At 44.8% G+C, this 72,089-nt stretch overlaps 1 long non-coding RNA gene across 1 annotated transcript; it reads right to left on the reverse strand.

Annotated features, from left to right (window-relative positions):
- Positions 1–7,997: 7,997 nt before the first annotated feature.
- Positions 7,998–47,616, reverse strand: LOC138657899 (uncharacterized). The gene is made up of 3 exons (XR_011317245.1): positions 47,417–47,616; positions 47,224–47,306; positions 7,998–8,879 (listed from the first exon to the last, which is right to left on the reverse strand). It is a non-coding gene; the product is annotated as an uncharacterized lncRNA (long non-coding RNA).
- Between the last annotated feature and the right edge of the window lie 24,473 nt (positions 47,617–72,089).

The raw sequence follows: 72,089 nt of genomic DNA on the forward strand, positions 1-72,089 counted from the left end.
TGTGCAGGCATTGTAGGACCTTAGGTATCCATGGTTATGTCCACTGATAAAGTGACAGTTAGTTAGTTAGTTAGTTAGTTAGTTAGTTAGTTAGTTAGTTAGTTAGTTAGTTAGTTGCTAGTGGTCATGGATACCTAAGGTCCTGCAATGCCTGCACATGAGGAAAGATAGATAGAGATTCAGAAGAATTATACTACATTTCTAATTGGAGGTATTTGATATTATTATTATTATTATACTTGCTACATATTGGGATAGCATCTTGGAGATGGGAATACCCCTTTAACTCTAGGAGTACAAATAATGTAGTAGATGTCATCTGCAGTTCTATGTAACACCGCAGATAACACACTGATAACTCTCTTAGAACTGCAGATTACATTATCTGTGGTGTTTCATAGGATTCATAGGACTGCAGGCGATATCTTCATCATTTTTACTCAGAAAGATATCACTGTGTTATCTGAGGTGTTACATAGGACTGCAGGTGACATCTACCACATTATCTGTATTCAGAGTTATCACAATCTAGGAGAATGGAGAACAGGGGATAAAACTCTGCAATGCCGTGAGGTTTCCAGGCCTGAACAAAACCCTGTGGAACTGATCCAAAGGATAGAAGTTGCAGGAGGGATGGAATTATCCAGTGCTCCAGATCAGGTGACAGTGACATAGTCAGCCTTGGATACAAAAGGCCAGCGCACCAAAAAGGGAGAAGATTTGGCACCAAAGGAAGTGACAGTTGCTCCTGCTGCAGCTGAAGCAGCTGAGACAGTTGCCCACAGCCATGTACACCAGCGAGGCCCAGACTCAAACAACGACGGTCAAGCACCAAAGACCAGAGCTATGACCGTCACGGTCCAGACTTCACCCATTGACGGTCAAGCACTGAAGACCCGAATGATGCCGTTCAAGGCTCCCGACCTGAACGACGCCAGTCAACAGCAAAGGACCAGCCCCCATTGATGCAGATCAAGGAGACACTCATTAGCAGTCAAGTACCGAAGAGGCCCTGAGGACAACCAGCCAGAGATTCAAACCTGTCCTGATGATCGGATGTGACATATGAGATGGGCCATCATTTTCAGCAGAGACTTTCTGTACCGGGCGGGAGCAAAGGGAGGCCTGCAGACTAGACAGGGTCCAGCTGACGCTAGAGCAGCCCAGAGAGAGCTGATAGACTTGTCTGGAAAATGTGCAGCTAGTGAGATGGTTCTTGTCAAGGTCCAAAAAGCTGCGAAAGTTCTTAGAGACTGTTCCCGTCAAGTACAGCGTTTGCCCTCTTCCCAACTAAAACTAGGTTGTACTATAGACACCGAGTTTATCCTGATATTCCCCACTGTACATTACCCAATATATTCCTGTTTATATAATTGTTTTGCCACTGATTTTGTGAATACTGTGTCTGTTTAATCTGCCTCTAATAACAATTCTCTATTCATATAATTCTGTTAAGCAAATAAAAGTAGATTGATGTTCCGCGTGGTGTCTACACTGTTGCACCAGCTTACATTTGGCGTAGTCGGCAGGATGCAACATTCTAATGCAGATATGGCGGAACAGTACAAAAACGGGTCCACCCGGGGGAGTATTCCCCTAGGGCCATGCTCAGTAGCCTCTCAAAGTTCATGAGAAATAATTTGCAATTGTGGAATTGGGTGAAGAGACTGCAGAGCATGTTGCGTTTGTATCTCATGACTCCTGTTGTGAATTCTGTTATCGAACTCCCTCCTGTGGTCATGAATGGTACTTCGGCGAGTTCTGTCCATGGACTCCCTCTGGTGGCTGTGAGTGGAGCTGCTGCTTCTGAGGTTCCTTCCACAGGTGACTTAGTTTAATCTTTGGCTGGCTGCTCTATTTAACTCCACTCAGATCGTTACTCCATGCCAACTGTCAATGTTCTTGTACTGGTTCAGTTCGCTCTTGGATCTTTCTGGTGACCTGTCTACTCCAGCAGAAGCTAAGTCCCTGCTAGTTAATTATTTGTTCTTTGTTTTCTTGTCCAGCTTGCTATCATGATTTTGCCTTGCTAGCTGGAAGCTCTGGGATGCAGAGTGGCACCTCCGCACCGTGAGTCGGTGCGGAGGTCTTTTTGCACACTCTGCGTGGTCTTTTTGTAGTTTTTTGTGCTGACCGCAAAGATACCTTTTCTATCCTCAGTCTGTTTAGTAAGTCTGGCTTCCCTTTGCTGAAACTTGTTTCATTCCTGTGTTTGTGACTTTCATCTTAACTCACAGTCAATATATGTGGGGGGCTGCCTTTTCCTTTGGGGAATTTCTCTGAGGCAAGGTAGGCTTTATTTTCTATCTCTAGGGCTAGTTAGCTCTTAGGCTGTGAAGAGGCGTCTAGGTAGAGTTAGGTACGCTCCACGGCTATTTCTAGTGTGTGTGATAGGATTAGGGGTTGCGGTCAGCAGAGCTCCCACTTCCCAGAGCTTGTTCTGTGTTTGTTTAACCATCAGGTCGTTCCGGGCGCTCCTAACCACCAGGTCCATAACAGACTCCCACTGTACAGGCAGAGCTGGCCCTACTGACCTTCGACAGAGAGATGCAATTGACAGTTATCTATCAACAGCTGAAGGACCGTGACACTATACTGAAGGTGATTAAAGGGAATCTGCCACCCTATAAGGTCTAGATCAGTAACCAGTAGGTCACTTGAGTGGAAATCGCCAACACCTGTACAGAAGATCCCTAAATGCACTGTCCATAGAAGGGAGGAAAAGGTACAGATTGTAGTCGGAATGCAGGGTGCAGGCGCGGGATTCTGGCCCACAACTGCACATCACCGGGCATTGTGATGTGCATGGGTGGGGGAGTGGCATTATAATGAAAACAAGAGGATGGGATTTCTTCCAGGCACCAGAAGCCCCGGAGCCTGGAGGAAATCATTTGCATAAAGAAATAAAATAAGATTTCTCAACAACAAGACCACTAATATGAGGCATATACTACTGTAGGTAGGACTAGTTTAACGTGTCTATCATCTGTATGCCCAAATTAATATGTTATATACCTCCCAGAGGGTGACAGATTCCCTTTAAGATCTTAGAGGACATGCATGGTGACACTACTGATCTTAGTAAGTTATGGATGTGCTCATTTTGATATGTCCAAGAGGAGGGAGAGACTGTAGCGCAGTATGTCAATGCCCTACAAGAAGTGATGCCACATATCACCAAGAAAACCCAGGAAGATTACCGGGGGCTTGGACCTTTAGACGAAGTGTTGCGGGACCAATTAGTTGCTGGCCTGAGGGATTCCTATTTGAGAAAGGTCCTGGAAGAGTGGCTATGGACTAATAGTTACATGAGTTTCCTGGAGGTTGGGGCTAAGGCTCGAGTTAGAGAAAGAGGACATGGGCGTGGTTCGGAGCCACCAAGTGGCCCCAACCTCAGAAGCAGCTAACTGGGAATCTGACTGGGCCATAGAATTGCGTCAGGAAATCAGAGACATTCAAGGGGAATTACGCAGTATAAATGGCGCCACTGGCAACCTTCAGAGGAATGCCCCCTCCCAATTTGGTATAGTGGAAGAAATCAAGGAGAGTATCCTCCCCCCCGTCATCTTGAGCCCATCGCCAGTTGGAAGAACGTAGAGAGTAGTGTTGGACCTATGGCGACCAGGGACACATATCCCGAGACTTCCCGAGCCAGGTCAGTGGAAGAAGGATCCATCACTAATGCGCACTCCAGAAGAAGGGGAGGAAGACTCCAAAGATATTGAGAAGCCTAATACCGGGGCTGAATTTGATGGGGAGCGAATCTGCTGCTTGATGGTCACGGGGCCTAAGGTGACAATGATGCCAGAACCCATTTTCCTGATGCCGGCTGATCTAAGTAGGGGCCAAATATCAATACTAGTGGCTGCCAATCAATTGCTTATCTCAGTGACCAGAGTGGTGTGGATGACTGTTTTGATGTGGGGAAGAGAGTTGGGGAAAAAAGGCATTGTGTTGGTAAAAGGTCCCACAGGTCCGGACACATCGTGACCCTGGGGTTGAATGTCCTAAAAGAGGTAGATTTCCTGGTTGACGGATGATAAGGAGGTGACTGGAATCACGTGACTATATATCATGTCAGTCAAAGAGTGTTCCAACAGCTCATCTGAGCTGGGAACGCGCATCGCTAGCGCGTGCCATTTTCGGCACGCGCTAGTGATGTGCCGGTGTTTTGTAGCGCGCCGCGGACGCTGCTTGCGCGCCCGAGGTCCGTTCCCCGCTCTCGCAGATCAGGGATCTGCGCTAGCGGGGAAGTTAAACGCGACCCCGAAAATCACATTGCGTTAGCGCAACCCGCTAGCGCTTAGCGCTAAACGGATTGCTCTAACGCAATCTGAACCTAGCCTAAGTCAGATCCAGAAATTACCTGACGCCTCCCATCTCCTCAGGAAAGTTGTCATACCCTCCAAAGCTATGGTGACTTGCCTGCAAGACAAACTGTACTCACCATGATGGTGAGGACCTGCGTACCAATAGAAGGGGTAGAGGTACAGATTAAGCCCATAAAAGGAGACAAGAAATTCCTCGACTCTTAATCGCTAGCACTCTAGTCACGGTACGGCAGGTGTGTGTGTCTTTACACTACGTCAATACACCAACTGTTATCCTGCATATTGAGGCCATCAAGCAGAAACATAATATCACACCAAAGGAACAAAAGCTTTACAAACAGCCATGTGTTAATTAAAATAATAATCTTTATTAGAAATGCCAATCGAATAATATTAAAATTAGGGAATGTGAGACAAATACCACAGATACAGAAAAGAAAGGTGGGTATGTCCGGGACTATAACCCTCCCAGAGAATTTTATATATATATACATCTATGCAAAACCCTGTCATGGGCAGCCCAATCTCCAGACCTGAACCCCATTGAAAACCTCGGGAATGTAATCAGAAGGATGATATATAGTCACGAGCCGTCAAACAAAGAACTGCTTAAAGGGACACTGTCACCTGAATTTGGAGGGAACAATCTTCAGCCATGGAGGCGGGGTTTTGGGGTTTTTGATTCACCCTTTCCTTACCCGCTGGCTGCATGCTGGCTGCAATATTGGATTGAAGTTCATTCTCTGTCCTTCATAGTACACGCCTGCGCAAGGCAAGATTGCTTTGTGCAGGCATGTACTACGGAGGACAGAGAATGAACTTCAATCCAATATTGCAGCCAGCATGCAGCCAGCGGGTAAGGAAAGGGTGAATTAAAAACCCCAAAACCCCGCCTCCATGGCTGAAGATTGTTCCCTCCAAATTCAGGTGACAGTGTCCCTTTAAATTTTTGCGCCAGAAGCAGTGTGAAAGACTGGTGGAAAGCATGCCAATACGCATGAAAGTTGTAATTAAAAATCATGGTTATTCCACAAAATATTGATTTCTGAACTCTTCCTGAGTTAAAACATTACATTGTTGTTTCTAAATGATTATGAACTTGTTTTCTTTGCATTATTTGAGGTCTGAAAGCACAGGTTATTTTTTTTTAATTTTGACCTTTTCTCCTTTTCGGGGGAAAAAAAAATACAAAATTTATTGCTTGGAAATTTGGAGACGTTGTCAGAAGTTTATAGAATAAAAGAACAATTTTACATTTTACTCAAAAATATACCTATGAAGAGAAAAATCAGACAAACTGAACATTTTGCAGTGGTCTCTTAAATTTTGCCAGAGCTGTATACCTAGAATTTTTGATTGTTTTACCTTATTATGCACATATAAAAATCAGATATTCAATAGGTCAAAAAACAATTGGCAGACTATATAGTTAACAAAGAAGTATTGTGCAGTCAAGGGCACATCCAGACACATATAAATCTCTATTTAGGCAAAGTTGCAGTTAATATATAGGATGTGTAAGGATGTGTGCCTAATTGCACAAGATAGCAATGGTGGTAAAATCAACCCCACATATTTATATCAGAGTGATGTATATAGGTATGTCTGTCATGGTAGCATAATATAAGGCTAATCACATAGTGAACATAGGTAAACAATTGGTATAGTTACCTGAGAATATAACCTGGGGGACCAACCACACTGCGTCAACTTGAAAGGAACGAACTTACAGCTAACTTCTAGAAAAGAAATCTCACGTGAACGTAATGCCGGAGGACCTCACCAAGCATGATGCCATCGAGTTGACACCAATAGAGGGAGACCCACGAACTCTGTCAGTGTCCCTCATTACAAATGTGATCGATGAGGAAGAGCAGGCTGGCTTCCACCTCCTGCAGACTGACCTTACTAAATTTTCACCTGGGCAAGTGGGGCAAATAGAAAACTTTCTGCAGTGCTATCAAAGGTTGTTTGTCCGCCATGAGCATGACTTCAGGTGCGCTGAGGCCATCCAGCACGAGATCACCACAGGGAACACTATCCCATTAGCGAAAGATACCATTAGATTCCTCCGCAAATGTATCAAGAAGTGAAAGAGCTCCTGCCCGCCCATTAGGGGGTTCTGGGAGGCTGTTTTTGCTCTGTTCAACGGATTGTCCATCCATGGGGTCCGTCCGACGATGGAGGTGGCTCTGCTGTCTATTTGTGATCTCTCTATAGCCAAATATCTCTATAGCCAAAGAAAAGCCTTCTTAGACATTTTTTGACAGCTGCACGCAATCTAATACCTCGTTATTGGAAACAATCAAACTCCCCTTCAAAACCTGAATTTGTGGCGGAACTAAACCACCTCCTTCGTATGGAGCAGTTGGTCGGTCAGGATACCGGAACCTCGGATAAAGTTTTGAGAATCTGGACCCCCTGGTTGGTGTTCAGGGAAACTGAGGAGCTTAATGTCTGGCTTGGTTGACCTACTAGGGTGCTATCGGGTTTGTGTATGCGTGTTCATTTTAGGTAGTGGAACACACTTAAATTCTAACTAGCAACTGAGTTGGACGAGACACCGGAGACCTTGTCCTCTTTCCCCACCCCCTCTTCTCTCTCCTTCTCTTTCCTTCCCTCTCTTTCCTCTAACTTTCTACTTCTTCCATTAATCATAATGTTGGTTTAATCATACCAAAGTTCATATAAAGGAACATCCTGGTTACTCCCAGCATTAACAAACCTCAATCAATAGTGCGGGTCCTGGAGAATTAGACCTACAGTGGTCAGGACTATTATTGCCCAAAGCAATAGACCACTTCATAGTCGACGGGAAGACGTACCCAGGCCCGTCATCTAGAATGTGATCACTGTTCGACGACTCTCCTCTGTAAAGTCTCTAAAATAGCGTTCTATATACCCAAGGAGACAAAGAAGCCTTTTTACAGGTTGATTTTGAATACTTTATTATTCTTTTATGTATCACAGTACTTGACTGTGTTGGGAGTACCTGTTATGTTTCTGATTGTTATTATTTTGCCTTGCAAAGTTCTGTTACATGCAAATTCTTTCAATAAACTTGATTTACACAAAAGAAGTGAAAGAGCTATTCTCCCATATGTTGCGAAACACAGTAATTTGGGAAAGTCAGAGCCCAGGGACTGTGCCCATTGTACTGGTCCAAAAGAAAGATTGAACCCTGAGGTTCTGCGCAGACTACTGACGGCTGCATGTCTGTACCGTGTGGGACTCCTACCCCACGCCGAGGATTGAAGAGTCCCTGTCTGCTCTGGGAAAAGCCAAGTACTTCTGTTCCCTAGATTTGGCCAGTGGCTACTGGCAGGTTTCTATGGTTGCTAAGGATTGATCGACGACTGCCTTCACTCTCCCTATGGGACTATTCAAATTCAACTGGATGCCATTTGGCCTAACCAATGCCCCTGGGACGTTTCAATGGCTAATGGAGAGATGCCTTGGGGACCTGGATTTCAAAGCAACCTAAACTTACTTAGATGACATTGTTGTATACTCCTCCACCTTTGAAGAGCATCTCAGTTGGTTAGAGTAAGTGTTGGAATGGCTCCAAAAGCATGGGCTGAAGATCAAACCTTGAAAATGCCGTTTGTTCCAAGGGGAGATTGAGTACCTGGGACACATTGTCTCAAGCACTGGGGTTTACTGTACCCTGTGGCTGTACAGAAGTGGCCCACTCCGACTAATCTGAGGAAACTGAGAGCATTCTTGGGCTTGGCGGCATACTACTGAAGGTTCATTAAAGACTTAACAAACGTTGCAGTCCTGGTCCATGAACTCCTAAGGGGAACAGCAGGAAGACACAAGCAACGGACCAATCAGTTGGGGCCCCAACAGAAAGGTTTCTGAAAATTGCATTAACCAATGCTCCCAAACTGGCCTATGCTGATTTCTCTCAACTCTTCGTGTTGTACACAGATGAGAGCCTGTATGGACTAGGGCAGTGTTTCTCAACTCCGGTCCTCAAGACCCAACAACAGGTCAAGTTTTCAGGATCTCTTAGTATTGCACCGGTGATAATTTCATCAACTGCTTCAGCATTAACGCCATCACCTATGGAAAACCTGAAAACTTGGCCTGTTGGTGGGTCTTGAGGACTGGAGTTGAGAAACACTGGACTAGCGGCAGTGCTGGCTCAATCCAAAAAGGAAAGGAACGAGTGATTGCATATGCCAGTGGATCATTAAGGGAAACCGAGAAGGACACCGAGAAGAACCCCAATAACTACAGCTCGTTCAAGCTAGAGCTACTGGCTCTGGTATTGTCCATGACAGAGAAGGTTACAGAATACTTGTCAGAATCAGGAAGTTCGGGTGCGCACTAATAACAATCCCCTCGCCCATCTAGAGAATGTGAAGGTGGGATGTCACCAGGCAAGTGATGATTCCGGAAGGGATGACGGCCAGTCTGACCAAGCAGGCTCATGAACAGGGTACCCAATTTGGTAATGAGAAGACTTTCCGATCGGTACAATGGATGGTGTACTGGTCCTAGCTGCACCAGACAGGATTCTATAAAGGAATGCTGTTTAAACTGTAAAAAAAACAAGAATGTTAGGATGATATAATTATATTTTTTTCATAACATAACATAGCACACATATTAGAAGTTCCATTTCATTTGAAAAAAATAACTTTCAACTTCTGATAAAAATTGATGGCAGCAACAAATCTTAAAGGGAATCTGTCACCTCATTTTTCGTATATAAGCTGTGGCCACCGCCATTAGGGGCTTATCTACAGCATTCTGTAATGCTGTAAGTAAGCCCCCGATGTAACGTGAAAGATAAGAAAAACAAATTAGATCATGCTCACCCAGGGGAGGTCTGGTGCGGTCCGGGTCCAGTGGGCGTTGCACGTTCGGGTCCGGTGCCTCCTATCTTCATACGATGTCGTCATCCTCCTTGCTTCGTGTCGGGGCTCCGGTGCAGGCATACTGATTTGCCCTGTTGAGGGCAGAGTAAAGTACTGCAGTGCGCAGGCGCTGGGAAAGTTCAGAGAGGCCCAGCGCCAGCGCACTGCAGTACTTTGATCCGCTCTCAACAGGTGAGAGAATTACTCCTGCGCATGAGCCACAACAGAAGCAAGGAAGAGGACTTCATCACATGAAGATGGGAGGCGCTGGACCCGGATCTGCGACGCCCATCGGATCTGGACTGCAACAGACTGCCCCTGGGTGAGTATAATATAACTTGTTTTTCTTATTTTTCAGGTTACATCGGGGGCTTATCTACAGCATTAAAGAATGCTGTAGATAAGCCCCTAATGTTGGTGGCCGCAGCTTATATGCGAAAAATGAGGTGACAGATTCCCTTTAAAAAAAAGTTAGAACAAGTTTAACAAGCCATTGAAAGAGTAAAGGTACCCTCACACTAGACGATATCGCTAGCGATCCGTGACGTTGCAGCGTCCTCGCTAGCGATATCGTCCAGTGTGACAGGCAGCAGCGATCAGGCCCCTGCTGTGCTGTCGCTGGTCGGGGAAGAAAGTCCAGAACTTTATTTCGTCGCTGGACTCCCCGCAGACATCGCTGAATCTGTGTGTGACACCGATTCAGCGATGTCTTCACTGGTAACCAGGGTAAACATCGGGTAACTAAGCGCAGGGCCGCGCTTAGTAACCCGATGTTTACCCTGGTTACCATCGTAAAAAAACAAACAGTACATACTTACATTCAGCTGTCTGTCCCTTGCCGTCTATTTCCTGCACTGACTGCTGGCCGCAAAGTGAAAGTGAAAGCACAGCACAGCGGTGAGTCACACAGCGGTGACTCACCGCTGTGGCTGTGCTCTGCTTTCACTTTGCTGCCAGCAGTCAGTGCAGCAAACAGACGGCAAGGGACAGACAGCTGAATGTAAGTATGTACTGTTTGTTTTTTTAGGATGGTAACCAGGGTAAACATCGGGTTACTAAGCGCGGCCCTGCGCTTAGTTACCCGATGTTTACCCTGGTTACCGGCATCGTTGGTCGCTGGAGAGCGGTCTGTGTGACAGCTCTCCAGCGACCAAACAGCGACGCTGCAGCGATCCGGATCGTTGTCGGTATCGCTGCAGCGTCGCTAAGTGTGACGGTACCTTAAGTGGTACTAATGAAAAACTGCTGGAGGATCAAATTTCAACTGAGTCGCGTGGCTGTGTATAAAACAAAGAGCAGAGTCTCTCACAAGCAAAGATCGTCAGAGATTCACCAATCTTGGAATAAATGTGTCTTAAAATTGTCTAACAATTTCAGCAAAATGTTCCTCAACATAAAATTAAATATCCCACCATCTACATTATATAATATCATAAAAAAATTCAGAGATTTTGGAGAAATCCATGTGCACAAGGGACAAGGCCAATGGTTAATATTGGATGCCCGTGATCTACAGGCCCTTAGGCTGCACTATATTAAAACAGGCAAGATTCGGTGATGCAGATCACTGCATGGACTCATGAATACGTCCAGAAATCATTGTCTGTGAACACAGTCTAATATGAAATCAACAAATGCAGGTTGTCACCCCTTGAGAATTTAAAGGGAAGGTACCGCGTTTGTAGGTCATTAATAAATCACAGTAATGTAGCATAACATGCTGCTATAAGCAAGTTTGAAATTCATGTGAAACAGATTTCATGTGTTATATGAGTTTAAAGAATGCACTGGGGGCTGACATCTTGGTTTTGCAGCAGTAGCAGGGCACTATCAGTGTCAGATTACGGCACCCCATGGACATAGGAGATAATAGACCGGCACTGACCCTATCTGTAACATTGCAGCAGCATTAGCAGTGAGCTGGGCACGCCTCTGTGGGCTGCACAACTCACTGCTGTACGTGTGACTAGCCACCATTTTATTATAGCCCAGTGCTCTCTATCACAGGACAGAAGAAGCCCTCACTGCTCCTCTGTACTCCAAGCAGGCACACATCCTCTGCTCCTCGCATGCTGCCCTGTGTGCTTCACCTGCTGTGTCTCCCCCTCCCCCTCACACACAGTCCCTGTGATCTCCAGTAAGCTGCACTCACAGCCTGCAGAGAGGGAGGTGACACCTGGAGAGAGAGAGCAGGGCAGCTGACAGGACAGGGATTAAGGTGGGGGAAGGGGGATGGCAAGAATGTTATTCACAAAAAATGCTGCTGAGCCCACTGTGTTCTATAAACGAGCTGTGCCTCTGATGCAGTAACTGCTGGTGATAGCAGGTCACAGGGCAGTCACACACACAATGGTGCTGCCTTGTGATGCTGCTCTTCATTCTTACTGTTAGCAGCAAAATTGGGGCAGTAACTGCTGACATCACCATTTCCCTCCCCTTTTGGGTGGTCTAATATCCCTGGGGCAGAGCTGCTAAATCTTACTATAGCTGCTTGAGGTCTAAAATGGAAAATGCTCCCCCTAGTGGTAAATATGTATATTTGTAGAAAAATATATAATATTTTTCATATAGAAATGTTTGCAAACAGTGCAAACATTGCATTAATACATTTTAATTACTATTTTAAGCTTAATTTCACAAAAAAACAAAATACAAGAAAACTGGTGGCACCTTCCCTTTAAGCTATTACTATGGGCATACAGGTAATAGAATTGTTAGGCTAAATGCACACGTTGCAGAATTGCCGCGTAAATTTCCGTGGCAATTTCGCAACTCCTGCCACAGGTATATTGCATGCGGAATTGGCATGCGTATTCCCGCTAAACACTAACATTTTGCAAGCGTTTTTAGCTTGCAGAATGCTAGCGTTTTCCAAGCGATCTTTAGCATCGTTTGGAAAACTGATTGACAGGTTGGTCACACTTGTCAAACATAGTGTTTGACAAGTGTGACCAACTTTTTGCCATTGATGCTGCCTATGCAGCATCAATAGTAAAAAGATAGAACGTTAAAAATAATAAAAAAAATAATAAAAAATCATGATATTCTCACCTTCCAGCGTCCCTGGCAGTCTTCCCGCTCCTCGCGATGCTCCGGTCCCAATAATGGCAGGTGCGGTACTGAATAAGGTGCGCGCCTCTGACTGGGGAGCACACAGAGAGAGCAACATTAAAATGATGTCAGTGCCAGTTCCCCCCTAGCATCACTCCCCCTTAGTGATGCACTAATTAGGAGACCCCCAGCCGGCCAGTGGTCACTAGAGGGGAGGGGTACTACGGCCACTCCTACAGGGGTTAAATCCAGGTGTCTGGCCGGGAACTTCCTCTTTTCCTCCCGGCGGACACCTTGAAGCTTTAGTCCCTGCAGTGATTTCGGATCCCCTGGTTGAGGCCCTGATGCAGAGAGCAGCGCAGGAAGGTGAACACTGGCTTCAGGCCCTTTTCACTGGCATCAGGGCTCACGTCCCTGGGTCCTCTCCTGACCCCCTGCTCACACTCCCCTTACCCGGTCCAGATATTTTGTCCTCCCTCACCCCTGCGTCCCCGGGTCCCCCTAGGCCTAGCTCACCTCCGCTGTCTTCCAGCACGCCCGGTGGTCGGCAGGTCAAAGCGATCCAGAACCGCGTGCAGAGGCCCATCTCTGCGTCGCATCAGATACCAGGGTTCTCTGCTTCGGGCGGTCAGGTGGTCTCCCAAAGGCGGCGGGGGAGGGCCGGGTGCCGCACCCGCTGGAGTACTGCGACAGGCCGCGCCGGACCACGCGTGACGTCGCATCTTTCTGTGGCCCCCTTTCAATCTCCTGAAGGGGCGGAGGGCTGCGCTGGGCAGCATGCGCTGGGTCCTCTGTCCCTGGTTAGTGAAGCACCGGCAAACGGCGCTGGGAGGCGCTCGGCATCGCCCCTTACCCCGGCCGCTCCGGAGATTATTACATCTGCGCCAGGGGGAAGGCGGTCTGCCCGCTTGCCCCGCGCCCCGGAGTGGCTCCAGGTTGGGGAGGGGGCGGCCTCGCCGCCTCGCAGCTGCTGGCTGCTTCCGGCTCCCTCGGACTTGGCCCGGTGCTCTGGGAAGGCTCCACCCAGCCACTTCCGGTCCCTGCCCACCCACTTCCGGTCACCGCATCTCAGCGCTGAAAACAGCGCTGGCTAGTCCTCCTTTACCTTCCCTGCGGGCACATATATGCCACCCCCAGGGGGTAACCTGGAGGCTGGCATTAACGCCACACAGTCCCCAGAGCGCGCTGATCGGTCAAACCCGACCGATCAGCACGCCGATTTCCCACCAGGCCTGACCTCCAGCCTACCCCCTGCAGACGCAGCACGGATGCCTGCATGGGAGTATCAGGGGTCAGGCCTTAGAGGTCACACGGCAGCTGAAGAGCGCATTGTTCGGTCCACAAGGACCGATCAAGGCGCTCAACAGCTGCACAGCATGAATCACTGTGAAATATCAGTAATGGCACCAAACACGGACATATTTACTTTTATAATTTTATAATTTTACACATTACATTTATAATAAAAATTATCCGTTAACCGCTGCCCCGCCAAATCCCAGCAATGGGATTGAATACAGTTGCCTCCTAACCCCCCCATCCTTCTAAGTAGCACTACGGGACCATATACAGCCAATAATCAACCTCGTAATAATGTTAGAATCCCCCCCATTACACCGCTGAGTAACGGCGGACGAAGGCGGAGACGCCAAACGTCCTCCCAATCCTCGGATAATTCCCATCGCCATTCGCGCTACCCCTCTAAACGCCCCTCCTGTCATCGACGCAGACGCCGCTCTCAAAGGGGCCAGTCCCTCGCTGTAGAGGGAGCCACAGTTTCCCCGTCCTGTGAATTCACCCTGTCAACATCAGTGGGAGTCGGGGTTCCTCCAGGATCGGAGTACACTTGTCCAGAGTCACACAGCGGTGAGTGTTCCAAGGGTAGCGAGGAAATGTTACGCTACGGGGTTAACTTAAAGGAAATGGAGCTAACCTCAGCATTAAAGGAGTTAATACTACACCTATCGCATCCAAGCGGAAAAGTGGTGAACAATACAACACCACAGTCAGCTAATCTACACAAAGACGCCTTCTTCTGCGGGATCAGCCCGCTAGGTGCTCATATAGATCAGGAAACTAGACAGAAAATCTGGAGCAACGATTATATTGACATATGGTCGCTGTTATCAGCGGACCAACAAACGGTGGACAAAGCTAACGAAAGGGGTTACGAAAGGAGTAGATCAAGAATCGCTTTAACTATGAAAAATTGGCTCCAGGCCTTCGCAGTATTGGGCTGTATTATGGGCCAGAAACATCCGGAACATTGCTCCGAATTGTTTATATATCAGGACATGATATATAGTTTGTACAAGTCGCATGGCGGTTCAGCCTGGCGCAGGTATGACGAGGAGTTCTGCAGGCATCTGACCCTACAGCCCGATCTAGGCTGGGGAGTTAAAGCAACAGACGTGTGGTTGGGACTGATGCTGTCCCAAAAGCTGCCACCCTTTTCAGCCGCAACCACTAATTACTCCGCAGCCACAGGTCAGAACTCAGTGGTCGTGCGAAAACCCGGGGTCTGGTGGTTATTCAACGAGGGAAACTGCCGTTTCCACGCGTTATGCAAATTCAGACACGATTGCTCCACTTGCGGGGGGTGGGGGGACACCCAGCGTCAAGGTGCACTCGTAAGCCTTACAAAGCGCCTACAAGGCAGAACCCCAGTGAGCGTAACCACGATGGCTCCCTGGCTAAATCTCTACCCCAATAAGAAAGCAGCTCAGCAGCTGCAAACGGGATTCTCCAACGGGTTTTTTATTCCCTTCAGGTTTACAAGAACGCCAACCCTATCCGATAACCTAAAATCTGCTCGCGAATTCCCTGAAATACTTAGACAAAAAATAGAAAAGGAAGTGGAATTGGGTAGAATAGCAGACCCCTTTCATTCGCTTCCCTTCAAAAACATCAAAATATCACCGTTAGGCATTATTCCAAAAAAGGAACCCGGTAAATACCGTCTAATCCATCATCTATCTCACCAAAAGGGTGATTCGGTTAACAACGCAATTTTCCCAGAAGAAGCTTCCGTCACATACGCATCTTTCGATAAGGCGGTAGAGTTAGTCTGGGCAGCCGGACCTGGCGCCCTCCTAGCCAAATCCGACATAGAATCAGCATTCCGTTTACTACCCGTGCACCCCGAATGATTCCACATTCTGGGCTGCAAAGTGGACCAGCTCTATTACTTCGATATGTGCCCCCCGATGGGTTGTTCCATCTCATGTCACTATTTCGAGCTATTCAGCACCTTCCTAGATTGGGTAGTTCGGTACGAGACGGGCAGCAAATCCCTAATTCACTACCTCGACGATTTCCTGTTTGTCAGCCCCAGAAATTCTAAACTCTGCTCCATTCTCCTAGAAAAATTCAAATCTATCTCTCACAAATTCGGCGTGCCATTGTCACCGGAGAAAACGGAGGGACCATGTAATATATTGCCTTTCTTGGGCATCGAAATAGATACCAATTCAATGGTTTTCCACTTACCAAAGGATAAAATACTAAAAACCCAGCAAATGTTGAAAAGCTTTCGCGAAGTTAACAAGGTAACCCTGCAGCAAATGCAGGCGTTATTGGGCTTACTGTAGTTCACCTGCCGCGTAATGCCGGTCGGCAGAGCATTCTCGCGCAGACTATCTTTGGCAACAAATGGTGCTTCGCAACCCGGCCACAGAATTAGGCTCACTCGTTCGCTAAAAGCGGATCTGCTAGTATGGCAGACGTTCCTACAATCGTACAACTGTAACACATGCGTCATGGCTATAGAGATCGCAAGCAAGGAATTAGGGCTGACAATAGGGTGGAACAAAAAGGAGGGTTTTGCAGCAATTTATAAAAACCAATGGTGCAAGTCTGATTGGCCGGAGCATTGGACGACAGCAAAGTGGGGGCAAGACCCAGCCCTATGGGAATTGTTTGTGGTAGTAGCAGCGATGGAGATATGGGCCAATGAGTTGAGAAACATGAACATTCGTTTCCAAACAAAAAATGTGAAAACAGCGAGGAGTCTAAATCACATGTCTTCCTCCTCCTTGCCTATACTCGCTCTCTTACGCCGGCTAGCGCTGATATGTCTAGAAAACAATATTTGGTGCAGAGCCACCATGGTGGCAGAAGTAGATGATAATATCATTAATCCACTGTTATTTTCCAATTGGCAGGCTTTCAGAATCCAGCATCCCAACGCGCAACCCTGGGGTATTCTGTGTCCACTGTCCCTGTGGGACACAGTGGCCAATCATTGATGCCCTTAATCCAGTCCTCCGTTTCGCCAGCTACCTGGCAGGTGTATGGTAAGGCTTGGGAGGAGTGGTGCTCAATAATTCAGGGTAGGCCAGTTGATAAATGCGACCGAGCACGAAGCGTGGTGACGACTGATTTTCTATTACGGATGAGGGAAGGCGGGGCGTCGGGCACCTCGGCATAACGGAAATTATCGGGGCTAGTATTTTTCTTACAATTATTGGGTTGGGTAGACTTAACTAAGTCCTTCTGCATAAAACAAGCCATTAAAGGTTGGAAAAGGCTTCAGCCAAGCCAAGAATGTCGCCGCCCCATTTCACTGAGTCTATTGCATGATCTGATTTCGATATCCCCGTCAGTCTGCTCATCACAATATGAGGCGGCCCTCATATCGGCAGCTTTTGTGACCGCCTTTTTCGGAGCACTACGCATTATTGAATTACTACCACCGTCAAAAAACGCGATGGAAGGAGGCCTACTTAACGAGGACATAGTAATATGCAGCGACGCCTTGCGCATCAGGGTTAGGAAATCCAAATGTGATCCCACCGGTAGGGGCACATGGGTCCTGGTTAACTCTACAGATGGCCCAGTTTGCCCATTAAAAATTGTTAAAAGATACGCCGTAATAAGACACGCAGGGAGATTTTTCTTCGCGCATACAGACGGGTCCCCGCTGACCAAGTACCAATTCCAGGCAATGTTCAAGCTATGCTTGGAGAAAACCGGTGCAAATCCAAAGGAGTATGGAACACATTCGTTCCGGATAGGGGCGGCCACAGAAGCAGCTAGGGCAGGAGTATCAGAGGCCGAAGTGCAGAGAATGGGTCGTTGGAAGTCTGCGTGCTTCGCCAGATACATAAGACCCGACTTGCTTAAGTAACATATGTTGTCTCTCACAGGGGTTGAAGTTTGGGTTGTAGGAGATTCCTACGTATACTGGGCCGAAAAGAGTGCCAAACTGCGGCCAGGAGGAACAAATCTTTACCTCCCGGGCATAAAAGTTAACTGGAGGGGTATCAGAGGCCTCCAGTGGAAACAGGTGTAGAAAGAGATGGTTAGCATAGCAAGGATGGAGGAACACGCGGGATTATGTAAATTTGTAAATTCTACTGCAATATTTAAAAAAAAATTAAAAAATGTATATACGTATGATGATATAACTAACCATAGTAATCTTTATTAAGTCACAGCGGAAGAAGCGGAGGAGAGCAAAGGTCGTAACCGCTCGTTGGGCCAATTCCCCTGTCGATCATGGACAGGAGCTCGGCGCGAGCCACCCATTACGATATGTAATTGCCTTTCTCTGCTTATTTAATTAATAAACCGTGACTGACCTGTTCAACCCACCTAGGACTGTGTGTTTCATTACGGGAGGAATGGGAGGGGGGAAGGCACTGGTTACGACATCCAGGTCCCCACAGTCTGCATTGCGGCAATGACCTCAGATGACGTAGCGGTCTCGCGAGACCGCTATGTCATCACAAGTCATTTTCGCAATGCATTATTGGGAACAGAAGCATCGCGAGGAGCGGGAAGACTGCCGGGGATGCCGGAAGGTGAGAATATCATGATTTTTTATTTTAATTCTTTTTTTTTCTTTAACAATGATATGATTCCCAGGGCCTGGAGGAGAGTCTCCTCTCCTCCACCCTGGGTACCAACCACACATGATCCGCTTACTTCCACCATGGTGGGCATAGCCACATGCGGAAAGTAAGCGGATCAATGCATTCCTATGTGTGTGGAATCCCCGCGATTCCGCACAAGGAATGAACATGTTGTGCTTTTTTACGGAATGCGATTCCGCCGCGGAAAAAAAACGCAACATGTGTACAAAAATTGCGGATTGCATTCTAATAATAGGATGCTTAATGTATGCATTTTTTTCACGGTTTTATCGTGTCTTTATAGCGAAAAAACGCAAAAAATCCTCAACGTGTGCACACAGCCTTAAACTAGTCTTACCTGTATCACTCATAACTGTAGCCTAGAGGTTGAGAAAATCAGTTGTAATGTTATATGTTAATGATTTTTTCCAGGCTCTGGGGTGCACGGTAGCAAACAAAATCTTTAGGACAGCGTACATGTTAATATGGGTGGCCTCAGGCCTGGGTAACCCAACCACCACATGCAATAGCCATGGAACTACTCCTGACAATAATGTAGACAAACAAGAAATTGGAGTACCACAATCCAAAAAGAAGTAAAATCAAGATAATTTTATTTTTACTAATAAATGTAAGGCACCGAAACAACATAAAACATAGTCATATCATACACAGAGTTTGAGGCAAGACAAAGACTCAGGTGCAGCAAATCACATGCATACAAACAGCACAACCAAGTAGGATACAGTAAAACGATATACCATTACTAGTAAAGTGACAGTGCTTCAAGTATACCCAGAGTTTAGATAGTGATAATAGGGGTAGCCATATCAAATATAGTGTAGTCAATGTGACATATAGTGAAATGTAATCCTGATCGTATTAACACATGGAATCCACTAAAAATCACATTACTTCTGTAGTTCTTACCCATAGTTGTGATGCCTGTCGCACGTGTAACCCCTACGCGTGTTTCGCGTGGGCTTCGTCAGGGGGCTGAGATGGAGTGATCTGTCCCTGTATCCCTTATAAACCCCCCTACACAGCTGTGGAAAATCGCCATAAATGGCGCATGTCACCGGAAATCAAGACCCCGAAGTCGAGTCAGAAAAGACGCGAAGATGTCGATGCGGGTGACCTGGGATTGCCGGGTGACGTCACTGACCCGCACACGTCATCAGGCAGTGCCAAGATGGACATGCCGACTGTACTTGCACAGGGGACATGCGCACTGGAGATCTCCGATGTCATGACGCGACCAGGAGTGGAGGGAAACCCCCTCAACGCTGTTCAAAGATAAGGTACTGTTCTAACATATAACACCGCAGCAAATCCATTTGTAAACCACAATATGACCATAAAATCTAATGTGCAAAAAGAGGATAACAACAATTATCCAATTGTGAAAATTATTATGTGAATAAACCACAAAGTTAGATACATATGGTGCAATCACCATCAATAAAATAGTGCAATAATACAGCAAAGTGCATATAATATGAATATATACCAATACTCACATTAACATTCATATATCAATTATTGAATAAAGTGCATATACCAAAGTGCAAAAGAACAACAATTATATTATAACAACAATAAACACAATAAAAATAAAAACTATAAATCCAAAAATAATATATATCATAGTAATTATATACTGCTGCGGAGTTATTCTGATGGAATCATTCCTCCAGGTCAAATGAAAAGACTTTTCAGGGGTCCAAAAGGGAAGATATTAAGGCATGCTCAATGATATGAAACAAATTACTAAAATGCAAAAAGACACAACACACGCATTATAATTAAATCCAGAATTATAAAAACGTATCCAAAACCGTAATCCATCGACATTCTCTCTGTGTAAGAAGTTTTACCACATTGCCACCTCTAACTCCCGTATGAACACGATCAATCCCACAAATCTTAAGGCTAGCAGGATTGCAGTGGTGTCTCAATTTAAAATGTCTAGGGAGTGACTTAAGACCCTCCACGTCATCCACATCACGGGAGGCCCCGATGTCCCTAACGTGTTCACGTGTTCTCACACCTAACTCACTTGATGTTAATCCTATGTAAATCAAATTCCAACTACATTTAGCGTAGTAAACAACATGTGTAGTCGTACACGTTATAAACTCATTGATGTTAAAATTCTGGAGGCAGTCCGATGACATGAATGACGTGGCGCAAACATTTTTACACGCTACACAACTTTTACATGGAAAAAATCCTGTCCTTTTGTTGTCTCCACCGAACAAAGATGGAGATTTAGTCATATAGTGGCTTTTAACTAACATGTCTTTAAGATTACGACTCCTACGGGCCGTAGGCCGTCATCAAGGGTGCCGCAGGTAAACTCCTACAGAGGGTAGGGTCCGTAATTAACACTGGCCAATGTCTCTTCAGGACCATTCGCATAGTCTCCCACTGTTGGTTTATTGTAGAAATAAACCGTAACCCAATATCACTTATCTTATTCTTATTTTGTGGGCCTAGAAGCTCCTTTCTCTCAGGCTTTCTCACTCTCTAGTATCCCCTCTTAATACTCTGCTTACTGTACCCACGGTCCCTAATCTGCGCCCAAGGTCCACAGCCTGTCCCTCAAATAATTCATCCGAAGTGCATATTCTCCGAGCCCAGGGAAACTGGCCCACCAGAATTGCGTTAATCGTCGAGTCCAGGTGTGCAGATGATGCATGCAAAAGTGCATTTACAGATGTTTCTTTCCGATACATATTAGTGTGAATAGAACCATCACTCTGCACCCTGTATAATGGCCACACATGATGCTCCATACTGTATAATGGTCCCACATGGTGCTTAATACTGTATAATGGCTACACATGATGCTCAAAACTGTATAATGGCCACACATGATGCTCCATACTGTATAATGGCCAAACATGATGCTCCATACTGTATAATGGCCACACATGATGCTGCATACTGTATAATGGCCACACATGATGCTCCATACTGTACAATGGCCACACATGATGCTCCATACTGTATAATGGCCCCGCATTATGCTCAATACTGTATAATGGCCACACAGCGCTCCATACTGTATAATGGCCCACATGATACTGCGTACACTATAATGGCCCCACATTATACTCCATACTGTATAATGGCCCCACATGATGCTCAATACTGTATAATGGCCACACATGATGCTCAACACTGTATAATGGGACCACATGATGCTCCATACTGTATAATGGCCACACATGATGCTCAATACTGTATAATGGGACCACATGATGCTGGATAAAGTATACTGGCCCCACATGATGCTCAATACTGTATAATGGCCCCACATGATGCTCAACATTGTATAATGGCCACACAGTGCTCCCTACTCTATAATGGCCCCACATGATATTGCGTACAGTATAATGGTCCCACATGATGCTCAATACAGTACAATGGCCCCGCATGATGCTCCATACAGTATAATGGCCACACAGTGCTCCATACTGTATAATGGCCCCACATGATACTCCATACTGTATAATGGCCACACAGTGATCCATACTGTATAATTGCCCCACATGATGCTGCACATGGCCACACATAGTTACCCCACTCCCATCCTTCCACTCACATCCCCATCATTGCCTTTTCCCCAACCCCCATCAATGCCTTCTCCATCACCACACACACACACACACACACACCTCTCACTGTGCTCCCTCGCAGAAGCCGGCAGCTTCCTCTCCCACAGATCTGAATGATGTCATCCAGCGGATCCATAGATATATCCATAGATATATATTTCCATATATATATATATCCATATATACAGTATATCCATAGATATATCCATATCCATGTTTCTTAATGAACAATATGTTTCAGTTAAAAAACAATAAAAAAATGGCGTGGGCTCCCGCACAAATTTCTGCACTGGGGAAAGCCGATGGCAGGGGGCCAATATTTGTAGCCTGGGAAGGGGTCATGGGTATTAATATCAGCCCGCAGCTGTTTGCATAGCCTTTACAGTCTATTAAAATAGGGTGACCCCCCCAAAAAATGATGTGGGTTCCCCTATACTTTATAGCCAGAAAGGCTATGCAGACAGCTGTAGGCTGATATTCATAGTCTAGGAAGGGGCCATGGATATTGGCTCCCCCTGGCTACAAATACCAACCTGCAACCGCCCCAGAAATGGTGCATCTCTAAGATGCGCCAATTTTTGCACTTAGCCCCTTTCTTCCCACTCCCGTGTAATGGTGGGATATGGGGTAATAAGTGGTTAATGTCACCTTGCTATTTTAAGGTGACATTAAGCATGGTTAATAATCTTGAGGCGTCAATAAGATGCCTATCCATTATTAATCCTATAGTAGGAAAGGGTTTAAAAAACACACACATAAGACTAAAGTATTTTAATTAAATAAAACACAACACGGTTTTCATATTTTTATTGCACGCCCAGATCCAAGCGACGCCCTCGGTCTCCTATAATAAAAACTAAAGAAATAAACCAACCATATACTTCTTGCCCAATGCAGTCCAATTCATAACGAGTGTCCCACAATGATTTCCCCTATAGAACAGTGACATCAGGTGATGTCACTGCTCTATAGGGCCTCCCAGTGATGAACTGACAGGAGACAATGGCTCCTGCAGTGCATCACTGAGGTTACCTGAGTTCAGGCTCTCACTTTACAGCAATGCTGCATGAGAATTAGGGTTAGGCTTAGGGTTACAGGACCTCTTTCCCGGTGTCGGAGGGATGCACAGCGGAGGATTACCTCCGCCTGTCATTTCATCGCTGGAGCCCCTGTAGAGCACTGACATCACCCGATGTCAGTGTTCTATATGGGAGATCATCGTGGCTCCCTCGTTATTAATTGGACTATGGCGGAAAGGTAAGCATAGGTTGGTTTATTATTTTATTTTTATTAAAGGAGACGAGGGCTTCGGGGGAATTAGGTGATTGGTAAGTATGTAATCTATGTTATGTGCTGTATGTTATATGTATGTTCTGTGTGTTATATGTTGTATGTTCTGTATTTTTTTTTCTTTACATTCAACACAATAGCCGGATGATGGGACTACTACTGTCCCATCATTGATTCATATAAAGCAAAACTGGCCTAATAATGGAACTTCCTAAACTACAAAAAAATCCTATAATCAATGGAAGCAATTGCCAAATATTCTAGTGCCTAGTGCATGAGTAAACATTTGTAGGTGATTTAAAAAAGTGCTAAGTGCTTAAATAAATTGCATAGTGCAAATGAAATTCTTATATTCACCAATAAATGGACTAAAAAATATGCTAGCTTATGCAAAGGTACATGAAAAAAAAGTTGTAGCAGCAAAATACATAGCAGCTGAGTAGAGGGAGACTTAATCTACGGTGAAAGCCCCGTATCAAAGTGCTTAGATATAGAAAATAAAGAGAATATGTGGAAAATGATACACACCCTGCACAGGCAGTCCTGAGCCCCAACGCATGTTTCGCGTTAGCTTCTTCCTGTGGGATGTGTCACCTATAAATCACCTATCATCTATAAATGTTTACTCATGCACTAGGCACTTTTTGCAGTCTTATGTAATGAGGGGCACAGGTAGGGCATTCTTTTTATCAGGAGACATGTTTTTCTACTATTTGGTCCGTTTATTATTATTATTATTATAATCCATGATTGATATACAAATTTAATCTGGTAAAAAATGATGTTTTGAATTGATTATTAAGGACTTGAAGCATTTATCTTGTGTGATACTGATCTGCATATGGCGGTATAATTTTGCATTTGTATCTGTCCCAGCATTGGCTAATGTGTCACTCACTCACAGTGTAGCAGGCATAGCCCGATGAGACTTGTTGTCCCATCGGACGATGCCTGTACACATATACACACAGCCCCGGACTGCCCCACACAGCCCCCAGAAAGCCCCACAAACCCCCGGACAGTCCCAGCAGACCCCCGCAGACCCCCGGACAGCCCGCAGACCCACAGCCCGCAGACCCCCAGACAGCTCCGCACAGCCCCCAGACAGCCTGCAGACCCCCCAGACAGCCAGGAGACCACCCGGACAGCCTCGGCAAACCCCCGCAGACCCCCGGACAGCTCGCAGGCTCCCCAGACAGCCCCGCAGAACCTCGGACAACCCTGCACAGCCCGCAGACCCCCCAGACAGCCCCGCACACCCCCTGACAGCCCCTTGACAGCCCCGCACAGCCCCCAGACAGCCCACAGATCCCCCTGAAGAGGCCTGCAGACCCCTGGACAGCATTGCACAGCCCCCGGACAGCCCCGCACAGCCCACAGACCCCATGCCTCTTGATGAGTGAACGCTGTCTGTGGTTGCTGGGTCACGCCTGCTGATGATGTCATGTCAATTTTCAGAGTCAGGAAATTTGTCGTGACGTCGGCAGATATTAGCGGCGGCTGCAGCCAGGGGGTCAGGTGACCCTGATTCAGTCACCGGCATAGCGCCGCTCACAGGCAGTATCAACAACAGAAGGCATTTACAAAATTCATTAGGGGCCCCAGGGGGATACATTGGGGGGTTCAAAGTAGTGGACAACCCCTTTAATAAAAATGTATCTGATTTTAAAAAAAGAGATGTGATGCGGTGGTGCGTTGACTGTTTGCACTACCCCTCCCATGTACTCATCCTCCAACAGAACAAGTATTTGGGCATCTGAGCACTCAATGTCTTCGAATTGTGGGACAGGGCCAAGTGGATGGCCCTCGAAACCACAACCAGCAGAGTCATCAAAAAACAGAAGTGACTGATGCATGACTTGGGGCTCAGACTGCTTGCCTCATTTGCAAGGAAAGGGGTAGAAGGCAGATGCCCATGGGCCGCAGGTGCAAAATCTGTGCTTTCAGCATGGAAATCAAAGCAAATGGACTAAAGGCACTCTCATCCAACCAATATAAAACAACCTTAACGTGTTCTGGCCTCACTATTCATCCAATGGTACTCGACCTACGAAATTACACAGAACGTCCTGTCGCCTGCTTACACCTAAAGAAGGTGTTTCATTTTGGCGTGTAGCAGACACAGATCGATCACACCCTTTCTCTCCCTGCAGCAGGTAGATACATCACTACCAGGAGCAACACGGCCACATTTCCTATTTGATGCTCTCCTCATTGTTTTCAACCCAATACACTTGTGCTCAAAAGTTTACATACCTTGGCAGAATTTTTGCTTTCTTTGCCTTTTTTTCAGAGAATATGACTGATAACACCAAAACTTTTTCTACACTCATGGTTAGTTGTTGGGTGAAGCCATTTATTGATGGCAAATCAGAGTAACGGACAAAAGAAATTTAGACTGTACCGTACCACTGGTGGCAGACCTAGCGAACCGCTTAGTGCGCTTAGAACAATCGGAGATAACATGAGTGGATTCACCACAGTAAAAACACAGCCCATTCTGACGTCTGTGTTCTTGCCGCTCAGCTCTGGTCAAAGTCCTATCACATTGCATAGGCTCAGCCCTATGCTCAGAGAATACCGCCAAATGGTGCACAGCTTTGCGCTCACGCAAGCGCCGATCGATCTGAATGGCCAAGGACATAGACTCATTCAGACCAGCAGGCGTGGGAAATCCCACCATGACATCTTTAAGGGCTTCAGAAAGACCCTTTCTGAAAATTGCCGCCAGGGCACACTCATTCCACTGAGTAAGCACAGACCACTTTCTAAACTTCTGACAGTATACCTCCACTTCATCCTGACCCTGACACAAAGCCAGCAAGATTTTCTCAGCCTGATCCACTGAATTTGGTTCATCATAAAGAAATCCAAGCGCCAGAAAAAACGCATCAACATCACGAAATGCAGGATCTCCTGGCGCAAGGGAAAATGCCCAGTCTTGAGGGTCACCACGCAACAAAGAAATAATGATTTTTACTTGTTGAACGGGGTCACCAGAGGAGCGGGGTTTCAAAGCTAGAAACAGTTTACAATTATTTTTGAAATTCAAGAACTTAGATCTATCCCCAGAAAATAAATCAGGAATAGGAATTCTAGGCTCTAACATCGGATTCTGAACCACAAAATCTTGAATGTTTTGTACCCTTGCAGTGAGACGATCCACACAAGAGGACAGACCTTGAATTTCCATATCTACACCTGTGTCCTGAACCACCCAAAGGTTTAGGGAAAAAGAAAGACAAAACACAGTGCAAAGAAAAAAAAATGGTCTCAGAACTTCTCTTATCCCTCTATTGAGATGCATTAATACTTTGGGCCAGCTGTACTGTTATGGACCTGGTGGTTAGGAGCACCCGGCACGACCTGATAGTTAAACTCACACAGGACAAGCTCTGGGATGTGGGAGCTCTGCTGACCGCAACCCCTAATCCTATCACACAACTAGAAATAGCTGTGGAGCGTTCCTGACTCCCTAGACGCCTCCTCACAGCCTAAGAGCTAGCTAGCCCTAGAGAAAGAAAATAAAGCCTACCTTGCCTCAGAGAAATTCCCCAAAGGAAAAGGCAGCCCCCCACATATATTGACTGTGAGTAAAGATGAAAGTCACAAACGCAGAAATGAAACAGGTTTCAGCAAAGGGAGGCCAGACTTACTAAACAGACAGAGGATAGGAAAGGTATCTTTGCGGTCAGCACAAAAAACTACAAAAGACCACGCAGAGTGTGCAAAAAGACCTCCGCACCGACTAACGGTGCGGAGATGCCACTCTGCATCCCAGAGCTTCCAGCTAGCAAGCCAAAATCATAATATGCAGCTGGATAAGGAAACAATGAACAAATAATAACAAGCAGGAACTTAGCTTCTGCTGGAGTAGACAGGTCACCAGAAAGATCCAAGAGCGAACTGAACCAATGCAGGAACATTGACAGCTGGCATGGAGTAACGATCTGAGTGGAGTTAAATAGAGCAGCCAACCAAAGGATAAACCATGTCACCTGTGTAAGGAACCTCAGAAGCAGCAGCTCCACTCACAGCCACCAGAGGGAGTCCATGGACAGAACTCGCCGAAGTACCATTCACGACCACAGGAGGGAGTTCGACAACAGAATTCACAACAGTAGGGGTGATGTCGGGGAAAGAAGTGTATAATTGGGTGTCGTCAGCATAGAGATGGTACTGGAACCCAAATCTGCTGATTGTTTGTCCAATGGGGGCAGTGTATAGAGAGAAGAGGAGGGGGCCCAGGACTGAGCCCTGCGGAACCCCGATAGTAAGGGGATGAGGAGAGGAAGAGGAGCCGGCAAAAGATACAGTGAAGGAGCGGTCAGAGAGGTAGGAGGAGAACCAGGAGAGGGCTGTGTCCTTGAGGCCTATGGAGCGGAGCATGGTGAGAAGGAGCTGATGATCCACAGTGTCAAATGCGGCAGAGAGATCCAGGTGAATCAGTAGGGAGCAATGACCTTTGGATTTAGCTGTTATTAGATCATTAGAGACTTTAGTGAGGGCAGTTTCAGTGGAGTGTAAAGAGCGGAAACCAGATTGTAAGGGGTCAAGAAGAGAGTTATCCGAGAGATAGCAGATTAGACGGGAGTGGACCAAGCGTTCCAGGAGTTTGGAGATGAAGGAAAGGTTAGAGACAGGTCTGTAGTTAGCCGTGCAGTTCTGGTCCAGGGATGGCTTTTTAAGTAAAGGGGTAATGATGGCATGTTTAAATGAGGAGGGAAAGATGCCTGAAGAAAGAGAGAGGTTAAATATTTTAGTCAGGTGAGTGGTGACCACTGGTGAGAGAGACTGCAGGAGAGGTCAAGGAATGGGGTCACTATTGCAGGTTGTAGGCCGAGCAGAAGTGAGGAGCTTGGAAACTTCTTCTTCTGAAACAGGCTCAAAGATGTCTAGTGAGCTTGAGGTGCGGCAGGGAAGGGGATCCAGGCACTGAGGAGATTGGGCTGAGATATCCTGATGGATGTGGTTGATTTTTTCTAAGAAATAAGTGGCCAGATCCTCACCACTGAGATTGGAGATGGGGGCCTGTACTTTAGGTTTCAGGAGGGAGTTTAAGGTTTCAAAAAGTTGTTTTGGGTTGTTGGATAGTGAGGTGATGAGGGTGGTGAAGTAGGATTGTTTGGCCAGAGAAAGGGCAGAGCTATAGGTTTTGAGCATGAACTTATAGTGGATGAAGTCTTCTGCTAAGAGACATTTTCTCCACTGCCGCTCTGCACACCTTGAGCAGTGCTGAAGAAAGCGTGTTTGCATAGTGTGCCAGGGCTGCCGTTGTCTGTGTTGGGTCTTTCTGCGTGTAGAAGGTGCTGCTTCATCCAGGGCATTCTTCAGTGTAATATTGAAGTGTGACAATGCTAAGTCTGGACAGGAGAGTGAAGAGATGGGGGCTAAAGATGTGTGGAGGTTGTCCATAAGCTGCTGGGTATTAATGGTACGTGTATTCCGATAAGTGTGGTAAGTGGGGGTATCCCGGGTGAGGAGACAATTCTTGACAGAGAAGAAAAGAAGGTTGTGGTCCGAGAGCGGGAGAGGGGAGTTAGTAAAGTCGTGCAGCGCTCCGGGACGGGAGAAAACTAGGTCCAGAGTATTCCCGTCCTCATGCGTATGAGAATTAGTAAACTGTGAGAGGTTGAATGAAGAAGTTAGAGAAAGATGAGAGGCAGATTGGGAGAGGGTATCATTGATGGGGATGTTAAAGTCTCCCATGATGAGGGCGGGGATGTCACAGGATAGAAAGTGAGTAAGCCAGATGGCAAAGTGGTCTAGAAACAGGCGGGAGGAGCCTGGAGGGCGATAAACAACCGCCACCCGCAAGGGGAAGGGCTTAAAGAGTCTGATGGCGTGGACTTCAAAGGAAGGAAATGTAAGTGAGGGAACCGGGGGGATGACCTGGAAAGCACATTGTGATGAATGGAGTAAACCAACACCTCCACCCTGTCTGTTCTCAGGTCAGGTGGTATGTGAAAATTTCAGCCCACCAAACAAGAGAGCGGCAGCAGCAGCGGTGTCTGAGTGCTGGATCCAGGTTTCTGTAATAGCCAGAAGGTTAAGGGAATTAGAGAGGAAAAGATCGTGAATGTATGTTAGTTTGTTACACACAGACCGTGCATTCCAGAGAGCACAGTGGAAAGCAATAGGAGAAGGCATGCACTGAATGTTAATAAGATTAGCAGGGTTTCTATATGTAGCTGGAGGAGAGTAATGTATGCTGGTGGAGGGAGGTCCAGGGTTTGGGGAGATGTCACCTGCAACTAGTAGAAGGAGAAAAAACAGAAACAGCAGGTGGTGGGATGATTTGTATGAACGTTTTGAGTGCTGCATGGCGGTAGTGGCTTCACCTACCCAATAACCATGAGTGGAGGAAAAAAATGTTTTAGTGCTATCATTCATATTCTATGAAAAAAGGCCAAAAAAGCAAAAATTCTGCCGGGGCATGCAAACTTTTTAGCACAACTGTATATTGCAGGGTATTACATGGCCTGTTAACGGAGAGAAGGTGGTCAGCAGATTATTACACTGACTGCTTTCAGAGTACCCCTCAAAAAAAATCAATAGATAAAAAACACAAAAACAGTGATGGCTACCTCCTCCTCCTCCACTTGGACCTCCGCCTCCTGGTTCAAGATTAAAAATGTTTCTTTTTTTATTCTCTGTTATTTTAAGTCATTTCCCTGTTCACATTTGTGTGCAGGGCAATTGTCCTGCTCTTACCCCTATTTAGCTTCCTTTTGCAGCCACTAGCCCTTACTCCAACCATTTTAGGCTATGTACACACGATGCGTATTTAGTGCGGATCCACAGCGGATTTTTCCACGCAGAAACGCTGCAGATCCACACTGTGATTTACAGTACAATGTAAATCAATGGGGGAAAAAAAAGCTGTTCAGATGGTGCGGAAAAATCCACGCGGAAACGCTGCAGATTTAAAAGAAGTGCATGTCACTTCTTTTGTGCAGATCTGCAGCATTTCTGCACCCTTCCATTATAGAAATCCGCAGTGGTAAAAACCGCACAAAATCCGCACAAAATCCGCATCAATTCTGCATAAAAACCACACAAAATCCGCAGAAAATCCGCAGAAAATCTGCACCTGCGGTTTCTGCCAGGAGATGCGGATTTTGTGCAGAAAATTTTGCACCCCATTCCGCAACGTGTGCACCTAGCCTTACAGCCGTGAAGTTCGGGTCCCTATTAACTTGAATGGGGTTCAGAAATGGGGGTCACATTCGGGTCAAATTTGAGTCCCAATCCGGACTTTTTAAAAAGTTCGCCCAAATCTGCGAACTATGCCATGGTGAGAAGCCGAGTGTAAAAGACGTAAGATAAACACACCAAACTCCAAAACAGAGCAATATAAGGAATCTTTGTCAGAAATAGTGGCAATTTGAAAGGGTATTGACAAAGGATAATTGCAAACTGCAAAATAGACAAAATTATTGGGAACTGTGTTACTTTTGTTGCGGACCTGAAAGATAATGTGAAGACATCACTGAAAATAAGAACAGAAGATAAAATTGACATTGATTAGACTACTTAAAGAATGGTTGCAGTCAAGCCTCGACACTCCAGGTGAGCAGATAAAAGAAATCCAGATACAGAACCAAAGAATTCAACATTAGAAAACAAGGGGTCTAGTTTCCAAAATGGTGTCACTTGTGGGGGGTTTCCACTGTTTAGGCATATCAGGGACTCTTCAAACATGACATCCACTAATTATGCCATCAAATTTTACATTCAAAAACTGAAATGAAGCTCCTTCCCTTCCGAGCCCTGCCGTGCACCCAAACAGTAGATTTCACCCACATATGGAGTATCGGCATGCTCAGGAGAAATTGCACAACAAACTGTATTGTCCATTTTCTCCTATTACCCTAAAAAAAATTAGGTCTAAAGCAAAATTTTTGTGAAAGAAAAGTAAATGTTTTTATTTTTTCCTTGCACCTTCAAAAACTTCCTGTGAAGCACCTGTAGGGTTAATAAACTTCAAGAATGTATGTCACTTTTGAGTATTATCTGTCGTATAGGCTACTCAAAGTCACTTCAAATGTGAGGTCCCTAAAAAAAATGGTTTAGCAAATCTTGTCATAAAAATGAGAAATCGCTGGTCATCTTTTAACCCTTATAACTTCCTAACAAAAAAAAATTATGTTTCCAAAACTGTGCTGATGTAAAGTAGACATGTGGGAAATGTTATTTATTAACTGTTTTGTGTGAAATTAAAACTTTGAAAATTGCAAAATTTTCACACATTTTTTTTTTCACAAAAAAACGCAAGTCGTATCAAAGAAATGTTACCACTATTATGAAGTGCAGTATATCACAATTAATCAGTCTCAGAATCATTGGGATCCATTGAAGCTTCCAGAGTTATGACATAAAGTGACAATGGTCAGAATTGTAAAAATTGGCCTGGTCAGGAAGGTGAAAACAGGCTTTGGGGTGAAGGGGTTAAGGGCAGGAATACTGACACTTGCAGTACTATCCAACCTAAATACATGACTGTGGATTTTATTGGCAAAGCCATTGCATCAGTCAGGCTGAACCTAATGGACTAAGCCTTAGGGTATGTGTCCACGATCAGGATGGCCGGCGGTTTTGACAGACCGGCGAACTAGCTCCGCCCAAAGCTCCGCCCCCTTCTGGAGACACGATGATGCCGGATGTGTGCAAGGATCATCGCACCCCGCACATAGGGCCCTGTGTTATACCTTGCGGCGACACAGCGTCGCCGCAAGGTATACGGACATGCTGCAATCTAAAAAGACGCGCCGCATGTCCAGAGTCGCAGGGCCGCGGCGTGCGTGTTACCACGCATAGTGGAGACGGGATTTCATTAAATCCCCTCCACTATGCTGTAACATCTGGACGCTGCGTGTTTGACGCTGCGTCTCTATGCAGCGTCAAACACGCAGCGTTTCCTGCATGTGGAAACATACCCTTAGCTATTGAGAAAGGGTGTTGGAGTATAAAACCATTGCAGGCTTGTGCACTGGGGAATTGTGTTTAGCAGATAATAGATGGCATATGAATGCTGATGATTCTGTGAAACAATATAGAGGTCATTCATGAGCCCTAATGCTCAGAAAAGGGACTTTGAGGTTTGTAATCATATATTTGCTGGAGGTCCCAGCAGCAGGGCTGGCATTAGGGGCAGATAGACCAGGTAGCCGCCCAGGGCCCCTGCTCCTCCAGGAGCCCCCAGCCAGTGACCACTATGGGGCCCCTGAGTAAGAGGGGCCCGGCGCCGCCCCCTCCCAGTATCGCACATTCAATTTTTTGGCATTATAGATGCCGATAAAGTTGAAAGCAGTGATGGAGGAGAGAGTGTCATGTGACGCTCACTCGCCCATCACTCCCTCTCTGCCTGTGACGCAGCGTGTTTCAGCAGTGGAGCTGATGAGATGCTGAGACGCTCGGCAGAAATAAGAGCAGCAGGGGAATGAGGAGGAGAGGTAAGCATTGTGTGTGTATGTGTGTGTGTGTATTAAAGTGTGTGTGTGTCTGTGTCTAAATTATAGTGTATGTGTGTGTCTCCATTATAGTGTGTTTGTATTTGTGTGTGTGTCTGCTGCACGACAGTGTGTGTGTGGGGGGGAATGCACTATACTGTGTGTGGGAACTGCACAATACTGTGTATATGGGGGGCTGCGTTGTATTGTGTGTGGGGGATTAACTATACTGTGTGTGGGGACTGCACTATACTGTGTGTGGGGAGGGCTGCATTATACTTACCTAGCACATGGACAAGCATTCAAATGTAAATCAGATAGATGTACTACCTCTAAACTCCCATGTGCACCTCACTACTGTATGTACTTCCGTGTCCTTGTGCTAATTGACAATTTTATTATATGTGTTTTTCTTTGATTTTCTTAAAATAAATTTTGTACTTTCTTACTTATTGTTTACTCCAGTTTTTCTCCTATTTATATACATGGAGGGCTGTGCGGCACTCCAAAGAAATGCCACCCCACACCATTACTGACCCACTGCCAAACCGGTCATACTGAAGGATGTTGCAAGCAGCAGATCGATATCCATGGCGTCTCCAGACTGTCACGTCTGTCACATGTGCTCAGTGTGAACCTGCTTTCATCTGTGAAGAGCACAGGGCGACAGTGGCGAATTTGCCAATCCTAGTGATCTGTTGCAAATGCCAAGTGTCCTGCACGGTGTTGGGCTGTGAGCACAACCCCCATCTGTGGACATCGGGCACTCAGACCATCCTCATGGAGTCAGTTTCTAATCATTGTGCAGACACATGCACATTTGTGGCCCGCTGGAGGTCATTTTGCAGAGCTCTGGCAGTGCTCCTCCTGTTCCTCCTTGCACAAAGTCTGAGGTAGCGGTCCTGCTGCTGGGTTGTTGGCCTCCTACGGCCCCCTCCACATCTCCTGGTGTACTGTCCTGACTCCTGGTAGCGCCTCCAGCCTCTGGACACTATGCTGACAGACACAGCAAACCTTCTTGCCACAGCTCGCATTGATGTGCCATCCTGGATGAGCTGCACTACCTGAGCCACTTGTGTGGGTTGTAGAGTCCGTCTCATGCTACCACGAGTGTGAAAGCACAACCAACATTCAAAAGGGACCAAAACATCAGCCAGAAAGCATTGGTATTGAGATGTGATCTGTGGTCCCCACCTGCAGAACTACTCCATTACTGAGTGTCTTGATAATTGCCCATAATTTCCATCTGTTGTCTATTCCATTTGCACAACAGCATGTGAAATTGATTGTCAACCAGTGTTGCTTCCTAAGTGGACAGTTTGATTTCACAGAAGTTTGATTTACTTGTAGTTATATTCTGTTGTTTAAGTGTTCCCTTTATTTTTTTGAGCAGTGTATATATTGTGGAATTACAATTAAACTTTGCTTAATGTGGCATACTCTGCATTTGTCTTTCTCTTTTTAAATATATGTATGTTAATTGTCTTTTGCTTGTAAAAAATAAAGAATTTCTTTGGATTTGATTTGGAATCAGCTTCCACTTCTTATAGGTTTTTATAATTCAATAGTGCCATAATTTAAAGGCCTTTTTGGGGGGATCTCCCAAAGCATGATTGATGTCGGTGAGATATTATTTTCCTGAAATTCTGTGCCCTTTTTTCTCCACACATACCTTTGATCAATGTGGCCAAAGAGTACTACTTTAAACTCATCGGTAAACAGGACTTGTTTCCAAAATGCTTCAGGTTTCTTTAGATGTTCTTTCACATACTTCTGGCACTGAATTGAGATGAGGACACAGGAGAGGTTTTCTTCTGATGACTCTTTCATGAAGGCCATATTTGTGCAAGTGCCTCTGAACAGTAGAATAATGTACTCCAGAGTCTGCTAAATCTTTCTGAAGGTCTTTTGCAGTTAAGCGAGGGTTCTGATTTGGCTCTCTAGCAATTCTACGAGCAGCTTTCATTGAAATTTTGCTTGGTCTTCCAGACCTTATCTTGACCTCCACTGTTCCTGTTAACTGCCATGTCTTAATTACATTTTGAAGTGAGGAAAGGACAACTTGAAAATGATTTGCTATTTTCTTATAGCCTTTTCCTGCTTTGTGAGCCTCCACCATTTTTTATTTTCAGAGTGCTAGGCAGCTGCTTAGCAGAACCCATGGCTGCTGTTTTTTGGCACAAGGTTAGAGGAGGCTGGATTTTTATAAAGCTTGGAAATTTGCATCACCTGGCCTTTCCTGATGATAGTGAACAAGCCATAAACCTAACAGTCTAATTAAGGTCTGAGACCATTGTCAAAGATATCTGAGCACACAAATCCCCAAGGGTGCTCAAAGTTTACCTTGGTCCATTTTCCTTTTTGTAATTTTCTAAATGGGAAAAATGACAAAACTTTTTTTGCCTAAAATACAAGGGAAATATGTCATCTTTAACTTTAGCCCTTTTAGAGATCATTTCATCTTCAACTTGCTTAACTGTTCACAATAACAGTAATTTTGACCAGTGGTGTCCAAACTGTTACATGCCACTATATAGTATGATGAGCGCTGTCATTTATCCAGCCAAAACATTACAGGCACATGTACAGTGTTTAAAAAAAACAGATATAGAGATTACCGGTCTAAAGAGAAAAGTAAGACATTTCAAATAAGCTAATTTTTCTGACAATTGGCCCAAAATAATAAAGGAGACATGTACAATTTATAGATCATAATCTCCCATTTAAGTCATTGGGACCATGAAAATAAACAGTACACGGGTGTCATCTGTGTGTCATCCTAGTGCTGTCAATTTTCACCGTATAATGGGTAACATAAGCTTATAAACTTTCTTTTTACGTATGAGAACAAGAGATGCCGCACTGACGCTAAAAAAGGCAAACAGATCAAAAATGGATAACACCTGAATAAAAGATCGATATATTTTTTGGAAATGAAAACTAAAACATATTCATATGGCTTTCTGGTCATTCTGTTTGGTAAAATATGCCAGAAATAGTCAACATCCAAAAAGGATCAAGTAATATTTCATATCTCTATAATTTAAAAACACAGATGGGTAAGGAAAGGTTTATGTCTGGCAGTACCCCAAGTTTTAGGACTGTTTGAAAGGATGGATGATCATATTACTCTAACACATACGCATGTTTGACTAGACAGGGTAAAGTATTTTCGACAAGGAAGCAGAGGGTATGCTGCACCTCTCAAAATAGTTTATAGAAGCAGTGTGTCACAATAAGCTTAACCGATTTTCAACTATATTAACCCCTTAACGACCACCGATACGCCTTTTCACGGCGGCAGTTAAGCGTACTTATTCCTCAGTGCCACTTTTTATTGGCGCTGAGAAATAAGGTGTCATGTCGGACGCTATTCACACTAGGGCGTCCGACAGACAGCAGTAATTCTGCATTTGTCCACTATGCGCTCAGTGGCGCCGGCTAGATTTTATCAAGGTTGTCCGGGGTTAATCTAGCTGGTACTCGGATTGGAGGCTGGGTCACGCCCACGGCCTTTAAATAGTTCTTCTGAACTTTGGGCGTCGCCGATTATAGCTTGTGTCTTGTACCTGGTGATCTCGGTTCGGAGTGGTGGTCTTGGAGTGCAAATATCATATCTGGTGGTGTATGATCCTTTGTCATATTTCTCTTTCCTATTTGTGTTTTGTTTTGCCCTGTGCACATTATAGTGTTTTCCTGAGTGTGTTTGCGGCGTGGTGCGTTTTTGGTTTTCCCTGTCTGTGCTTTCTGTTGTGGTTGGTGTGAGGAATTATCACTGGGTGGAGGGTGGAGGTTTCAGATTAGTACTGAAACAGGAGTTAGGTTCAGGCCTGGCGGCCCAGACAAGCACACCATCAGTGTAATCTCTGGGAGAGGGACAGACAGGGTTTTCCTAGTCTGAGGGATATCGCAGGGGCCCGGGTTATTAGCTTTGCCTACCTAGGCTCCCCATGACATAAGGGTATAGCACCCTCAATAATGGAAAATCTCCAGAGTCTCGGCTACTGGGGGAAGCGGAGACCCTGGAGAACATGATTTGGGTTGGTTTTTATAGTCCTCTGTCACGTGTTTTCTGTTATTCACTGAATAACGGCAATCACAAAAGAAGTCAGATTTTCCATTCATTTCTCCCTCCACTGATATGAGCTAGCATACCAGAGGAGAAGTAAATGAGGTCCCCCGAGCCCCCCAGTACCTTCGCTATCCCCAGATCCCACTGCTACATCCCGACACTCCACGTCATCTTCCTGGAAGAAAATGGCGGGTTCGTGAGCAGTTCGCCTGAAGAGATCTACCGGCCGGTACCTGGCAACAATAGCAGATTTTTCCTATTGGTTCACTTTAATCACTGTGATAGACCCTATCACAGTGATCAAAATAAAAAATAGTAAATCAACCCCCCTTTAGGGTTAGGGTTGTGTTAGCATTATGGTTGGGTTTAGGACTGTGTTAGGGTTGAAGTTAGAATTGGGGGGTTTCCACTGTTTAGGCACATCAGGGGGTCTCCAACGTGACATGGTGCCCTCCATCGATTCCAGACAATTTTGCGTTCAAAAAGTCAAACAGTGCTCCCTCCCTTCTGTGCCCTGCCATGCACACAAACAGTGGATTTCCCCCTCATATGGGGTATTAGTCTACTCAGGAGAAATTGCACAACACATTATGAGGTCCATTTTCTCCTGATACCCTTGTGAAAATAAAAAAGTTTGGGTCAAATTAAATTTTTTGTGAAAAAAGTTAAATGTTAATTTTTTCCTTCAACATTGCTTTAGTTCTTGTGAAGCACCTGAAGGGTTAATAAACTTCTTGAATGTGGTTTTGAGCACCTTGAGGGGTGCAGGTTTTAGAATGGTGTCACTTTCTGGTATTTTCTGTCATATTGACCCCTCAAAGTCACTTCAAATGTGATGTGGTCCCTAAAAAAATGGTTATGCAAATTTTGTTGGAAAAATGAGAAATCACTGGTCAACTTTTAACCCTTATAGCTTCCTAACAAAAAAAATTATGTTTACAAAATTGTGCTGATGTAAAATAGGCATGTGGGGAATGCTATTTATTAACTTTTTGTGTGACATGTGTAAGGAGGTGGTGGGGACCCTCACATGCCTCCTCTCCCCTGGATGCTGTTCACAAAATGACATGCAGCAACTCATTGTTTATTAATGTGACATGTACTGTAATGTGTATGTATTTGATAAAGTGTTGTATATAGGCCTAGGATAGGATCTTAGATAGAATAGGACCTTAGGGGGATTAGAATAGAGGGGGTCATCATAGAGATAAGGAATAGCATAGAATATACTAAGAAGGTTAGTTAGGTACAGTTAGCATAGGGGGTTTGTCAGTTAGAAGGAGCTAGAGCAGGGCAGAGCCACAAGGATATAGTTGCAGGACTTCCTGATTAAGGAGCAGAGCCTGGGCAGACTTGCCCAGGGCGAGGTGTTTGGAGCAGTGAAGCAGACGGTTCACAGGCCATGGGGATAAAGCTGTTACGGTAGTAAGGGGCCCCACGCGGCGGTTTGTGCGATGCCTTGAATGCCGAGAGCGTAGGCGCCTTGAAAATGGCAAAGATGGTGGCAGTTGCAGACTTAAAAATAGCGCTGAACACTGAAAAGAAGATGCTGGTCAGTGGCACGAAAGCTAAGAGCGGTGCCGCCCTCCGTGGGTGTCCTGAGCAAAAAGGGCACAAAGATGGAAGAAGCCTGAGCTGAAGCCACATCCCATAGTGACTGGTGCCCGCCCAAGATGGGCGTGGCAGAAGAAGAAAAAGCCCTGACCCCTGCAGCAGATTCTTGAGGAACGGGTGGGGCAGCCAGAAGTAACTCCACCCACGAATTGGTGGAGCCCAGAAGAGCAAGATGGAGTGCCCAGAAGAGAAACCCCATTGCCAAGTGAGATACCTGTTCAGATGCAGCGAAGAAGTGTGTTGTTCTGCAGAGGCATCGGCCGAGAGGACTTGGAGCGATTTGTGGCCCAGTCGAAGACAGACTTGCACCCTGGGAGCTGGAACACTGTGCATGCGGAGAAGCCAGAGCCGGAAGAAGTGATCAAGAAACCGGAAGTCATGGAGAGAGGGACCGTCGCAGTTGTGATTCCGAGTTTGGGCAGCAGCAGAGGAGGACCATCGCAGTCATGGTGATTGTGTCATCTACCCTCACCTCAGCTCCCGCATCGACTCCTGCCCCGTCACCTTCCCTGGCCTCCCCATCTCCTCACGGCATCTAACTGGATGAACCCCAAGCTCTCACGACAGAAGAGGCCCGGTGGGTAGCGGGAGTGATTGAACAGAGGAAATGGCGGGAGCGCTGAATTTTAAAGGAGCTGCAGTGCCCTTGCAGAGGAACAATGTCCGGCCGGATGACATGCGTCCCCTACAGAAAGCCAGAGGGCAGAGGCGCCATTAAAGAAATCAGTGGCCACAATTGGGTCACAAGAGCAGGAGGTTCCAGGTATCCTCAATCAGTCACTGATGGAAGAAAGGAGCAGGAGAAACAGTGACTAGTCGTCCTCCAGCGGGTCTTCGGGCAATACATTTATAATAATTCAGGGCCAGAATGCGGCCCACTACACCAGACAATAACCCTGTATAAATTCATGAGGACCCCTTTAAGAAGGAAGAGTTGTGCCGGTTGCACCAAGTGAGAGACTGTTTCACGTCTCTGGAAAGGCAGTGAGCCCTGGACGGCACCAGGACTGAGTGTCAGTGGTGGCCTGTATGGTCACAATTAAAGGACTGTTTGTTTCCCCCAATCCAAGTTTTATTTGAGCACGCTTGCTTACCCCCTGCTGGATTACGGGACTTAAGCCCTAAAGGAGTTAATCACCTGTGTTCACAAGGATGGACTGTGTGTATGGATACTTTAACCCTTTTACCCCAAGGATGGTTTGCATGTTAATGACAGGGCCAATTTTTACAATTCTGACCACTGTCCCTTTATGATGTTATAACTCTGGAACGCTTCAATGGATCCCAGAGATTCTGACACTGTTTTCTCATGACATATTGTACTTCATGGTAGTGGTAACATTTATTTGATAATACTTGCTTTTATTTGTGAAAAAAATGGAAATTTTGTGAAAATGTTGAAAATGTCGCAATTTTCCAACTTTGAATTTTCATGCCCTTAAATCACAGAGATATGTTACACAAAATACAAAATAAGTAACATTTCCCACATGTCTACTTTACATCAGCACAATTTTAGAACCCAAATTTTTTTTGCTAGGGAGTTATAAGGGTTAAAAGTTGACCAGCGATTTCTCATTTTTACAACACCTTTTTTTTTAGGGGCCACATCTCATTTGAAGTCACTTTGAGGGGTCTATATGAAGTGACACCATTCAAAAAACTGCACTCCTCTAGGTGCTCAAAACCACATTAAAGAAGTTCATTAACCCTTCAGGTGCTTTACACGAATTTTGGAATAGTTTAAAAAAAATGAACATTTAACTTTAAAAAAAAAAAAATTATTCAAATCCAATTTGTTTTATTTTACCAAGGGAAACAGAGGAAATTGGACCCCAAAAGTTGTACAATTTGTCCTGAGTACGCCGATACCCCATATGTGGGGGTAAACCACTGTTTCAGCGCATGGCAGAGCTCCGAAGGGAAGAAGTGTCAATTGAGTTTCCAATGCAAAATTGGCTGGAATTGAGATAGGACGCCATGTCGCGTTTGGAAAGCCCCTGATGTGCCTAAAACAGTGGAAACCTCCCCAGAAGTGACACCATTTTGGAAAGTAGACCCCCTATGTAACTTATCTAGATATGTGGTGAGCACTTTGAACCCCCAAGTCTTTCACAGAAGTTTATAATGTAGAGCCGTATAAATAAAAAATCATATTTTTTTCACAAAAATTATTTTTTTCGCCCCCAATTTTTCATTATACCAAGGGTAACAGAAGAAATTGGACCACAAAAGTTGTTGTGCAATTTGTCCTGAGTACGCTGATACCCCATTTGTTGAGGTAAACCACTGTTTGGGCGCATGGCAGAGCTCAGAATGGAAGGAGCACCGTTAGACTTTTTCAGAGCAGAAATGGCTGGAATTGAGATCAGACGCCATGTCGCGTTTGGAGAGCTCCTGATGTTCCTAAACAGTGGAAACCCCCCACAAGTGACCCCATTTTGGAAACTAGACCACCTAAGGAACTTATCTAGATGTGTGGTGAGCACTTTGAACCCCCAAGTGCTTCACAGAAGTTTATAATGTAGAGCCGTAAAGATAAAAATCATTTTTTTCACAAAATGATTTTTTATCCCAAATTTTTTTATTTTTCCAAGGGTAACAGGAGAAATTGGACCCCAAAAGTTGTTGTGCAATTTGTGCCCAGTACGCTGATACTCCATATGTGGGAGAAAACTACTGTTTGGGCACACGTCGGGGCTCGGAAGGGAAGAAGTGGCGTTTTGGAATGCAGACTTTGATGGAATGGTCTACGGGCATGACGTTGTGTTTGCAGAGCACCTGATGTACCTAAACAGTAGAAACCCCCTTCAAGTGACCCCATATTGGAAACTAGACCCCTCAAGGAACTTATCTAGATGTGTTGTGAGAATGTTGATCCCCCAAGTGTTTCACTAAAGTTTATAATGCAGTGCAGTGAAAATGAAAAATAATTTTTTTCCCCACAAAATGATTTTTTAAGCCCCAAATTTTTGTTTTTTCAAGGGTAACAGGAGAAATTGGACCACAAAAGTTGTTGTACAATTTGTCCTGAGTACGCTGACACCCCATATGTGGGGGTAAACCACTATTTGGGCGCACAGCAGAGCTCGGAAGGGAAGGAGCACCGTTTCACTTTTTCAACGCAGAATCGGATGGAATTGAGATCGGACGTCATGTTGCGTTTGCAGAGCCCCTGATGTGCCTAACCAGTGGAAACCCTCAATTCTAACTCAAACCCTAATCCCAACACACCCCTAACCCTAATCCCAACCCTAACCATAACCCTAATCACACCCCTGACCCGAACACACCCCTAACCCTAATCCCAACCCCAACACACCCCTAACCCAACACATCCCTAACCCTAATGCCAACCCTAACCAAAACCCTAACCACACCCCTAACCCAACCGTAAACATAATCCAAACCCTAACCCCAACTCTAGCTCCAACCCTAACCCTAACTTTAGCCACAACCCTAACCCTAACACTCTTAAGAAAATGGAAATAAATAATTTTTTTTAATTTTAGTAATTTTACCTAACTAAGGCGGTGATAAAGGGGGGTTTAATTTACTATTTATCAGAACTTCCGAACCCCAAGAGTGAACCCACAGTACCGCGACAATGAACCTCCCAAGGGTGAGCTTACCAGATGGACCACCCCCTATACAGGGAGCATTAGGGGCAGGCCCGAGGGAGACTATTGCCGCGGAAGCTGATACCGGGGAACAGGAAGCAGGATAGGAAGGACGCGGAAGTGGCTAAGGCGGAGACATAGGACTGAGTGACAGTGACTGAAACACAGAGTGGACTGGATATGGCGGACGACCAGGACAGACAGGGAATGGCGGAGACACAGGATGGACTGGATATGGCGGACGACCAGGACAGGCAGGGAATGGCGGAGACACAGGACGGACTGGATATGGCGGACGACCAGGACAGGAAGGGAATGGCGGAGACACAGGACAGACTGGATAAGGCAAACGACCAGGACTGGCAGGGATTGGCAGAGACACAGGACAGAGCAAGGTTTAGAGGACCTGGGTCAAATGAGGACAATTGACAAACAGGCAAAGAGCAGAGGAAGGAATTACCTTATATACAAGACGTGCTGAAGGACTTCCTGGTCAGAGTCCACCCAGGATCATAGAGGAAAGGTATGGAGCGCCTGTAATTCAGGAAAGCGAGGTGCGTGTGCGCAGAGAGGTGCTGGAGCGAGGAGTGCGCATGCGCACCCACCGAGAACCAGGAAGAGGACGTGTGCCTGCAGGAGGAGCGCGCCGCCGTGGGTGAGAAGAAGCGGAGAAGACGGTGGTGGACCCGGCAGCTGCAGGAACAGAAGGAGCGCGCCGGAGCCGGTAAGTATGAGCTGAAGCGGCGGTGGACCCGGCAGCAGAGGCGGCCGTGACACTATTTATATCAGGTTTTTATAGCGGCTTTTTATGTTCGACAGCTGTCACACACTAAAAGACGCTTTTTATTGCAAAAAACAGTTTTTGCGTCACCACATTTTGAGAGCTATAATTATTCCATATTTTGGTCCACAGAGTCATGTGGGGTCTTTTTTTTTTGCGGGACGAGTTGACATTTTTATTGGTACCATTTTCAGGCATATGACTTTTTTTTACCGTTTTTTATTCCGATTTTTGTTAGGCAAAAGGAACAAAAACCAGCAATTCATGAATTTCTTTTGTGAAGGGCGTTTATACCGTTCCACGTTTTGGTAAAATTGATAAAGCAGTTTTATTCTTTGGGTCAGTACGATTACAGCGATCCCTCATTTATATCATTTTTTTTATGTTTTGGCGCTTTTATACAATAAAAACTATTTTATATAAAAAATATTTATTTATTCTGAGGGCTATAAATTTTTTGCTGATAATGCTCTGTGGCTGCTCGTTTTTTGGAGGACAAGATGACATTTTCAGCGTTACCATGATTATTTATACCCGTCTTTTTGATCGCATGTTATTCCACTTTTTGTTCAGCGGTATGATGATAAAGCATTGTTTTTTGCCTCATTTATTTTATTTTTTTACTGTGTTCACTGAAGGAGTTAACTAGTGGGACATTTTATAGGTCGGGTTGTTACGGAGGCGGCGATACTAAATATGTTCACTTTTATTGTTTTTTTAATTTACATTACGAAATGTATTTATTGGAACAATAATATTTTTTTTCTTTATTTAGGAATTAAAAAAAATATATTTTTACACAGTGTAATTTTTTTTAAAACTTTTTTACATTGTCCCAGGGTGGGACATCACTATATAGTGTCAGATCGCTAATCTGACACTTTGCAGAGCTCTGTGTCAGATCAGCCATCTAATAGGCAGTGCAGGAGGATTGCCGGCACCTGCTCTCAGCAGGCACTGACAAACGACCTCCCTGCAGGACCCGGAAGGACCCCGCGGCCATCTTGGATCTGGGGGCCTGCAGGGAGGAGACAGGCGGAGACCCTCAGAACATCGCATTGTTCTGAAGGTCTCAGGGAAGCACACATGGAGCCCCCTCCCTGCGTGATGCTTCCCTATGCCATGTTTGATCGCAGTGTTCCGGGGGTTAAAGTGCTGGGAGTGGCCCATGACCGCTCCTGGCACATAGTGCCGGACATCAGCTGTAATAATCAGCTGACACCCAGCTGCGATCGGCTGTGCTCCGCACCTGAGCGTGGCTAGTCGCATATGACATACTATCCCGTTGATGGTCATACGGGCCCAGGTCACCTCGACGGGATAGTACATCTGATGTCAGAAAGGTTTTCAAGTACTGAATTGTTTTAACCCTAAATTTTTAACTGCTTTTATCCTGAACTGTCCCCTGAGAGTATGAAAGCAGCACACTTGTTTTAAAGAGCTCGTAATCTACTAAAGAGGGAAGGGGAAGCACCTGAACAGGAGGACCTGAGGAGCGAGCCGGGTCAGAACCACATGAACTATTGCTAAGTTGGCCGTCGGGCCAGTGTGTTGGCTTATAGTATTTTTCTGTGTTCGGATACCCAGAACAGGAAGGGACTGGCCTACGGGCCTGAACTGTTGCTGTTGTTCGACACCGTATGTGTACGGGTCCCAGGAGCCAACCAAGGGACTGGGGTCAGTCGGACCCACACTTAAGGATCTTGAACTCTTTTGGTTCCAGGGCTCCAACCGAGAGGAGCCAGGTTCATGGTTGACCCACAAGAAGCATCAGATAAAGACTGTACTAATTGTATATATGTTTTTAAAAAATTCCTAACAGTTCTAAATTTGCAGGGGATGACTATATTTTAGGAGGGAGGAGTGTAAGGAGGTGGTGGGGACCCTCACATGCCTCCTCTCCCCTGGACACTGTTCACACGATTACATGCGGCACCTCATTGTTTTTTAATGTGAAATGTACTGTAATGTGTATGTCTTTGATAAAGTGTTGTGTATAGCGCTAAGATAGGACCATAGGAGGATTAGAATAGAGAGGGGCATCATAGAGATAAGGAATAAGATAGAATAGACTAAGAATGTTAGTTAGGTACAGTTAGCATAGGGGTTTGACAGTAGGGAGGAGCTAGAGCAGGGCATAGCCACAGAGATATAGTTGCAGGACTTCCTGATCAGGGAGCGGAGCCCGGGTAGACTTGCCCAGGGTGAGGTGTGAAGAGCGTTGAAGCAGATGGTTCACAGGTCATGGGGATAAAGCTGCTACGGCAAGCAGAGTATTATGCAGTTGGGCACCAACTGAGAAGGACCATCCCAAGAAGGATTCGGGGTCTACGACCAGGGCGGGAGTAGCTGAGATGGCATTTTCGGCACCTTTTCCGTATTGGAACCGGACAAGGGGCTGGCAGAGAGCGGGTGACACTGGAGGCATGGATGGGACACGAATTGTCTAGTGACAAGCTGATAGAAAGGATAAAGGGAAGGGAAAGATCGGAAGAAGTCTCTTTGCATAACCTGTGCGGCAGTATGCTGAATAGTAAAGTTAAACTGTTGGAAAAGAACTGTGACTCTGAGATGTTTTGTGGAGTTCGGGAACCCGAAACCGGAGTGACAGAACTGGAGAGGACCCTGGCAGTGAATGTAAGTATACTGCTGAGCATGCTGCACATGCAGCAGAAGTGACACAGTATTTTATCTGTCAGGCACCAGGGTGTGGGAACAGAACAGCAAGTTGACACGACTACCACCCTGGCCGCCTTACACATGACTCTCTGATTTAAGGGCACAAAAATTAAAAGTTTAAAAATTGCTAAATTTAGGCCAAATTTACTTTTTTCGTAAATAAATGCAAGTCTTATCGAAGGAATTTTACCACCAACACGAAGTACAATATGTCACAAAAAACTATCTCAGAATCCATGAGATATGTTGAAGTGTTTCAGAGCTATAACCTCATGAAAAGTGACAGTTGTCAGAATTGTAAAAATTGGCTTGGAAAAATGCTTGAAAAGACAGATGTTTATATGAGCCATAGCTATCTTTCTTACTGTAGGGCACAAGGATGATATCAAAATTATACATAATGTAAGGAAAAACCTTGCTACAAAATTTCTTTTCACCTTTAGTGAAGAAAATTTGAATATTTATCACTATAACCAGTGTAACATTTCATATTAATGTTTATTATTAGGAAATATACACATCTTTTTACATTCCAAATGTTTGTTCCCCCTGTACATATATGTAAAATACAGTAGTTATGTACCTTTAAAAGGATACCGAAGAATTACAAATTTCTAATCCATGCAACTATTCTCAGAGGAGCCATTAAAAATGTATGGCCTTCAGGAACCGAGTCAATTAAAGAACAACCTAGCTCCATAGACATTCCCTGGATTCCTTAGATCACAGTTCAATCATTACATGTGATACCAAAATAGTATATACTTATGAAATCTTGTGCGGCAACAGTTAACATTGTATGTGTGCTCAGATTTCCACATGCTGTTGAGTTGTTGAAGCTGGTTTTGCAGTAAAGTGTAATTCCACTTCTGCTCACATTCTCTTCCTTCCTCTCTTGACGGGGTTACTCTCGGTCAAGGAACTAGGGTATCACCATGCATTCAGGCAGAGTAAAAAAAAAATGGGCAGTCTAACAGCATGCAAAGGCAAGCCTGTACCAAACTGTTTTTATTCTCTAGCTGTCTCACTTCCCTTAACCCTTGCTCATCAGATTTTGCTTGCCTTGCTTAGCAGATGTCAGTAGCAAACAAAAGACGCATATGCCGGGTTAATCCTGGCGGTCACATGTAGCATTATTTGATTTAGGATCTTTTTATAATAAAACAGAAGATGTTTTAAAAGAATGTATGTTTAGCCACAATGTGGGTTCTTAGAGTCCATATGGAGATTGCAGATAACATTATTGACGTAGTCACTAAAGACCACATCAGCGTTAGGAATTGAATGTTTCTGCTCTGAGTTAGGAACAGAGAATGAGAAATGATACCAGGGACGCATCTGTCCCGTGTAGTGCCAGATGAAGCCCACTGACTTGCATAGACTGCCAAGGATATCAGTATTAGCGCTGGGCCAGCGAATCAAACCATGTTATGGTATGTGCACAGAAAGGCTTGCGTTGTTCACGCTGTAGTCATACGTTCCTGATTCATGACGAGGTGCGCGAAGCCAGAAATCTTCAATCTGTAAGGTTTTGGAGTGAGATTTGTCGGAGCTGAGAGAAACTGATGTGAAAATACCAAAGGCTGCAAAATGTAGGCTTTTACACAAAAATTCTAGTGTGAAAGCTTTGATGAATTGTGGCCAAAGTCTTTTAGATGGTGGCGTACCCGCCAAGACTCTTCAGGAAAACGCTGACGGTGCTTTTCCTGAAGTGTTTGTGGGGTCGTTGTTTGCAGGTACTTCACCGCTGCCAAATTTTATGGATTGTGAGCAGCTTTCGAGCGGAAGCCACCTGAAGAACGGTGAGCTCACTTCTTTTATCCTCTCCATGTCCTTACATACGTGATATGGTTAAAAGAAGCTCAAAAGACTGAACATATGCACAAGAAGTTGTTTTTACTTTGCAATGCGTGTGTTCTTTCTTTTTAATATTTATTAAGCGCTTTACAACGCGTACCCTCCTGAAAAAGATGTCCTATGCATGTACCTTCACAGGAAGAAATTATTGCTGTTGGAAGAAAGAAGGAAATTTAGCGGACAATGTCATACTATGGTCTTCCATTTTTCTTCCTGTAATGAAAAAGAAAGGGTGAGTGATTTTTAGAAAGAAGGTGGATCTATAAGCCCAAAGCGTAGCTGTAGAATTGTATTATCCCTCTTCTAATTTGTTATGTACGTACATTATTTACAATCCTGATAAGTGACATCATTAGGGAAACCGAGCAATGTAATAAGAAACGCAGTACTGTCATATGTAAGATGCTGCCAACCGATGCGCCAGTTCATGAAACAAAGAGACCTTAGAAGACAGTTCATCAAGAATAAAACCCTTGAGCTGGAACAAAGAGCAGCATTTGTAGGCCAGGCTGCAGCCAGGGAGTTGTGTAACAGCCTGCATGCTCGCCTGCACTCCCAGCTGTTGCTGACATCCAGTTACCTTTCACCTACTTCTCCAGCTGATCGCGAGGTTACTAGCGGCCATTCAGCGCCTGCTGCACTGCGCCTGCGCGCCTCCCATTTTCCCATTGCTTTGCCAGCACTATTTCTTTTCTGATGTGACTGAGAGATGAAGGTGATATGAAAGTAGCATCTCAAGAGACCATTGTGCTATATGTACACATATAGCCTCCTAGCATTTCAGTGTGAACAGATGTGCAGAGACACTGTATTACTTTAGATGGGTTAAGGTCCCTGCTGATTCCTAATTGTGCTTCATTCCCTAACTGAAGGATAAATGAGAGACAGCACTTAATAATTACTTTTGATGTTTTCTGAATGACGTCCATTTGTGTTGAATACTCTACATCGGGGTGGGCAATTAATTTTCCTGAGGGGGCCACATGAGAGACAGTGACTGCTGCAGAGGGCTGAAACCGATATGTTGAAATTAAATCTGTTCAACACTATCATTAACAGTTTATATATTAATATTAATGTTATTGCTTATTATTGAGCAGATCAAAACCATATACTTTACAGATTTTTATGAAGTTTATAAAAAGCTTTATAAAAAGCCGTGAGTCATACTGCTCCTGTTATTCAACCCTTGTATGAACAACAGCTCCCCCAAAAACAGTTTGATGTCCCCACAGCCACCAAACATAGAATGATGGTCCCACAGTTCCCCACACAGTACATAGGACCTCAAAGTCCCTTGTACACAGTATGATTCTCCTACAGCCCTCGAAACACTAAGTATGATACTACAACACGATATCAACCAAAAAATGTGAATGCCCACCACAGTATGATCTCCAATAATATGAAGGCTCCCACATCTGTCCATACAGTGTGATGGCCACCAAGGACCCCCAAAAACTATGATCCCACACACAGAATTATAATACCCATATAGAATGATTCCCTAAAGCTATTTATTCACTTGCTTCTGTAGCGCCTTTAGTTCCACAAAACTCTAGAGACATCATTATCACTGTCCCCATTGGGGCTCACAATCTATATCCCCTATCAGTATATCTGTGAAGTGTGGAAGGAAACTGAAGTACCTGGAGAAAACCCACGCAAACATGGGGAGAGTTTGCAAACTCCGTGCAGATGTTGTCTTTGGTGGGCTTTAAACCCAGGGTCTCAGTGCTGCAAAGCAACAGTTGTAACCATTTAGTCCCCATAAAGCTCCCTATACACAAAATGATGACCATAACAGTATGATATCTCATAGCCCTCAACATGTTATGATGATCATCACAGCTCTCAAAAAGAATCATGGCGCCCACAGGCCCCTATACACAGTATGATGGATCCCCACAGCCCCTATATACTGTACAGTATGAAGGCCCTATGGTTCCCTCATATGGTATTGTCCACTATAGCTCTCAAACACAGAATAATGACCCCCACAAACCCCAAACTCACAATGAGGACCACACAATATGATCCTCACAGCCACCCAACACAGAATGAGGACCCACACAGTATGATCCCCACAGCCACCCAAAGCACAATGAGGACCCTCACAGTATGATCCTCATAGCCTAGCAACACAGAATGAGGACCCACACAGTATGATCCCCACAGCCTCCAACACAGAATGAGGACCCACACAGTAAGATCCCCACAGGCCCCAACACAGAATGAAGACCCATATAGTATGACTAGATGGTGGCCCGATTCTAACGCATCGGGTATTCTAGAATATGTAGTAATATGTACAGTAGTATATGTAGTTTATTTATGAAGTTTTCAGAATAATGCAATTTATACACAGGATTCAGCCGGTCGGCCGCGACCAATTAGCGAAGCGTGGTTCAAATTCCACACCAATTCGCGGGCAGACTGCGACTGTCGCTGATTGTTCACAGCCGGGCGTGACCAATCAGTGAAGCCAGGGCCAGCCCCAGGTTTTTGAGGGCCCAGGCGAAAGAGTCTCTGTGGGCCCCCCTCTTTAACACATACCACGATTCATGATGCACAGATACAGCAGAGAAATATAGAACAGCCAAGTAGCATACACAGCCCATGTAGTATATAACACAGCCACGTAGCATATAGCACAGCCACGTAGCATATAGCACAGGCCACGTAGTATATAGCACAGCCCACGTAGTATATTGCCCAGCCACGTAGTATATAGCACAGCCACGTAGTATATAGCACAGCCATGTAGTATATTGCCCAGACACGTAGTATATTGCCCAGCCACGTAGTATATTGCCCAGCCACGTAGTAAATAGCACAGACACGTAGTGTATAGCACAGACACGTAGTATATTGCCCAGCCACGTAATATATTGCACAGCCACGTAACATATTGCACAGCCACGTAATATATAGCACAGCCACGTAGTATATAGCACAGAGATGTAGTATATAACACTGCCCATGCAGTATATAACCCAGGACACATAGTATAGAGCACAGCAATGTAGTATATTGCCCAGCCACGTAATATATACCACAGCCACGTAGTATATGGCACAGCCCACATAGTATATAACACAGCCCATGCAGTATATAACACAGTCCACGTAGTATCTAACACAGCTCACATAGTATATAACAATGTGGGCACCATATCCCTGTTAAAAAAAAGAATTAAAATAAAAAATAGTTATACTGTATACTCACCTTCTGATGGCCCCCGGATCCAAGCCAGGCGTTTACCGATGCTCCTCGCGACGCTCCGGTCCCAAGAGTGCATTGCAATCTCGCAAGATGATGACGTAGCGGTCTCACGACACCGCACGTCATCATCTCGCGAGACTGCAATGCATGGACCGGACCGTCGCGAGGATCGGGAAAGGTGCCCGAAGGTGAGTATATAATGATTTATTATTTTTTTATTATTTTTAACAATAGATCTTTTTACTATGGATGCTGCATAGGCAGCATCAATAGTAAAAAGTTGGTCACACAGGGTTAATAGCAGCGTTAACGGACTGCGGCATAGCGCGGTCTGTTAATGCTGCCATTAACCCTGTGTGAGCGCTGACTGGAGGGGAGTATGGAGCAGGCACTGACGGCAAGGGAGTAGGGAGCGGCCATTTTGCGGTCGCACTGTGCCCGTCGCTGATTGGTCATGGCCGTTGGACCGCGACCAGTGAGCGACTTGGGATTTCCATGACAGACAGACAGAAAGACGGAAGTACCCCTTAGACAATTATATAGTAGATACCCAAAACCACCCAAAGCACAATGAGGACCGCCAGAGTATGATCCTAATAGACTAGCAACACAGAATGAAGACCCATACAGTATGATACCCACAAAGCACAATGAGGACCCCACAGTATGATCCTCTTAGCCTAGAGACACAGAATGAGGACCCACACAGTATGATCAACACACAACCCCCAACAGAGAAAGATGACCTTACAGTATGATCCTCCTCAGCCCCCCAACACATTATGATGTCCTTCATCTTCCCCAAATGCATAATAGTGACTCACATACACCCCCTAGAAGTGAATAACAGAAAACTCAAAGAGTGCACACCTCACCATTATTCTCCCGGCATGCTGCTTTGGTATCTGCTCTGCAGACTGATGCTCCAGATCAGGCACAATCTAATGACGTTAACGCACCTACTGCATTGAGACATTGTCGCACGGTCTGAATGGTGGTGGGCCGCAAGCCACTATTTCCAGCCCTTTTACTGTCCATGTCCACAGGCCAAAGGGCCGGTTGTGGCTCGAGTGCCGTAGTTTGCATAGATCTGCTAACATCATATTGCATCAGCAATCTGCTGTCTTATGTATTACCAGTGTACTGATTCCAAACAAAAGGAAATTAGGTTTATTCTTCCAAGGGACAAATTCTTCACTTTCTTTGCTGTGACTAGAATGTAACATGAAAAAATATTTTATATAGCAATTACCCAGCGTGTTCACAACTTCATTATAGGGAGTATATTTCCCTAATCTTCACAAATGAATGTGAGCCACACTGATACATTTGAAGAAAAATGTTTTGTCTTAGAACCTCACATACTATCTCTCTGCATTGACATATGGGATACTCACCAGTTTGTAGAACAAAGAAGCTGCTATGATATGTTGGGTAGCTAAATTCTTGGCTGCTCAGAGATTTTTATCTCCCCAAAACAGTGTTGTTATATCTGTCTCACTAATGCTATGAAGGAACTCTGAATACTTCACCTAGTTAGACTGACCATAAGGGATTATTCACACTGACATAGGGCCTACACCGCAGTATACATGGTCTGTACAGTTCTTCTTGTACATGGTCACACAGCCTCTGTGCAGGTTCCCTCAGCCTGCTTGCATCCATCAATTTGAGACTATTATGTATCCCTGTGTTTAGGCTACGTTCAGATTTGCGTTGTGCGCTGCTGCGTCGGCGACGCAACGCACAACGCAAATAAAACCGCACCAAAACGCACGCAAAAACGCTGCGTTTTGCGACGCATGCGTCCTTTTTTGCCGAAATTTGGACGCAAGAAAAATGCAACTTGTTGCATTTTCTGCGCCCAACGCTTGCGGCAAAAAAAAGCATGCATCGCAGAACACAGCACAACGCATGTCCATGCGCCCCCCATGTTAAATATAGGGGCGCATGACGCATGCGTTGCCGCAGCGTTTCCCGACGCAGCGTCGGGAAACGCTAATGTGAACGTTGCCTTAGCTTTGTGTCAAGTCCTTTTGTTAGATTAGTAGAGTTTATTAAAAAGCTTTTGCAAAGCCATTTTCCAGGGACCATGTTGGTAGTCCACGTCCACCAGATCAGAGCACTGCAAACTTCCTCCTTCCAACAACATCCCCGACGACTCTTCTGATTAGCATGCCCTACGACATAATTGCATTGTTTCCTGAAGGCTGCATTACGTCTCTGAAGCTTATTAATCAGCAGAGGTGTAGTGGTTGCCACAGGTAGTAGAAGGCTGCCAATGCTTTTGGAAACGGACTACCAGCATGGTCACTGAACCAGGGTCCTGAGAATCGTTTTGCTCTAAAAATTAATACTGTTACCTTTGCAGAATTTTAGGCATTTAAACCCATATAAAGAAAGCAAAAAACATGATGGGACAGAACATATAACATGTAATAACAACTGAAGGAGGAACTATATTACTACATAGCAAAGCTGAGTACAGACATTGCTTTCTACCAGTTGTCACATTAGTGTGCGGCTTCATTGGACTTGTCCTAAAACCCAGAATGTAGAATAAATTACAGTTGTGCAGCAGACACAACTGCTGGCGGCTCTGGGGTCATGGGGGACCTGATAGGTTCCCTCTAACAAAATACTGCTAGCACTCACTCCAAATCATTGTTTTTCCCAGTGTAAGCCTCATTCACATTGCACCTCTGTCTGTCTCTGGGCGTTTCTGCCGTGTACATGAGCCTTGTAGCGAATTACTTCTTTGGCTATGAGAGGTAACTGTAATTTACAATTATATTCGTCTAAAGAAATGATATTGCTCTTTATACACACTGAATACATGTGCAGATGAATCATCAAGTTCATGGTTTTGCAAATTCCCCATTTTCAGTTTGAAGGTAAAAGGCAAAACTCTACTTCTCTATTTGAGCATTCACCCTGCTTAAACTTTAGTTTCTTCTATATTGATAATTGCTTATTTCCCTCTGGGATGTAAGAGCAGCCTAGTGATAAAAACTACATTGGAAGGAAGTACCTGAATCAATAGGCAAACGTTCTCAACCCATATTTCTATTCTGAGTGATTAAGGGAAGATAAAGGAACTTTACATAATCTAGGGATTGGTTACAGAATATGTCTGCAATTATTATTAATAATTTGCAGAGGTGTCAAACGCAAGGCCTGCAGGCCAAATCTAGCCTACCATAAAATTTTATGTGGCCTGTGAGATCAGGGCACAGAAGGATCAGCTCTCCATTTTCCCTATATGGAGAGCCAGTCTAAGTAACGTGGAGTTGTGCGACGTAGCTCAAAATCCACCCCCTGTGCTGTCCACCATCTCTACAAAGTACTGGCTGTGTTCTACAGTATGTTGACAGACCCACCACTTACCAGCACGGGGCGATAGTGATATCTTAGAATCTGCGTGGACACAGCCAGCACTTAACCGTCTTTGTGAGTGAGCGAGTGAACACAGTCCACCAGTACAGAAAGTGAGCGCAGTCACCAAGCACTTTTGTGTGGGTCCATGTTTGAATCAGAGGAGATGCAACCAGTACTTACCATAGGGAGCAGTCTATCATGGCCTGGTGCATCTCTCTATTCACCCTACTACCCAGTGACAGCTTTCTTATAGCCTTACTACCCAGAGACAGCTCTCTTTATAGCCCTACTACCCAGTGACAGTCCTCTTATCCCTACTACCCAAGAACATTGCGCTTAGCCCTACTATCCAGGAACAACTCTCTTTTAGCTCTAGTACCCAGAGATAACTCTCTTAGCCCTACTACTCAAGAGACAGCTCTCATAGCTCTACTACCCAGGGACAACTCTGTTATAGCCCTACTACCCAGGAACAGCGCTTTAGCCCTACGCTCCAGTGGCAGCTCTCTTATAGCCCTGCTATCCAGGGACGGCTCTCTTTATAGCCTTACTCACCAGTGGCAGCTCTCTTATAGTTCTACTACTCAGAGACAACTTTCTTAGGCTGATTACCCAGGAATTGCGCGCTTAGCCCTACTACCCAGTGATGACTCTCAGTGATGACTGCCCTACTACCCAGAGGCAGCTGTCTCAGCCCTACTATCGAAAGAAAGCTCCCTTATTCCTACTACCCAGAGACAGATCTACTATCCCTATTACCCAGGAACAACGCTCTTAACCCTACTACCCAGTAACAGCGCTCTTAGCCCTGATATGCAGAGACAGCTCTCTTAACCCTACTAACCAGGGACAGTTTACTATTAGCCCTACTATACAGACACAGCTCTCTTACAGCCCTACTAGCCAGAGACAGCTCTCTTATAGTCCTACTTCCCAGGAACATCTCTCTTAAAGCCTAGTACCCAGGGACAGCTCTCATAGCTTTACCACCCAGGAACGGCTCTCTTATAGCCCTACTGCCCAGGGACAGCTCTCTTATAGCCCTACTAACCAGGAACAGCTCTTATATCCCTAGTACCCAGGAACAACTCTCCTATAGACCAACTAACCAGGAACAGCTCTCTTAGCCCCAATACCCTGGAACAGCTCTCTTATAGTCCTACTCCCTAGGGACAGCTCTCTTATAGCCCTACTGCCCAGGAACACCTCCCTTAAAGCCCTACTACCCAGGGACAGTTCTCTTATAGCTCTACTACCCAGGGAGGGCTCTCTTACAGCCCTACTACTCGGGGACAGCTCTCTTATAGCCCTGCTATCCAGAGACAGCTTTCTTAAAGCCCTGCTACCCAGGGAAAGCTCTCTTATAGCCCTACTACCCAGGGACAGCTTTCTTATAGCCATACTACCAAGGAACAGCTCTCTTTCAGTACTACTAACTAAGAACAGCTCTCTTAGCCCTAATGCCCTGGAACAGCTCTCTTATAGCCCTACTACCCAGGGATAGCTCTCTTATAGCCCTAATGCCCAGGGTCAGCTCTCTTATAGCCCTACTGACCAGGGACAGCTCTCTTATAGCCCCTGTCCTGTACATGCATTGCAGTCCGTGTTTGTACCATGTTGCACAGACGCCTGCCCTTACAATTACAAGCAGCCCTTTGAAGTCAACCATAATGCTGATGTGACCCTTGGTGAAAATTAGTTTGACACCCTTGTTATAGATGATCACTGTGTACTAATACAAAGAATGCTTTCTTTGTTCAACGCCACCATGTACAGGTATTTTTCTGTAGGGCCAATACATTGCATGTGAAAACAGTGAAAACATCAGCTCTACACAGGTTTATAATATACATTGATTATTATTATTATTCATAACATTCAACTTATTGACAGGTATCATGAATAACCGTGATTATTATGTTACAGTGGTATATGTCAAAGAATGAAGCGCATAAACCAGCAAGTGAACAGTCAATTCTTGAAGGTATTACTTTAGAAGCAGAGAAAATTGAATGAGTATACAAGCAAGGCTAGAACAGTGCTTCTCAATATGTAAGTCTAGCCTCTGACCTCACCCTAGAGGCGCCCCTAGCTTGTGATAAAAAGCTGGAACGATGATGCTTACAGGAGTGACGATAGGCTGCACTGCCCTTCCTATGGCTGCAACAATACACGGTTTAGCAACATGATGTACTCGTTTTCTTCTAATTTCAATGTTTATTTAGAATTTAGGAGAAAATTTAAGGTTAAGTTGAGCAATATTTTTAATTTTGATGAGAACTTCCACCACGGAAGGTGAAACCCAGGCTACACAAGTCTGGTCCGGCCCGAGTAGTAAAAAGTTTGCGACGCCCTGATCCAGAAGACTGGATTAGAGAATCTGCATAAGAGCATGTTTCATGGAGGGTTTGGGTTTGGTATTGAGTAGTACCTACCACATTAGGACAACTAGTGAACTTGCAACGGGATCACGGTAGGTTGTAAGGATATTGATACTGAGGGCTGTAAAGACTAATCTGTCTGGTCTGATTTTAAATAAGAGCTATTGTAGAAAAAATTGCTGAAAAAGTAATAGCTGGTTATCAAAGAAAGTTGCGAAAATATACAGTACTTTGCAACTTGGAGCATGTGAAGCTATGATGCCCCAGACAAATCATCAGAACTATGTAATGTAAAGAAACCAGCAGCTCAAAGTAGAATTCCACAGTCTGTACGTGGCCACTCTGTTAAAAGAATCTAAGATGCTTTTTAGGTATTTCACCCTTTAACTCAGTTGCAGGAGTCTTGTCTACCCTGAAGAGGCTCACAGATTGCGTCCACAGGGTAGTCGCTGACTGTGAAAGCGAGCTGAAGAAATAAATGAAACAAGCTAGGGTTAGAACCATACAAACATAGGGTCAGAGTCCAGGAATGTCAGGCAGAATGCTCAGGCAAAAAAAAGGGTCAAACAATCAACAATCAGAATGGTCATCCAGGGCTAAATCCAGAAGAGTAGTCAAGAACCAGCCAGGTCAGGACTCTGAGCAAGGGTATGTTTCCACGGTCCGGATTGGCAGCGCTTTGGACACAGCTCCGTCCAAAGCACTGCCGGCTTTTGTACGTGCGGTGATTCCGCATGTGTTAATTGAACTATGCGGAATCACCGCATCCTATACATAGGATGGTGATATTTATCTTGTGGAGGCTGAGCGTCTCCGCAAGATAAATAGACATGTTGCAGTCTAGAAAGACTCGTCGCATGTCCGGTTATGCAGGGAAGCCAGAGGCGTCCCTGCATGCATAGTGGAGATGGGATTTCATAAAATCCCATCCACTATGCAGTAACATCTGGCCGCTGTGGATTGGATGCTGCTGAGGTATGCAGCGTCCAATCCGCAACAAATAATGACCATGGAAACATACCCTAACTGTCCAATAAAGGGCACTGGATTCAGCAAGCTCTGAACATAAAGAAGTTATCTGCTACATTGATATTAATAACCTATCCTTAGGATAGGGTATCAATATAAGATCTGTTGGGGTTTGACACCCTACATCCATTCATGGGTATTGAAGCTCTCACTCATTTCCATAAGGACTTAGCTGAAGTACCCTGGATTGACCACTACACAGTGGGCAGAGTTGTGTTGTTCAGGCTGTTTTTCTCTGTCTACCATAGGTGACAACCACTTTAAGGCCGGGGTCACACTAGAGTAGAATATGGATGAGTGCTATGCGAGAAAACATTGCATAGCACTCGGACCAGTGTTAGTTTATGGGGCAGATCACATCCCAGATTATTTTCTCATGCCGAATCGGCATGCGAGAACAATCAAAACATGCTACGATTGGCACCGAGGCTCGACCGATTCTCGGCTCACTCGCACCCATATAAGCCTATGGGTGTGAGTGACACAATGCACAGCACTCGGATATCATCCGAGTGATGTGCGATATACGCCGACGCCGGCAGTGGAGGTGATGGAGAAATTACTTGCCCCGCCTCCTCCGCAGCTGTGCGAGAGGAACGGAATACAGTAGCATGACACTCGGCTCCCGCTCGTAGCAGAGCACGAGCCGAGAGTCATTAGCATATCGCATAGGATACCATACGCTATTGTGACACCAGCCTAAATAGGGTGCTCAGATCTCACAGCTAATGAATATGAGGACTCCATGGTTGATAGGATTAGAGGGAATAAATCTAATGACAGATTCTCTTTAGGTAAAAAAAAAGTAAGATTCTTCTCTCTTTAACTCTTTAGCTTAACATTGGGCTTCACGATTACAATAGTGCTGGCCATGGGATATTACACTCTCATCCTTGCTTGTGTATGAGCAAAAACAAACAAATAGAAACTGTATCACACATCTGTGCCCAAACTAACAAGTGGACAGACGGGTCTACATATGATGCCCTTGAGAAATTCAGATCAGTCACAGCAATACAAAACATAGGGCCAAAGCACTATTGCAATGTTTCAGTAGTTTATGAAGACAATAGTTTACAATAAAGCTGTAATGTTTCTTTTAATTACGTAATCCTAATTCAATCCAATTGTACAAGTGCATCTAATCGTCAACCACTGCAGACTTGTAAATTACTCATCGGGTTCTGCAAGCGTAGGAACAGAATCATTGTTTTCTGCACAGTCTTGTCCCTCCTCTCTGAGGTTACTCTCGTTCAAAGAACTAGGATGTCACCGAGCCCTGCTCAGACAGAAAAGCCTGGTGAGGTTTATTCAGGTGCACAGAAAACCTAAACTCCATGTGCCGGAGCTGTTTTTGCTCTTAATTCTCACATTTGCCTTTTGTCTATTTCAGCACCAAACACGTTAAACCAAAGAGGACAGTGTGTGCCAGTGTTCTACATTTCTAACGCCAAGGACATTCCTTGTAGCAGCTGGGCATAATCTAGAGATTAAATATATTCCTATATCAGGCCATGTATATAAGGGTAAAAAGTCATTCACTCCATTTCCACTTTTTATTTTAACAAATGACCTAAAAGGGAGACTATCAGGACAACATAATGTCTATTTTGTAGCAATCCGATGTGCCAGGGCTAATAAATCAAGCCACATGAAAATCTATAATTCTATAATTTGTAAAGCGCTGCGGGATATGTTGGCGCTATATAAATAAAATTATTATTATTATTATTAATCCTAGAAGTGTATGGGAGGTGGGCCAATGCACTCAGTGTCTATTGACACTCCCCTATTGCACTTCCAAACTAATTTGCATGAGTCGTCAAAGCTTGATATTTCTACACTGGCATATTGGATTGCTACAAATTAGGTATCATTTTTATAGTAAGACTTGTATTTATATATTATGCTTTGCTTATATAGTACCGTCATATTGCGCAGCGCTTGACATACATTATCAACACTGTCCCTATTGGGGCTCACAATCGACAGTATATTCCCTATCAGTATGTCTTTGGGGTGTGGGAGATAACTGGAGGAAACTCACAAACACGGGGAGAACATACAAACTCCTTGTAGATGTTATCCTTGGTGGGACTCGAACCCAGAACCCCAGTACTGCAAGGCCACACTGCTACCCTACAGCTATGCCACTAGTTTCCCACTACTCTACCTGACAGGTCCTTTTTATTAAAGTTATACTGATAGCAAACGTATCCAAAAGATTGGAAATAAATCAGCAATTGGGCTATGTGCAATATTTGACTTTTCTCTGAAAAGTCATATGAATCACAGGCATGTGATGTTACAGAAGTGCTTAGCTCTTGTTATCTGGCGTACAGTAGCGGCCTGCCCTTCCTGTCTCCCAGTGCTGACAATGACCTGCCATCAGTAATTGTGCAGCATACTCCTGTGTAATTAAATATGATATATTTTGGTGAAGGTTCTCACATATTGTCAAGGTCCATTTCATTATTAATGTACAGTCTAAAAAGTTCTCCAACAAATGTACAAAAAAAATCTCAATTATTCAAAGGGTTCACTCAGTGCAGACTTCAGTTGGCTCCATACAAAAAAGTAATTTTATGGACGGCTGCATGCATGAGCGGCAGGATGGCAGAAGACATAAGGTCCATTTACATGGACTGACTGCTACGGTACGGCCTTTACCGATCAGCGGTCGTTAGAATGGCACACCAATCTATACTATATTGCTCCGTGTGCATAGACTGCCATGATTCTTGGCAGTGTCCTGTTTTGTTGTGCCACACAAAAGATAATTTTACCCAACGAACTAGCGATTTGCTCATTCATCAGGCATTCGGCAGCCTGTTTACATGGCAAGATAATCTTGAAACAAGCATTCTTAGCAACGCTCGGCCATGATAAGCTGTGTAAATGCTCCTGTAGTGTCACAGCACGTTCCTTGCCCCACTGCAACCTTGATTTAGTAATTAGAGCCTGTGCCCCACAGATAGTACTCTGCTAATACCTGTTATTAGACAACCTTTAACCCCTTAACAACCGCTGATACGCCTTTTAACGGCGGCAGTTAAGGGTACTTATTGCTCAGCAACGCTTTTTAACGGCGCTGAGAAATAAGGTTATAGCGCCCTCCAGCTTCAGTAAATCTAAAAGGGTCTTGACTACCGTTGTAGCCGAGACCCCGGAGAACATGATTCGGGTTGGTTTTACAGACCCTAGTGTTGCGATCACCGTTATTCACAGAATAGCAGTGACTGCAAAAAAAGAAAGTCTGATTTCCTATTTATTTCACGTCCCCGGCCCTCAACTTCTTCTTCCGGAAAGAAAATGCCGAGATCTGCCGACCGACACCCAGCAAATATAGATTTCTCCTTTTGGTTCATTTTGATCACTGTGATCAAAATAAAAAAACAAATAGTAACTCAAACCCAGCTTTATCACCCCCTTTAGTGAGGTAAAAAATAATTAAATAATAAAAATGTATTTTTTTTCAAATTTTCCATTAGGGTTAAGATTAGGGCTAGGGTTAGGGTTATAGCTAGTGTTTGGATTGGGCTAGGATTAGGGTTGGGCTAGGGTTAGGGTTGGGCTAGGGTTAGGGCTAGCATTAGGGTTGGGGTTAGAGCTAGGGTTTTGGCTAGGGTTAGAGCTAGGGTTAGGGTTGGGGCTAGGATTAGGGTTGGGGTTAGGGTTGTGTTGGGGCTTGGGTTGTGGCTAGGGTTGGGATTAGGGTTAGGGTTGTGCTGGGGGAAGGGCTGTGTTAGGGTTGGAGTTAAAATTGGGGGATTTCCACTGTTTGGATATATCAGTGGGTCTCAAAACGCGACATGGCACCCATCATTGTTTCCAGCCAATTTTCCGTTCAAAAAGTCAAATGTGCTCCCTCCCTTCTGAGCTCTGTCATGCGCCCAAACAGTGGCTTTCCCCCACATACAGGGCATCGGCGTACTGAGGAGAAATTGCACAACAAATTTCGTGGTCCATTTTCTCCTGATGCCCTTGTGAAAATAAAAAAGTTTGCTTCCAAAGTAGTTTTTTTGTGAAAAAGCAAAATGTTCATTTTTTCCTTCTACATTGCTTTAGTTTTCGTGAAGTACGTGAAGGGTTAATAAACTACTTGAATGTGGTTTTGCGCACCTTGAAGAGTGCAGTTTTAAGAATGTTGTCACTTTTGGGTATTTTCTGTTATAATGACCCCACAAACTCACTTCAAATGTGAGGTGGTCCCTAAAATAAATGGTTTTGCAAATTTTATTTGAAAAATGATAAAATCGCTGATCAACTTTTAATCCTGTTAACGTCCTAACACAAGAAAATTATGTTTCCAAAATTGTGCTGATGTAAAGTAGACATGTGCGAAATGTTATTTATTAACTATTTTTTTTGCGATATGACTCTCTGATTTAAGGGCACAAAAAATAAACGTTTGAAAATTGCAAAATTTTCAAAAATTGGCCAAATTTCCATTTTTATCATAAACGCAAGTCTTATTGAAGAAATTTTACCACTAACATGAAGTACAATATGTCATGAAAAAACAGTCTCAGAATCAGAGGGATTAGGTTGAAGCGTTCCAAAGCTATAACCTCATAAAGTGAACCAAACTGGCTCTGTCACTAAGGAGTTAAAAGCATTTTTTTAAGTATCTTTTATTAAAAACATTGATATCAAACTACAATAGCTGCAATCTCAAATAATACATTACAGTAGTAGTTTGTAACTAACCCTCCTTCACGTGCACCATAAGTGTAAGGAATCAAAATAAGAAAGATATAAAAAGAGGAGGATTCTGTACCGGATTCCCCAATACTCATACATGTGTACGAGGGGCGATCCAAAAGTAATGATAATCAATACTAAACACAATGAATATAGTCAAAAAATAAATTTATTTTTCTACATAGTCTCGTAACAAGTCTATACATTTAGTCCATCTCTTTTCTAAACTTAGAATTCCCTTCGAAAAAAATTCTTGATCTTGACCCTCAAAAAATTCCCAACAGCGGTTATCACGTCGCTATTGTCGTCAAATTTCTTGCCCCGGAGGTGTTCCTTGAGCCGAGGAAAGAGAAAGAAGTCACTGGGGGCTAGATCTGGTGAATAGGGGGAGTGTTCCACCAGTTCAAAGCCCGCTTCTTGAATGGTAGCCATGGCAACAGCAGCTTTGTGAGCCGGCGCGTTATCTTGGTGAAACAACACTCCAGCCTGCAGTTTGCCGCGCCTTTTCTCCTTGATAGCCTCCCGCAATCTTCTTATTTGTTCTGCGTAGTAGGAGCCCGTAATACTGGCTCCCTTCTCCAAATAGTCCACCATAATAATTCCTTCAGCGTCCCAAAAAACGGACGCCATAACCTTCCCTGCTGAGCTTGACACTTTGAATTTCTTCGGCATCGGTTCGTCGGCTCGTTTCCATGTCATCGATTGTTGTTTAGTTTCGGGATCAAAGTGGTGGATCCAGGTCTCGTCCATGGTCAAAAAACGTGACAAAAAATTTTCCTTGTCTGCTTGGAACTTTTCGAGATTTGCTATTGAAATGTCAACTCGTTTCTTCTTTTGTTCGTCGGTTAACATTTTTGGCACCCAACGCGCGGAGACCTTTCTCATATGCAATTCTTTTGCAAGGATTCTTTGAATACTGCCATATGAGATCCCTGTGACCTCAGCTACATGCCTGATAGTCACTCTTCGATCTGCCAATACAACTTCTTCAACTTTTTTCACGTTTTCTTCATTGAGGGACGTGGATGGGCGTCCTTCACGATGTTCATTTTCCGTCGATGTTCTTCCCAGCTTAAATTCCTTGGCCCAGCGTGCAAATGTGGAATATGAAGGAGAAGAGTCCCCCAATGTTTCCACCAAGTCGCTGTGTATGTCTTTGGTAGTCATTTTTTTCAAGCAGAGGTATTTGATGACAGCTCTGAGCTCGTTTTTTTCCATTTTGATGTTCACTCCTCGGCAGTTCATATTCAAATGAATGTAGCTCCCGGGAATCGTGGTCTATTTAAGTAATTTTTTTTTTCCTGGACTAGTGGGTACCTAAGAGAGAAGAAAACATTTTATTTTAATTTCTGTGTGCAATAGAAATAACCGATTATCATTACTTTTGGACCACCCCTCTTGGTGTTGTCCAGAATGACCATACTTGACGACCTATCCATCTCCTACCATTGTCCAGTGGTCACTTGTCAATATGTTAGTCCTGGCAACCAACCCCCTTGAAAAATAAGTTACATGTACTCCAAAATTATGCCATACTGGAATAAAGAATTTCTTGTACAACTATATATTGTTAAAACAACAAAAGGTTCATGGGAACCTGCCAATATAAAAACAGTATTTACTTACAGTCATAGTGGTAAAGTGCAGGTTCTTCAGCTTTAATGATTGGAAGTGAGCGGCTGCTGGGAGAAAAATATTTTTCTCCCTGTAGCCACTCATACAATTAGATACATGCACATTTTAAATGGTATTTACCTACACATTACCGCTATGGCTGCAGATAAATACCATTTTTTTTGCTGACAGATTCACTTTAAAGCTCTAAAAATGTGGAACAAAATGAAACAAAAAATGTTGGGTCCTGTCCTACAGACCCAGGTAGATTTTTCAGTGATTGTCCTTAAAAAAGAGGTTGACAACCCTGGTATAGGGTAAAACACAACACTGGGTTAATCATTCAATTTGTGATTTATATTGTTCCCATAAGTGAATGTTGTCAATAAATGAGAAAAAAGTTGTCAGAACCTGCTCATATTGGCAGCCAACATTCATGTCTTTTGGGGCCAATCGCAGACACTGGGGTTAAAAAAAAATTGAAGGTGACTTTACTGAAGATTAGTAATATAGATACATTCAAGGCATTTCTTATTACATCTAATGATGTAATAAGAAACATTATTAAGTCTTAATTTGGGTTTTGATGTCAGTGAATGATGAAACTCTCATTTAACGTTTGATGTAGGAGCTATGAAATATAACTATGTGTGACACTTTGAAAGCAGATAGTGATGGAGTATTGTTTCTAGATATACTTTATAACCAGAGTATCTGTAATTCTGTCTTGTGCACTTTACATGAATTAATGATCTGGCACCCATTAGCACCCAGTAGGCTCGTTTTTAAGGACGTTAGCACTTAAAGGGGACCTGTCACCAGGCCAAAAGTGGTCCAGTTATTTCTCTTATTTTATTACCACTGCTCCCAGTAGTATTTTGAGTATTTCTTTTTATCTTTTAAATATTATACTATTTCAGAGATATGGACCTTTTTGTTTAGTGCTGAATTTTATAGTCTTTACCTAGGGGCGTGGCTCTCAGAATTCTCTAGAGGCGTGTCCTTAAGATGTTTTGCATAATAATTATGTGAGCCCCGCCTCCTTCTTAAAGACCATAACAACACTAAATAAAAACGTTGGTATCTCTGAAACTATGTGGATTTGATTAAAAAAAACACACAACAACAACAACTGTCGTACTCAGGGAAGCAAGAGGGAAAAAATAAGAGCAAAAACTGGGCACTTTTGACTTGGTAACTTGTCTTCTTTAACATGGCATCACAATATCAGGCTCATACTCCCTTTGTGACAGCAGATAACAGAATCTTGCCGGTAATATTGGGTTAGTGTTCTGTTCCTAGGAGGAAACAGCAGAGGATAAGCCTGCCACCAAGGTTTACCAGGCTTATATTGGGTGGGACTGCTGGGTTATGGTAGGTGGCGTGCTCCCCTATGATTAAGTCGTTTCTGTGCTGCTTGTCTCTTGAGATAGGAAAATTCTTTCTGGTAGGACAAGAATTTAAGTGCTCAGCACTGCAGTACTAGTAAATGACAAGTAGTAAATATGTCTGCACTTCACCTACAATTACAATGGAATCATATTGCTCCTGGAAAGCGGACATTTGTAAGAGGTAGAAACAGGCTTCGAAGGGCATATACAATGGTCTAAGATCTGGGAATTGTAGTTCTGATGTATTACCAGAGAATGAAGAACACTGCTTGAAAAACTTCATTTCACAGAAGTAAAAACCTTAGCTCCACCGCACGCCATGCAGAAAAAGGATATTCTTAAAGGGCCTCTGTCACCCCCCTCCAGCCGTTCTAAACTAAAAGAGCCACCTTGTGCAGCAGTAATGCTGCATTCTAACAAGGTGGCTCTTTTAGTTTTTGGTGCATTTATTCCCAAAATAAAGCGTTTTATAACTTCTCCAAAATACCTGTCTTTAGACAGGGAGGCAGGTCTTAACCCCTCTGCTGGAAAAGCCACACTGCCGTCACTCAAATCTTCTGGGGCGCTGGGCTCTGCCCCCTCTGCGCTGTTTTCCCATGAAATCCGGCAGGCGCAGTGTAGTACTGGGTGGTGCAGGCGCAGTCTGCAAGCCTGGCTGTGACGTCAGACGGCCAGAGCTCACTGCGCCTGCACCAGCCAGTACTAAACAGCGCAGGCGCCGGATTTCATGGGAAACAGCGCGGAGGGGGCGGCGCCCGGCGCCCCTGAAGATTTGAGTGACGGCAGTGTGGCGTTTCAAGCAGGGGGGTTAAGACCTGCCTCCCTGTCTAAAGACAGGTATTTTGAGAAGTTATAAAATGCTTTATTTTGGGAATAAATGCACCAAAAACTAAAAGAACCACCTTGTTAGAATGCAGCATTACTGCTGCACAAGGTGGCTCTTGTAGTTTATAACGGCTGGAGGGGGGTGACAGTGGCCCTTTAAAGGGGGAATTTAGTGACGTGGCTTGTTCACATATCACAGCAGTAAGCAGCATGGCTGTTAGCTGTAGAGGAACAAAGGAAGGTTGAAAACAATGGTTTATATATAATATGCTCATAGATAGATTTTTTTCTTTACAATTCCTGCTTGTTTTATTATATCACAGGAAGTTATATACAGTGGAGAAAATAAGTATTTCATACACTTCTGATTTTGGACGTTTTCCCACCTATGAAGTATGGAGATATCTGTAATTTTTATGGTAGGTACACTTCAACTGTGAGAGAGAATCTGAACATAAAAAAACAGAAAATCACATTGTATGATTTTTAAATAATTAAATTGCATTTTATTGCATGAAATAAGTATTTGATCACCTACCAACCAGCAAGAGTTCTGTCTCTCAGAGTTTTTCTTTAAGAAGCCTTCCTACTCTGCACTCATTACCTGTGTTAATTTCACCTGTTTGAACTCGTTACCTATATACAAGACTGTCCACACATTCAAATAATAACACTCCAACCTCTCCACCATGGCCAAGACCAAAGAGCTGTCTAAGGACACCAGAGTCAAAATTGTAGACCTGCACAAGGCTGGAATGGGCTGTAGGACAATAGGCCACCAGCTTGGTGAGAGGGCAACTGTTGGCACAATTATTAGAAAATAGAAAAAACACAAGATGACTGTCAATTTTCCTTGGTCTGGGACTCCATGCAAGATTTCGCCTCATGGAGTAAGGATGATTCTGAGAAATGTCAGGAATCAGTCCAGAACTACATGGGAGGACCTGCTCAATGACCTGAAGAGAGCTGGGTCCCCAGTCTCAAACATTACCAATAGTAACACACTATGTCATCATGGATTAAAATCCTGCATGGCGTGCAAAGTTCCCCTGATTATGCCAGGCCCGTTTGAAGTTTGCGAATGACCATCAGGATGATCCAGAGGAGGCATGGGAGATGGTCATGTGGTCAGATGAGACCAAAATAGAACTTTTTGGTATCAACTCCACTCGCTGTGGTTGGAGAAAGAAGAAAAATAACTCCAAGAACACCGTTCCAACCGTGAAGCATGGTGGGAGAAACATCCTACTTTGGGGTGCTTTTCTGCAAAGGAGACAGGATGACTGCACCATATTGAAAGGAGGATGGATGGGGTCATGTACCTCAGTAAATGCGTTCGAGATGGGTCATGGCTCGGTCTTCCAGCATGATAATGACGCGAACCACACAGCCAGGGAAACTAAAGAGTGGCTCCATATGAAGTTCTGGGAGTGGTCAAGTGTAACGCTGGTGTCTCCGCACTCCCTTCCCCAGCAGAGATGCTGACTCTCTCACCGCCGTGGTCCCGCACCTCCTCCTCCTTCTCCTGCTGCTGTGGTGCCGGCATCTCTGCACTCTGCCTATCTCTCCCAGCAGAGACAACACTCTCACCACCGAGGTCCCACGCTTCTCCTTCATCCTTTTGTTGCTGCCTGGGGTCTGCTCATGGCTCACAGATATGCGGGCACTGTGCATAGGGCGTGTGCGCAGTCCTGTCTTTGTAAAGGGAGAGCACGTGCCGTCCTAAAGTGCCCCCAGCCAATGGCTGGGAGACACTTATTATTTAATGCACCTCCACAAGGTGGGATGTGCCTGTGCAACATTGTACACTGTGTCTAACAAGTTTGGTAGTTCTTAGGTCCCAGTGCTCGTATTACTGTATGATTGTCTTCCAATCAGCCATGCCCGCCTGCCTGCCTATCAGCCATGCCTGCCTGCCTATCAGCCGTGACCACCTGCCTGCCAATCAGCCATGCCAACTGTTATGTTTGCTAATGACAGGTGTTATGAAGGCAATCCAGAAACACAGTGTGCTTAGCGATCAGAGCGCACACAGTGATCTGACAAATACCCAAAAATACAAGAACGAGCTCTGAGACGTGGAAACTCTGTAGACTGCACACCTGATCCTATCCTAAACACAACTAAAAGCGGCTGTGGATTGCGCCTAACAACTACCTAGGCAACTCGGCACAGCCTAAGAAACTAGCTAGCCTGAAGATAGAAAAATAGGCCTGACTTGCCCCAGAGAAATTCCCCAAAGGAAAAGGCAGCCCCCCACATATAATGACTGAGTAAGATGAAAAGACAAAACGTAGGGATGAAATAGATTCAGCAAAGTGGGGCCCGATATTCTAGGACAGAGCGAGGACAGTAAAGCGAACTTTGCAGTCTACAAAAAACCCTAAAGCGAAACCACGCAAAGGGGGCAAAAAAAAACCCACCGTGCCGAACTAACGGCACGGCGGTACACCCTTTGCGTCTCAGAGCTTCCAGCAAAACAAAAGACAAGCTGGACAGAAAAAAAGCAACAAAAAAGCAAAAAGCACTTAGCTATACAGAGCAGCAGGACACAGGAACCATCAGGAGAAGCTCAGATCCAACACTGAAACATTGACAAGGAGCAAGGATAGCAGCATCAGGCGGAGTTAAGTAATGAAGCAGTTAACGAGCTCACCAGAACACCTGAGGGAGGAAGCTCAGAAGCTGCAGTACCACTTGTGACCACAGGAGTGAATTCAGCCACAGAATTCACAACAGTACCCCCCCCTTGAGGAGGGGTCACCGAACCCTCACCAGAGCCCCCAGGCCGACCAGGATGAGCCGCATGAAAGGCACGAACAAGATCGGAAGCATGAACATCAGAGGCAAAAACCCAGGAATTATCTTCCTGAGCATAACCCTTCCATTTAACCAGATACTGGAGTTTCCGTCTAGAAACACGAGAATCCAAAATCTTCTCCACAATATACTCCAATTCCCCCTCCACCAAAACCGGGGCAGGAGGCTCAACAGATGGAACCATAGGTGCCACGTATCTCCGCAACAACGACCTATGGAATACATTATGTATGGAAAAGGAGTCTGGGAGGGTCAAACGAAAAGACACAGGATTGAGAACCTCAGAAATCCTATACGGACCAATAAAACGAGGTTTAAATTTAGGAGAGGAAACCTTCATAGGAATATGTCGAGAAAATAACCAAACCAGATCCCCAACACGAAGTCGGGGACCCACACGGCGTCTGCGATTAGCGAAAAGTTGAGCTTTCTCCTGGGACAAGATCAAATTGTCCACTACCTGAGTCCAGATCTGCTGCAACCTATCCACCACAGAATCCACACCAGGACAGTCCGAAGACTCAACCTGTCCTGAAGAGAAACGAGGATGGAACCCAGAATTGCAAAAAAATGGAGAAACCAAGGTAGCCGAGCTGGCCCGATTATTAAGGGCGAACTCAGCCAACGGCAAAAAGGACACCCAATCATCCTGGTCTGCAGAAACAAAACATCTCAGATATGTTTCCAAGGTCTGATTGGTTCGTTCGGTCTGGCCATTAGTCTGAGGATGGAAAGCCGAGGAAAAGGATAGGTCAATGCCCATCCTACCACAAAAGGCTCGCCAAAACCTTGAAACAAACTGGGAACCTCTGTCAGAAACAATATTCTCAGGAATGCCATGCAACCGAACCACATGCTGAAAGAACAAAGGTACCAAATCAGAGGAGGAAGGCAATTTAGCCAAGGGCACCAGATGGACCATTTTAGAAAAGCGATCACAGACCACCCAAATGACTGACATCTTTTGAGAAACGGGAAGGTCAGAAATGAAATCCATCGAAATATGTGTCCAAGGCCTCTTTGGGACCGGCAAGGGCAAAAGCAACCCACTGGCACGAGAACAGCAGGGCTTAGCCCTAGCACAAATCCCACAGGACTGCACAAAAGTACGTACATCCCGTGACAGAGATGGCCACCAGAAGGATCTAGCCACTAACTCTCTGGTACCAAAGATTCCAGGATGACCAGCCAACACCGAACAATGAAGTTCAGAGATAAGTTTATTAGTCCACCTATCAGGGACGAACAGTTTCTCTGCTGGACAACGATCAGGTTTATTCGCCTGAAATTTTTGCAGCACTCGCCGCAAATCAGGGGAGATGGCAGACACAATGACTCCTTCCTTGAGGATACCCGCTGGCTCAGATAAACCCGGAGAGTCGGGCACAAAACTCCTAGACAGAGCATCCGCCTTCACATTTTTAGAGCCCGGAAGGTACGAAATCACAAAGTCGAAGCGGGCAAAAAATAACGACCAACGGGCCTGTCTAGGATTCAAGCGCTTGGCAGACTCGAGATAAGTCAAGTTCTTATGATCAGTCAATACCACCACGCGATGCTTAGCTCCTTCAAGCCAATGACGCCACTCCTCGAATGCCCACTTCATGGCCAGCAACTCTCGATTGCCCACATCATAATTACGCTCAGCGGGCGAAAACTTCCTGGAAAAGAAAGCACATGGTTTTATCACTGAGCAATCAGAACCTCTCTGTGACAAAACCGCCCCTGCTCCAATCTCAGAAGCATCAACCTCGACCTGGAACGGAAGAGAAACATCTGGCTGACACAACACAGGGGCAGAACAAAAACGAGGCTTCAACTCCTGAAAAGCTTCCACAGCAGCAGAAGACCAATTAACCAAATCAGCACCCTTCTTGGTCAAATCGGTCAATGGTTTGGTAATGCTAGAAAAATTACAGATGAAGCGACGATAAAAATTAGCAAAGCCCAGGAACTTTTGCAGACTTTTCAGAGATGTCGGCTGAATCCAATCCTGGATGGCTTGGACCTTAACTGGATCCATCTCGATAGTAGAAGGGGTAAAGATGAACCCCAAAAATGAAACTTTCTGCACACCGAAGAGACACTTTGATCCCTTCACAAACAAAGAGTTAGCACGCAGGACCTGAAAAACCATTCTGACCTGCTTCACATGAGACTCCCAATCATCTGAGAAGATCAAAATGTCATCCAAGTAAACAATCAGGAATTTATCCAGATACTCACGGAAGATGTCATGCATAAAAGACTGAAACACAGATGGAGCATTGGCAAGTCCGAACGGCATCACTAGATACTCAAAATGACCCTCGGGCGTATTGAATGCAGTTTTCCATTCCTCTCCTTGCCTGATTCTCACCAGATTATACGCACCACGAAGATCTATCTTAGTGAACCAACTAGCCCCCTTAATCCGAGCAAACAAGTCAGATAACAATGGCAAGGGATACTGAAATTTAACAGTGATCTTATTAAGAAGGCGGTAATCAATACACGGTCTCAGCGAACCATCCTTCTTGGCTACAAAGAAGAACCCTGGTCCCAGTGGTGATGACGATGGGCGAATATGTCCCTTCTCCAGGGATTCCTTCACATAACTGCGCATAGCGGCGTGTTCGGGCACGGATAAATTAAATAATCGACCTTTAGGGAATTTACTACCAGGAATCAAATTGATAGCACAATCACAATCCCTATGCGGAGGTAGAGCATCGGACTTGGGCTCTTCAAATACATCCTGATAATCAGACAAGAACTCTGGGACCTCAGAAGGGGTGGATGACGAAATCGACAAAAATGGAACATCACCATGTACCCCCTGACAACCCCAGCTGGATACCGACATGGAATTCCAATCCAATACTGGATTATGGGTTTGTAGCCATGGCAACCCCAACACGACCACATCATGCAGATTATGCAACACCAGAAAGCGAATAACTTCCTGATGTGCAGGAGCCATGCACATGGTCAGCTGGGCCCAGTATTGAGGTTTATTCTTGGCCAAAGGTGTAGCATCAATTCCTCTCAATGGAATAGGACACCGCAAAGGCTCCAAGAAAAACCCACAACGTTTAGCATAATCCAAATCCATCAGATTCAGGGCAGCGCCCGAATCCACAAACGCCATGACAGAAAACGACGACAAAGAGCATATCAAGGTAATGGACAGAAGGAATTTGGACTGTACAGTACCAATGACGGCAGACCTAGCGGACCGCTTAGTGCGCTTAGGACAATCAGAAATAGCATGAGTGGAATCACCACAGTAGAAACACAGACCATTCAGACGTCTGTATTCCTGCCGTTCAACTCTAGTCATAGTCCTATCGCACTGCATAGGCTCAGGTTTAACCTCAGGCAGTACCGCCAAATGGTGCACAGATTTACGCTCGCGCAAGCGTCGACCGATCTGAATGGCCAAAGACAAAGACTCATTCAAACCAGCAGGCATAGGAAATCCCACCATGACATCCTTAAGAGCCTCAGAGAGACCCTTTCTGAACAAAGCTGCCAGCGCAGATTCATTCCACTGAGTGAGTACTGACCATTTCCTAAATTTCTGACAATATACTTCTATATCATCCTGACCCTGGCACAAAGCCAGCAAATTTTTCTCAGCCTGATCC

This window comes from Ranitomeya imitator, chromosome 1 (genome assembly GCF_032444005.1).
Source record: "Ranitomeya imitator isolate aRanImi1 chromosome 1, aRanImi1.pri, whole genome shotgun sequence".
NCBI lineage: Eukaryota > Metazoa > Chordata > Amphibia > Anura > Dendrobatidae > Ranitomeya > Ranitomeya imitator.